The sequence below is a fragment of the Telmatherina bonti genome, assembly GCF_933228915.1.
Source record: "Telmatherina bonti genome assembly, chromosome: 9".
Lineage (NCBI taxonomy): Eukaryota > Metazoa > Chordata > Actinopteri > Atheriniformes > Telmatherinidae > Telmatherina > Telmatherina bonti.
The window spans coordinates 39166819-39238907 of record NC_136627.1 but is presented as its reverse complement, the minus strand read 5'-3'; the positions used below and the strand labels follow the sequence as shown (position 1 = coordinate 39238907).

General features: G+C 49.1%; 2 protein-coding genes across 3 annotated transcripts; both read right to left on the bottom strand.

The window, feature by feature from the left end:
• Positions 1–12867: 12867 nt before the first annotated feature.
• On the bottom strand, positions 12868–56929 carry wdr62 (WD repeat domain 62; the record flags this gene model as incomplete). 2 transcript variants are annotated; one of them, XM_079245795.1, is made up of 30 exons in its annotated part: positions 56719–56929; positions 53528–53619; positions 53333–53453; positions 41321–41488; positions 41037–41174; positions 40757–40939; positions 39098–39249; positions 38842–39031; positions 36235–36557; positions 36075–36166; positions 34721–34846; positions 34575–34645; positions 34129–34250; positions 33985–34060; positions 33805–33916; positions 33058–33121; positions 32878–32985; positions 32700–32806; positions 30960–31009; positions 30613–30878; positions 23436–23587; positions 21711–21824; positions 21513–21624; positions 21319–21397; positions 20054–20138; positions 17677–17839; positions 13768–13952; positions 13580–13687; positions 13150–13502; positions 12868–13068 (listed from the first exon to the last, which is right to left on the bottom strand). In XM_079245795.1, the coding sequence occupies exons 1-30, from the start codon at positions 56818–56820 to the stop codon at positions 12868–12870; spliced, it is 4215 nt and encodes a 1404-aa protein (XP_079101921.1). In that variant the 5' UTR covers positions 56821–56929. The 2 variants fall into 2 exon arrangements, with proteins under 2 accessions (XP_079101921.1, XP_079101922.1); XM_079245796.1 differs by lacking the exons at positions 13768–13952; positions 17677–17839.
• Positions 56930–62066: 5137 nt separating this feature from the next.
• rffl (ring finger and FYVE-like domain containing E3 ubiquitin protein ligase) lies at positions 62067–66613 on the bottom strand. The gene is made up of 8 exons (XM_079246770.1): positions 66526–66613; positions 65430–65598; positions 64750–64947; positions 64433–64675; positions 64153–64357; positions 62522–62545; positions 62211–62409; positions 62067–62112 (listed from the first exon to the last, which is right to left on the bottom strand). Exons 2-7 carry the CDS (start codon positions 65595–65597, stop codon positions 62222–62224), a joined length of 1026 nt encoding a protein of 341 aa, XP_079102896.1. The 5' UTR covers position 65598; positions 66526–66613; the 3' UTR covers positions 62067–62112; positions 62211–62221.
• Positions 66614–72089: the final 5476 nt, after the last annotated feature.

Sequence of the window (72089 nt, the reverse complement as noted above, 5' to 3'; positions counted from 1 at the left end):
TGGATGTCCGTCTTTCAGGATCCTAGAGACCAGGTGGAGGTCCGTCTTTCAGGATCCTAGAGACCAGGTGGAGGTCCGTCTTTCAGGATCCCAGAGACCAGGTGGAGGTCCGTCTTTCAGGATCCTAGAGACCAGGTGGAGGTCCGTCTTTCAGGACCCTAGAGACCAGGTGGAGGTCCGTCTTTCAGGATCCCAGAGACCAGGTGGAGGTCCGTCTTTCAGGATCCTAGAGACCAGGTGGAGGTCCGTCTTTCAGGATCCCAGAGACCAGGTGGAGGTCCGTCTTTCAGGATCCCAGAGACCAGGTGGAGGTCCGTCTTTCAGGATCCCAGAGACCAGGTGGAGGTCCGTCTTTCAGGATCCTAGAGACCAGGTGGAGGTCCGTCTTTCAGGATCCTAGAGACCAGGTGGAGGTCCGTCTTTCAGGATCCCAGAGACCAGGTGGAGGTCCGTCTTTCAGGATCCCAGAGACCAGGTGGAGGTCCGTCTTTCAGGATCCCAGAGACCAGGTGGAGGTCCGTCTTTCAGGATCCCAGAGACCAGGTGGAGGTCCGTCTTTCAGGATCCCAGAGACCAGGTGGAGGTCCGTCTTTCAGGACCCTAGAGACCAGGTGGAGGTCCGTCTTTCAGGATCCCAGAGACCAGGTGGAGGTCCGTCTTTCAGGATCCCAGAGACCAGGTGGAGGTCCATCTTTCAGGATCCTAGAGACCAGGTGGAGGTCCGTCTTTCAGGACCCTAGAGACCAGGTGGAGGTCTTTCAGGACCCTAGAGACCAGGTGGAGGTCCGTCTTTCAGGATCCCAGAGACCAGGTGGAGGTCCGTCTTTCAGGATCCCAGAGACCAGGTGGAGGTCCGTCTTTCAGGATCCTAGAGACCAGGTGGAGGTCCGTCTTTCAGGACCCTAGAGACCAGGTGGAGGTCCGTCTTTCAGGATCCCAGAGACCAGGTGGAGGTCCGTCTTTCAGGATCCCAGAGACCAGGTGGAGGTCCGTCTTTCAGGATCCCAGAGACCAGGTGGAGGTCCGTCTTTCAGGATCCCAGAGACCAGGTGGAGGTCCGTCTTTCAGGATCCCAGAGACCAGGTGGAGGTCCGTCTTTCAGGATCCTAGAGACCAGGTGGAGGTCCGTCTTTCAGGATCCCAGAGACCAGGTGGAAGTCCGTCTTTCAGGATCCCAGAGACCAGGCGGAGGTCCGTCTTTCAGGATCCCAGAGACCAGGTGGAAGTCCGTCTTTCAGGATCCCAGAGACCAGGTGGAGGTCCGTCTTTCAGGATCCCAGAGACCAGGTGGAAGTCCGTCTTTCAGGATCCCAGAGACCAGGTGGAAGTCCGTCTTTCAGGATCCCAGAGACCAGGTGGAGGTCCGTCTTTCAGGATCCCAGAGACCAGGTGGAAGTCCGTCTTTCAGGATCCCAGAGACCAGGTGGAGGTCCGTCTTTCAGGATCCCAGAGACCAGGTGGAAGTCCGTCTTTCAGGATCCCAGAGACCAGGTGGAAGTCCGTCTTTCAGGATCCCAGAGACCAGGTGGAGGTCCGTCTTTCAGGATCCTAGAGACCAGGTGGAGGTCCGTCTTTCAGGATCCCAGAGACCAGGTGGAGGTCCGACTTTCAGGATCCCAGAGACCAGGTGGAGGTCCGTCTTTCAGGATCCTAGAGACCAGGCGGAGGTCCGTCTTTCAGGATCCTAGAGACCAGGCGGAGGTCCGTCTTTCAGGATCCTAGAGACCAGGCGGAGGTCCGTCTTTCAGGATCCTAGAGACCAGGCGGAGGTCCGTCTTTCAGGATCCTAGAGACCAGGCGGAGGTCCGTCTTTCAGGATCCCAGAGACCAGGCGGAGGTCCGTCTTTCAGGATCCTAGAGACCAGGTGGAGGTCCGTCTTTCAGGATCCTAGAGACCAGGTGGAGGTCCGTCTTTCAGGATCCCAGAGACCAGGTGGAGGTCCGTCTTTCAGGATCCTAGAGACCAGGTGGAGGTCCGTCTTTCAGGATCCTAGAGACCAGGTGGAGGTCCGTCTTTCAGGATCCCAGAGACCAGGTGGAGGTCCGTCTTTCAGGATCCCAGAGACCAGGTGGAGGTCCGTCTTTCAGGATCCCAGAGACCAGGTGGAGGTCCGTCTTTCAGGATCCTAGAGACCAGGTGGAGGTCCGTCTTTCAGGATCCTAGAGACCAGGTGGAGGTCCGTCTTTCAGGATCCTAGAGACCAGGTGGAGGTCCGTCTTTCAGGACCCTAGAGACCAGGTGGAGGTCCGTCTTTCAGGACCCTAGAGACCAGGTGGAGGTCCGTCTTTCAGGATCCTAGAGACCAGGTGGAGGTCCGTCTTTCAGGATCCTAGAGACCAGGTGGAGGTCCGTCTTTCAGGATCCTAGAGACCAGGTGGAGGTCCGTCTTTCAGGATCCCAGAGACCAGGCGGAGGTCCGTCTTTCAGGATCCTAGAGACCAGGTGGAGGTCCGTCTTTCAGGATCCTAGAGACCAGGTGGAGGTCCGTCTTTCAGGATCCTAGAGACCAGGCGGAGGTCCGTCTTTCAGGATCCTAGAGACCAGGCGGAGGTCCGTCTTTCAGGATCCTAGAGACCAGGTGGAGGTCCGTCTTTCAGGATCCTAGAGACCAGGTGGAGGTCCGTCTTTCAGGATCCTAGAGACCAGGTGGAGGTCCGTCTTTCAGGATCCTAGAGACCAGGTGGAGGTCCGTCTTTCAGGATCCTAGAGACCAGGTGGAGGTCCGTCTTTCAGGATCCTAGAGACCAGGTGGAGGTCCGTCTTTCAGGATCATAGAGACCAGGTGGAGGTCCGTCTTTCAGGATCCTAGAGACCAGGTGGAGGTCCGTCTTTCAGGATCCTAGAGACCAGGTGGAGGTCCGTCTTTCAGGATCCTAGAGACCAGGTGGAGGTCCGTCTTTCAGGATCCCAGAGACCAGGCGGAGGTCCGTCTTTCAGGATCCCAGAGACCAGGTGGAGGTCCGTCTTTCAGGATCCTAGAGACCAGGTGGAGGTCCGTCTTTCAGGATCCTAGAGACCAGGTGGAGGTCCGTCTTTCAGGATCCTAGAGACCAGGTGGAGGTCCGTCTTTCAGGATCCTAGAGACCAGGTGGAGGTCCGTCTTTCAGGATCCTAGAGACCAGGTGGAGGTCCGTCTTTCAGGATCCTAGAGACCAGGTGGAGGTCTGTCTTTCAGGATCATAGAGACCAGGTGGAGGTCCGTCTTTCAGGATCCTAGAGACCAGGTGGAGGTCCGTCTTTCAGGATCATAGAGACCAGGTGGAGGTCCGTCTTTCAGGATCCTAGAGACCAGGTGGAGGTCCGTCTTTCAGGACCCTAGAGACCAGGTGGAGGTCCGTCTTTCAGGATCCCAGAGACCAGGCGGAGGTCCGTCTTTCAGGATCCCAGAGACCAGGTGGAGGTCCGTCTTTCAGGATCCTAGAGACCAGGTGGAAGTCCGTCTTTCAGGATCCTAGAGACCAGGCGGAGGTCCGTCTTTCAGGACCCTAGAGACCAGGTGGAGGTCCGTCTTTCAGGATCCTAGAGACCAGGCGGAGGTCCGTCTTTCAGGATCCCAGAGACCAGGCGGAGGTCCGTCTTTCAGGATCCCAGAGACCAGGTGGAGGTCCGTCTTTCAGGATCCTAGAGACCAGGTGGAAGTCCGTCTTTCAGGATCCCAGAGACCAGGTGGAGGTCCGTCTTTCAGGACCCTAGAGACCAGGTGGAGGTCCGTCTTTCAGGATCCCAGAGACCAGGTGGAGGTCCGTCTTTCAGGATCCTAGAGACCAGGCGGAGGTCCGTCTTTCAGGATCCCAGAGACCAGGTGGAGGTCCGTCTTTCAGGACCCTAGAGACCAGGTGGAGGTCCATCTTTCAGGATCCTAGAGACCAGGTGGAGGTCCATCTTTCAGGATCCTAGAGACCAGGTGGAGGTCCGTCTTTCAGGACCCTAGAGACCAGGTGGAGGTCCGTCTTTCAGGATCCCAGAGACCAGGTGGAGGTCCGTCTTTCAGGATCCTAGAGACCAGGTGGAGGTCCGTCTTTCAGGATCCCAGAGACCAGGTGGAGGTCCGTCTTTCAGGATCCCAGAGACCAGGTGGAGGTCCGTCTTTCAGGATCCTAGAGACCAGGTGGAGGTCCGTCTTTCAGGATCCTAGAGACCAGGTGGAGGTCCGTCTTTCAGGATCCTAGAGACCAGGTGGAGGTCCGTCTTTCAGGATCCTAGAGACCAGGTGGAGGTCCGTCTTTCAGGATCCTAGAGACCAGGTGGAGGTCCGTCTTTCAGGATCCTAGAGACCAGGTGGAGGTCCGTCTTTCAGGATCCTAGAGACCAGGTGGAGGTCCGTCTTTCAGGATCCTAGAGACCAGGTGGAGGTCCGTCTTTCAGGATCCTAGAGACCAGGTGGAGGTCCGTCTTTCAGGATCCTAGAGACCAGGTGGAGGTCCGTCTTTCAGGATCCTAGAGACCAGGTGGAGGTCCGTCTTTCAGGATCCTAGAGACCAGGTGGAGGTCCGTCTTTCAGGATCCTAGAGACCAGGTGGAGGTCCGTCTTTCAGGATCCTAGAGACCAGGTGGAGGTCCGTCTTTCAGGATCCTAGAGACCAGGTGGAGGTCCGTCTTTCAGGATCCTAGAGACCAGGTGGAGGTCCGTCTTTCAGGATCCCAGAGACCAGGTGGAGGTCCGTCTTTCAGGATCCCAGAGACCAGGTGGAGGTCAGTCTTTCAGGATCCCAGAGACCAGGTGGAGGTCCGTCTTTCAGGATCCCAGAGACCAGGTGGAGGTCCGTCTTTCAGGATCCCAGAGACCAGGTGGAGGTCCGTCTTTCAGGACCCTAGAGACCAGGTGGAGGTCCGTCTTTCAGGATCCTAGAGACCAGGTGGAGGTCCGTCTTTCAGGATCCCAGAGACCAGGTGGAGGTCCGTCTTTCAGGGTCCTAGAGACCAGGTGGAGGTCCGTCTTTCAGGATCCCAGAGACCAGGTGGAGGTCCGTCTTTCAGGATCCCAGAGACCAGGTGGAGGTCCGTCTTTCAGGATCCTAGAGACCAGGTGGAGGTCCGTCTTTCAGGATCCTAGAGACCAGGTGGAGGTCCGTCTTTCAGGATCCCAGAGACCAGGTGGAGGTCCGTCTTTCAGGATCCCAGAGACCAGGTGGAGGTCCGTCTTTCAGGATCCTAGAGACCAGGTGGAGGTCCGTCTTTCAGGACCCTAGAGACCAGGTGGAGGTCCGTCTTTCAGGATCCCAGAGACCAGGTGGAGGTCCGTCTTTCAGGATCCTAGAGACCAGGTGGAGGTCCGTCTTTCAGGATCCTAGAGACCAGGTGGAGGTCCGTCTTCCTAAAGGCTCTGGAAGGAGGTGAAGAACGTCCACCGTCCTCCACAACATCTGCATGAGCAGCGGTGACCTTCTGGAGCCAGATGATGATGATGATGATGATGATGATGAAGATGTCAGGAGGGCAGCTGGGGAACAACCAGCAGGAGAACCAGCAGCATCTCCAGGAACCGTCTGTGAGGCTGATGAGAGGCAGAGGATGGTAATGATGTGTTACTCCCCAGATCATGACTGCATTTATATCTAAACAATAAATAATTTGGCGAATGGGAAACAAATTGTGTGTCTCTATATGATGAAGATCTACAATGAACTTCTCTTTACATTTATTCTATTATAATTAAATATTTTGTAATTAATTTATTACCATACACAAAACACACGAAACATTCAGTAAATATTACATGACACCAACTACAACGTAAACTAAACACACACACACACACACACACACACACACACACACACACACACACGATGGATTTTCAATCAGGGACAGACGAGGTGGAGCCATGCAGAAGAAAGTTACACACTTTGCACTCTAATAATCAAACCAACTAAATTCACTACTATGTTTATTTTATATCTATATTTTCTCGTTCAGTCTCAGCAGTTCAGATCTGACGATACGATGCAGATTTACGGCATCAGTGGTAACCATAGTAACGGACCGCTCTCTAAAAACTGGTGCTATATCGGTATTAATAGTTTACGGTATAAACACCACAATGCTTCATCTGGACGTTCAGCAAGGATGAATGAACATACAGAACCTATAACATTCATCATTTATAACACATATAACCTGTATACGTCCACTACAGCGGATAAAAACTGCTAACAGTGTGCTAAGCTACGGTGCTAACTACCGAGTCTGACAAATGGTCAGATCCATAACTGTCGTCAGGCTGCAGTATACATCACAATCATAACGGAATCATTTAATACTTACATTTATACAAATGAATCCCCGCCTGGACCGGCGTTAAACTCCGCCATTATTTACCTGGTAAACTTTTTTTTTTTAACCAAAACTTTATTGACAGTTGGACATTACAAGCTACGGATGGAGGACAGAAGAAAAGCTGAACAGGGATCAGACAGGATGGAGGACAGAAGAAAAGCTGAACAGGGATCAGACAGGATGGAGGACAGAAGAAAAGCTGAACAGGGATCAGACAGGATGGAGGACAGAAGAAAAGCTGAACAGGGATCAGACAGGATGGAGGACAGAAGAAAAGCTGAACAGGGATCAGACAGGATGGAGGACAGAAGAAAAGCTGAACAGGGATCAGACAGGATGGAGGACAGAAGAAAAGCTGAACAGGGATCAGACAGGATGGAGGACAGAGGAGTACATGCTTTTCAGTAGATGTTGAATAGCAGACATAAATCTGTGGTTTTAACAGCTTTCTTATTTTTAGAATGTTTTATTGTTGTGAGGTATTGTTTGATTTCCTTTGTAAATATTAAAAAACAGGGTTTTTTATTTGAGAATTTACATTTATGTATATGGTATTTTGCCAGCAACAAAATTAGATTGATTATAAATATTGATCTGATTTGGCAGCATCAAAGGAAAAAAAGCCAAACAATACATCTTCATATACTAGAGTGAAGTCAAAATCAATTTTGGGGGAAATAAATGTGCACACATTTTGTCAGAATACAGAGGAAAAATCACAAGACCAGAAGAGATGATGCATGTCGCAGAATGAGCAGGTGGCTTCAGTATCCTTTCTGTACCTGTGCAGAAATAGTTTACAGGGATAGAAACGATGAATGATTTTCATTGAGACTTCCTTGATTTTGTTCACAATAAAATATTTAGAGGGAAGACGCCAGATAGCTTTCCAGTTCAGATTTGGAACCATGTTATTCCAGTAAGACACTACATTTGGAACAGAGATTTTATCTCTGGAATAAATTGCGTATGTCCCGATGGTTATTTCTCTTTTTACTGGAAAAACAAATGTGACCTGTATTGCTGTCGATAGGATGCAAGTTGGTAGCAGTGGTTACGGCAGAACTTCTGAGGAGCATTATGGCACCAAAAACAAGAGCATATTCTCTCGGTGGTATTGGGACGCCGCAGGTGTCTAAAAGACATCAGAACACCACTGGGATGGAACAGCTGTTTAACCAACAGGATTCCACGTTAAAACCAGTTCTCCATAAATAATGATTTGTGTTTATACAAGATGTCTTTGTTGTTCCAAATGAAGTATTGATGGGGGGGGGGGGAGTTATGTTTATAGATTAGGGACCAGGAGAGAAGCATTCGTTTATGGAAATTGGACAGCTTTATGGGGATTTTTGTAATATTGTAGTTACAAAGTAATAGAAATTTAATGCCACCAACCTTTGAAAAAATGTAATTAGGATGAAGTTCCAGACAGAAGATGGGTTTTTTAAGGAATTGTTTAATCCAGTTTATTTTAAATGTATTGTTTAAAGTGGAAAAATCACAGAAGTTTAGGCCACCATTTTCATAAGAATTCATCAGGACTGATTTTCTGATATAGTGTATCTTATTTTTCCATACAAAGTTAGAAAGCATTTTGTCAATGGAGTCATTTTGTCAATTTTTTTGTTCACATTAAGGGACAAGGCTGCATCGGTCAGACGAGAAATGCCCTCTGCTTTAGTTAGTAATATTCTGCCTCTGATTGATAGATCTCTTTGGATCCAAGAATTAAGCTTTTTCTGCGTTTTTTCTATGACAGGGTCAAAATTTAAAGCACATCTTTTATCTTGATCTTTAGCAATAGTTATGCCGAGATAAGTGACCGAGTCCTTTTCAGGAATGCCACAGATGGAAGGGACATTTTTGAGAGCCAGAAGTTCACATTTGTTGATACTTAAATCCAGACCAGAAGCATTAGAGAATGGTTTGATGATGGTGATGGCTGCGGAGACTTGTGTGTTGCATCGTCAGCCAGTTGACTGATGATTATTTCTCTTTCAGCCACAGTGATGCCTTTCAGGTGGTTTGTTTGAATAAAATCTGAGAGTAATTGAGTGCATAGCAGGAACAAGTACGGGGAGACTGGGCAGCCCTGTCTAACGCCGCGCTTCACATCAAACCTAGGAGAGGTGCCTGCAGAGAGATTGATGGAGCAGTTTGCGTTTTTATACATGGTTTTAACAGCTGCGCAGAAATAAGGGCCAAAACCGGATTTTTCTAAGGCCTGAAACATGAATTTGTGTTCGATAGTGTGTCAAAAGCGTTTCGAAAATCTAGGAAGAAAATAAAACTACTGTCATCACAGAGATCCGCATAATCAATAAGGTCAAGAACAAGTCTGACATGATTAGCGATGTGTCTGTTGGGCATAAAACCATTTTGAGATTCGTCAATTATATGATCCAGACCTGCTTTCATCCTGTTGGCTAGGATTTTAGCTAAAATCTTATAGTCATTGTTTAGGAGGTATCTTTATCCACTGAATGTGACTCTTGAAAAAACAGAAGCTAGTTTTCTGCTGTTTTGCAAACAAAAATAAAGCTTTGCGTTTGATGTTTTCTCTTAAACCCCTAGCATTTAAAGAAAATACAGAAAGGGACGTTGTAGAAGTGCTAAGAACACAGTAAACAATTTCCAAATCTTAACTTGTATTTTAAGTTTTAACTCTAACCAGGAACAAATAAGGGTTAAAGGACAAAAAAGAATTTTTAAAAAAGATGGTTTCTTGTGGCAGTATATGTAGATCCTAAAAGAAAGTTCCCATCTGTATCAATATGCAATTACAAACTGAAATACTCAGGCTCTTTGGCTATTGCAGAATTTCTGCTAACGTGAGAATAAGGGTCAGGAAAATTTAAAGTAGAGGAATAAATAAAACAGATCAAAAGTTATAAGTCTCAGAATTCAGAATCAAAACTTGTAGGCATAACATTTGTAACAAGAACTGTGCCTGAGGATATAATGTCATATCTTCAAAAGAGAGCATGTAAACATAATGCAAGGTCTAGCAATATTCACTCTCACTATGGGGGAGCCATGACGTCCATGCCTTCATGTGTAGGTGTTGCAGCAGGTTGAGGAGGCGACCGGACCTCTTTCCCCTCTATGATCACACGAACACCAGCAAAATGAGCTTTTTTCCCATTTTTCCTTGCAGTCTCAATGAGTGGCCAAAGTTTCTGGCGCAGTACTTTGTCAGCAGTGGTGAGATCCTCTGAATCTCAGCTTGTTTTCTTTGAGAAAGCTGCTGTCTTTGGCCATTCTCCATACCAGGTCACGTGACCATCTGTTGGTGAAGCGAATAATCGTCGTCCTTGGCCTCTTCTGTGTGTCGTTAAAGCGACCCAAACGATGAACAATGTCAATGTCCTCTTTAATCTCGGTGTGACTGGCCCCAGCCACAGCAGAGCATGACTCAGCAACCTTGGCTTTTATGTTTTCTTGTTTGTTTTCAGGGTTCCCATGAAGTCTCAGATTCCATCTGCGTTGATAACGCTCCATCTCATTGAGCCTCATTTCTAACTCCCATACCTCCTGGGTGGTACTTCCGCAAGCTAGATTTACTGCCTTTACCTCCGTTTTCAAGGTTTCCACCTCTGCGAACACGAATAGATTTTTTTAAGGTATCGATGCTCACAGTGTTAAGGTTTGTCATGTTTTCTAGATTATCCGAGCGCTCGTTGATTAAGGTGGCAATGTTGATTTGTAACTGGTCTAAAGTGAGGTCACCTTTCAACCTTTTCCCATCAGGTTTAGAAGGGGTGTTCGGGTCGGACTCTGGGAGTGGGCATAGATCTGGGCTTTGCCTTCCCTCGGTGAAGGAACTGTTATAATCATGCTCACGGATGGAGTCATTGATGGCGTTGGCATTTGTAGAATCTGTGGATTTAGCAGTTGACGGCATGACTTTGGAGGGAGCTGTTGTTGCATTCTTGGAAGAGAAAGACCTGTCTTTGTCCTTTCTTTTGGCGCCTTGTTCGGGTTATTTATAGTTGGCGTTAAGCTACCTGGAAGCTAGCTAGAAGCAAGCATGTGGTTTCCCTCGACAGCGACGCAGTTGGAGATGCTCTCTTTGTGGGAAGTTAGTTGGAGATAACAAAGCTGCACTTAAGATTTTTTCTGGTCAAGACAAGTCCATACCACGAGTTCAAGAGAAGTGGAGATTAGAAACTGTTCTCAGCCACGTAAACTTATGACTGCGTAACCCGCCATCTTGGCCGGAACCCCCTTACCTGGTAAACTGATGGAAAGTCCATCCTCTTCCGCTACGTCAGCAAAATGGCGTCGATTTAGTGCGCGAAGTGTCCATCGCTCCACACTGCATTTATGGGCGGGTTTAGGGCAGCATCCGGGTACTGAGTATTTTGCACAAAAGTCTGTAAACGCACTGAAACATAGTGCGCAAAGTAGTGTTAGTGCGCTGATTGAGACACAGCCACAAACTCCAGGCCACGGCCACGTGACGTCACATCGGTTGGGAGAAAATAAATAAATATGACGTCAGTCCGCTGCTAATCCCACTTCATCGGTTTCCAGTTGCAGAGCATCGATTCCAAGCTCTGCTTCAGGGACAGCAGCCTAAACAGGGAAGCCCAGACTTCCCTCTCCCCAGCCACATCTACCAACTCTGCGGGGGGGATCCCGAGGCGTTCCCAGGCCAGCCGAGAGATATAATCCCTCCAGCGTGTCCTGGGTCTTCCCCGGGGTCTCCTCCCAGAGGGACGTGCCTGGAACACCTCACCAGGGAGGTCCAGGAGGCATCCTGACCAGATGCCCGAGCCACCTCAACTGGTTCCTCTCGATGCGAAGGAGCAGCGGCTCTACTCTGATCTCCTCCTGGATGACCGAGCTCCTCACCCTATCTCTAAGGGAGAGCCCGGCCACCCTGCGGAGGAAACTCATTTCAGCCGCCTGTATATGAGATCTCCTTCTTTCTCCACTTGAGGCAGGACCTGACTCCCGACCCGGAGAGGGCGATCTACCCTATTCCAGCTGAGGACTGTGGTGGAAAATACTCTGGTCTTGAGAATTTCTAATACATTTAAGAATCAACTGTCTTCTTACAATGAACATTTTATTATAAACTAATACAAGCACACGCTGGAGCTTGGAGAGAGAACTCTCTCTGCAGATGCTGAAGTAACACCCGATTATAAACCATGCTTAACTCCTCCTAGTTGCTGGGCAGACCACAGAAAACAATCATTCTCTTCCTGAACTTTAACCTTTAGCCTTTAGACAACTGGTCAACCAAGCAATTGACAAAAACAGATGCCCTGCAGGGAACGCTCCCTGTCTCAGACTTCATCGGCACATTCCAGACAAGGATCATATAACTTAAAGAAAGCTTTGTGCATAGACACAAAACACAGCAGGATCACAGCAAATCAATACATATATGTCTAATATCTAATACAAAGCAAAACCCATAATTTCTCCAACAGGACCATGGTCTCAGATTTGGAGGTGCCGATTCTCATCCCAGCCACTTCACACTCGGCCGCGAATCGCTCAAGTGAGAGCTGGAGATCACGGCCAGATGAAGCAAACAGGACCACGTCATCTGCAAAAAGCAGGGACCCAATCCTGAGGCCACCAAGCCGGATCCCCTCAACACCTCGGCTGCGCACAGTCAAAGCCTTCTCCAGGTCCACAAAGCACATGTAGACTGGTTGGCCAAACTCCCATGCCCCCTCCAGGACCCCAAAGAGGGTATAGAGCTGGTCCACTGTTCCGCGACCAGGACGAAAACCACACTGCTCCTCCTCAATCCGGGATTCGACTATCCGGCGGACCCTCCTCTCCAGGACCCCTGAATAGACCTTACCAGGGAGGCTGAGGAGTGTGATTCCCCCATAGTTGGAACACACCCTCTGTAGGGCTGCTCGATTATGACAAAAATTATAACCACGATTATTCAGACTGAAACTGAGATCTGGATTATTTAACACAATTATCCAGTATTTATAAACAACGCTGCGCGTCGTGGTGTTCTAGACGCCGTGTCGTGCATTATAACCGTCTAATGTACGGTTCCAAGTTGTTTAATCCGCTTTTACCGCTTATATAGGAACGATTTTATGTTGGCCTGGATGTACGTTTTATACCAAACAACCGCTGTCAGGCTGCAGCGCGTTTCTCTCATCCACCTTTTAAAAGACGGCTGATCTGAACCAGCTGGTTAACGCGTTGCTATGGTAACGCCCCGTGTTTTAACAGAGAGACCGTTGCAGGGTGGGAACAGCATAGATCTGCCTCCAGCTCTACCTGCCAACACCTGCATCCACCTGGACTCACACCAGTCTGACCACCGGTGAAACCGGGCGACCCGTTGGGCCGTCGGACCTGAATGTGGGAATGCATCTTCAACTGATCGGTTAAAATTGTCCACCTGGTGTGACCTATTGGACTGTCATGATGGCGGACCAAACCAGAACCAGTCCAGTGGACTTCATTGTGGTTCTGCGGGCCAGCAGGACCTGGATCGGATCCAAGATGGAGGTAAAAACATTTTATTTAACATCAAACAAATTCTGTACAAACATTAAGGTGCTTTCAGTTTGACAGGCAGCCGCTCTGGTTCCGGTTCAAATCCGGTTCAGTTTGTTCTGGGTCATCTGGACCAGCAGGTCCGAGTATCTCTCCAGCAGGGCCTTGGTCCCGTCCTCCAGCTGGTCAGAGGGGGCGTGTCCTCGTCCCCGCAACGCTGCCTGTAGCTCCGAGCCTACGACGACAAACGCCTCCTCCAGGATGGACCACTTCTCGGGATGGCGCTCCGGACCGCTGAGCTGTCAACAAACGGCACGTTTAGACGAAACATGGCTGCCGTTTCCATGGAGACGGAGAACTTCCTGCGGCAACAAACAGACCTGCTGGTGGAGGAGAACGGCCCGTTTCACCGTCTGTCTGAGCTCATCGGCGACCTGCTGACACTGCTGGACACTGACCCCATCTTCCTCTGGATCTGGACCTGGATCTGGACCTGGACCTGGGTCTGGACCTGAACCTGGGCCTGAATGTGGACCTGGATCTGGACGTGGACCTGAACCTGGGCCTGAACCTGGGTCTGGACCTGGACCTGGACCTGAACCTGAACCTGGGCCTGAACCTGGGTCTGAACCTGGGTCTGGACCTGGACCTGGACCTGGACCTGAACCTGAACCTGGGCCTGAACCTGGGTCTGGACCTGAACCTGGGCCTGAACCTGGACCTGATCCTGGGTCTGGAAGAAAACGAGAGAAATCCAGTCAGACCGGATGGCGTTCCCTGGAGGAAGAGGAGAATTTTCCATGACGTTACCTGTTGTCCAGGTGGAAGCTCCTGCCAAAAGGGGGCGGGGTCTGTGTAGCATGGGGGAAGAAGAGGAGGTGGGCGGGGCAGACAGCAGCGAATCAGACGCGTCCAACACTAAAAGCAGAAAAATGATGGAATGAAGCAAACTGTTCAGGATCACGGTTTTCCCGGCGCTCCTAGCAACACTTCTTCACCTGGATCAGTCTGGATTCTGGTCTCATCCACACCTGTGCAGGCAGGTGTGGTTGGCGGAGTTGAAGGGTGGGGGCACTGGATCACAGTTTGGTTCTGATTGGTCGGCGTCTCCTCGGCGCTGCTGACACTCCACATGGTGGTTTGGCCCTGTGATATCACCAGAGTGGGCGTGGCCACCCGCAGGCTGAGACATGGAGACAAAACAGTTTCTCCACGTGAGAACTCCTCCCAGACCTGGACCAGGTACCAGACATGATGTCCCAGAGGTGCTGGCTGGACGGGTTGACACCTGGTCTGACGGGTTGACACCTGGTCTGCAGGTTGACACCTGGTCTGACGGGTTGACACCTGGTCTGCAGGTTGACACCTGGTCTGACGGGTTGACACCTGGTCTGCAGGTTGACACCTGGTCTGACGGGTTGACACCTGGTCTGCAGGTTGACACCTGGTCTGACGGGTTGACACCTGGTCTGACGGGTTGACACCTGGTCTGCAGGTTGACACCTGGTCTGACGGGTTGACACCTGGTCTGACGGGTTGACACCTGGTCTGACGGGTTGACACCTGGTCTGACGGGTTGACACCTGGTCTGATGGGCTGACACCTGGTCTGCGGGTTGACACCTGGTCTGACGGGTTGACACCTGGTCTGACGGGCTGACACCTGGTCTGACGGGTTGACACCTGGTCTGACGGGTTGACACCTGGTCTGACGGGCTGACACCTGGTCTGGAGGTTGACACCTGGTCTGATGGGCTGACACCTGGTCTGATGGGCTGACACCTGGTCTGACGGGTTGACACCTGGTCTGACGGGCTGACACCTGGTCTGACGGGCTGACACCTGGTCTGGAGGTTGACACCTGGTCTGACGGGTTGACACCTGGTCTGCAGGTTGACACCTGGTCTGACGGGCTGACACCTGGTCTGACGGGTTGACACCTGGTCTGACGGGTTGACACCTGGTCTGACGGGCTGACACCTGGTCTGGAGGTTGACACCTGGTCTGATGGGCTGACACCTGGTCTGATGGGCTGACACCTGGTCTGACGGGTTGACACCTGGTCTGACGGGCTGACACCTGGTCTGACGGGCTGACACCTGGTCTGGAGGTTGACACCTGGTCTGACGGGTTGACACCTGGTCTGCAGGTTGACACCTGGTCTGACGGGCTGACACCTGGTCTGACGGGCTGACACCTGGTCTGCGGGTTGACACCTGGTCTGACGGGTTGACACCTGGTCTGACGGGTTGACACCTGGTCTGACGGGTTGACACCTGGTCTGACGGGTTGACACCTGGTCTGCAGGTTGACACCTGGTCTGCAGGTTGACACCTGGTCTGCAGGTTGACACCTGGTCTGGAGGTTGACACCTGGTCTGACGGGTTGACACCTGGTCTGACGGGTTGACACCTGGTCTGACGGGCTGACACCTGGTCTGACGGGTTGACACCTGGTCTGCAGGTTGACACCTGGTCTGCAGGTTGACACCTGGTCTGGAGGTTGACACCTGGTCTGACGGGTTGACACCTGGTCTGCCGGGTTGACACCTGGTCTGCAGGTTGACACCTGGTCTGCAGGTTGACACCTGGTCTGGAGGTTGACACCTGGTCTGACGGGTTGACACCTGGTCTGCAGGTTGACACCTGGTCTGGAGGTTGACACCTGGTCTGGAGGTTGACACCTGGTCTGACGGGTTGACACCTGGTCTGACGGGTTGACACCTGGTCTGATGGGTTGACACCTGGTCTGACGGGTTGACACCTGGTCTGACGGGTTGACACCTGGTCTGCAGGTTGACACCTGGTCTGACGGGTTGACACCTGGTCTGACGGGTTGACACCTGGTCTGCAGGTTGACACCTGGTCTGACGGGCTGACACCTGGTCTGGAGGTTGACACCTGGTCTGACGGGTTGACACCTGGTCTGCAGGTTGACATCTGGTCTGGAGGTTGACACCTGGTCTGACGGGTTGACACCTGGTCTGACGGGTTGACACCTGGTCTGACGGGTTGACACCTGGTCTGACGGGCTGACACCTGGTCTGACGGGCTGACACCTGGTCTGACGGGTTGACACCTGGTCTGACGGGTTGACACCTGGTCTGACGGGCTGACACCTGGTCTGACGGGCTGACACCTGGTCTGGAGGTTGACACCTGGTCTGACGGGTTGACACCTGGTCTGACGGGCTGACACCTGGTCTGACGGGCTGACACCTGGTCTGACGGGCTGACACCTGGTCTGACGGGTTGACACCTGGTCTGACGGGCTGACACCTGGTCTGACGGGTTGACACCTGGTCTGACGGGTTGACACCTGGTCTGACGGGTTGACACCTGGTCTGACGGGCTGACACCTGGTCTGACGGGTTGACACCTGGTCTGACGGGTTGACACCTGGTCTGACGGGCTGACACCTGGTCTGACGGGTTGACACCTGGTCTGACGGGTTGACACCTGGTCTGCAGGTTGACACCTGGGGCCTCATTTATCAAACTGTATGTAGCAAAGCTGACTCCAGGCGGCGTACGTACAGAAAACAGGAAATGCGGCACAAAAAAATTTCACGATTTACAAAGCAGCACGTCCCACGCCTGTTTCCTTCATAAATCAGGATCAACACCACATGAGGAAACATCTGGCCACGCCCACATGTTGGCCATAAAAGGTCAGGCCGACGCCCTGATAAATATGAATCCATCTCATTTCCATGACGGTTCTGCAGGAAAAAAGAGGAATTTTCTGGAAAATGAGGAAGAAATTCCAACAGATAAAGTTGTAAAATGTAAAAGTATTTTATCTGGTGGAGACGGGATGGACATCACCACCAGCAGAAAGACAGAGGAGGTCAGCAGGGGACAGATGCTGTCAGCGTCTCATCAGACCAGCGGACTTATCCAGAAAGGACAAATAAAGTGGTCAGACAATAAAATGTAGGGAGAGAGGACATCTTGGTCCACAGGAGGAGGAAGGGGGGGGGGGGGGGGGGGGGGAGCTACAGCAGCAGTTTGGTTCCAACATGATGGTTGGAGGTCGGGGACAACAGCGCTGGTCGCAGCTGAACGGGACACGTTACCATTTAGTAGCATGTTATGTAGCGTCTCCACTATCTGCACACATCTGCAGCTGTACAACAGGTTTCCTCCTGGGCATGGAGGCACCTCCACCTGCCTCCATCTGCCCGATGGCCGCTACACCACGTCTGGCTGTGGAGAACATCGTTCTGTTCCTCTGCTCTGGGTTGGGAAAAGGAGCGGACCCGACCTGTCAGTCCCTTCCCTTTGGAAGGTGCCGGACTGGAGTCCAGAGTCTCCATGTTCCATGTCCACCAGCAGGGACAGATAAGCCACATTGGGGAGCATTTTATCTCCAACCATCACTTCATGTTCTGTATCTGCAGGTGGAGGAAACACCTGAGCAGCCTGATGATGGGCTGTTGTCATGGCGACCGCCTCCTTTTACCTGCAGGTCTTCATGTAGAGCTTTATTAGTACGGCAGCTTCTGTACGACTTATTAACTGTGTGATGTGGCTTTTCTAACATGTAGAACTGCTTGGTTTCAGAACATTTTACTGCTGGACGTTTTACGTGCTGGAGGAACTTTTTCTCTTCTTCTGCAGATGCTGTTAATGTCCAACATTCTGGGGGAAAGTTTACATTTCATTTGGAACAAATGGCTCAGATTTCTTTTTATTTCCTGCCTTTGGTGTCGCCGTTTCCCGTTTCTCCAGATGTTGTCGTACGCCGGGGTCAGAGTTGGCGTGGAGGTCGGGACGTTTTACCGCCAAGTCCTGCTTTTAGAAACCCCAGAAGTGGACGAGAACCGGCGTACGGCGGGTTTTGTGCGACAGCTTCGTAAATGAGGCCCCAGGTCTGCAGGTTGACACCTGGTCTGACGGGACCCCTACCTGCTCATCTCGTCAGCGTTTCTGGACCGGAGGTTCTCCTTGTTCTCCTCTTGAGAGGAGGAGGAGGCGTTCAAGGTGATGGGTCTCTGGCTCGGTTTGGGGCTGGATGGAGGGTCCAGGTGACAAAGGTCAGACTCCGCCCACTGACTGCTGGAGGACACGTCTGATTGGATGAGAAACAGGAGGAAGCTGGTCAGAGACGTTGGAGGAAGAAGCAGAGGAGAAGGAGGAGGATGAGGAGGAGGAGGAAGAGTGTGTGATCCTCAGACAGATGTTCCCGCTGTGACCTGCATTTACTATTTAACCTGATCAATCTTTCAATCAGCCTATTGATCAGAATGACCAGAAAACCTCCCAGTGCTCCACGCCACACACACCTCCCAGCATCCTCCTGCACTGGACCAGCACCACCGTGGATCGTCGTTGCCGTGGTGACGGCCGCCAGGTTCTGACAGACCGGATCCGCTGCACTATGGTCACACAGAACAGTTCCAGTTCAGGATCGATTATTGATCCAATTGATCCTGTAAAAACTGATTACAGCTAAGAAGATTTATTTAAACAGGTTCTGATCTGGTTCTGATCCAGGTCCATGGAACCGATTTCCTGGTCCAACTGGACCAGGTGGGCTCCATCATGTATTTCTATGACTTAATACATAACGCTTTCTTCATCCAATCAGAAACCAGGATCCTAGAAGTGGGCGGTCCTTATGGCGTAACATTTCCAGTTAACCAGTAGATGGCAGTGTTACAATCCGTAACCATCGACATGTGCTGTTTTTATTGTTATGTGATTGATATTTAGTCCATGCCTTTATTACTTCCAGACTGGATTACTACAATTCCTTATTTATGGGTTGTCCCAAATATGCCCTGAAAAGTCTCCATCTGATCCAAAATGCTACAGCGAGGGTTCTGATGAGGACTAGCAGGAGAGATCATATTTCACCAGTTTTAGCCTCTCTACACTGGCTCCCTGTTAAATCCAGGATAAAGTTTAAAATTCTTCTCCTCACATATAAAGCTCTCCATGACCAAGCTCCATTGTACATAAAAGATCTTATAGTTCCATATATTCCAAATGGAGCACTTGGCTCTCAGACTGCAGGTTTACTGGTGGTTCCCAGAGTCTCAAAGAGTACTATGGAAGGAAGGGCCTTTAGCCATCAGGCTCCTCTCTTATGGAACCAGCTCCCACCGTGGGTTCAGGAGGCAGACTCCCTCCACACCTTTCAGATGGAGCTGAAAACCTTCCTTTTCCATGATTCTTATAGTTAGGATATGAGCATCTCCTGAGTTGGAGTCTGCATGTACGGGACCCAAATGTCCAGGTTCTGCTCATTGCTCTTATAGTTATGGGTAGTCTAGCCATCCATTACTTATGTAGCAATGAGGATGTTACCTGATGCACTGAGAAGTACCTCGCTCTATTTCTCTCATATATTAATGTATAAATATATGACAATATTGCGTCTCTAACTTATTTCTCCTTTTTTCCGCAGGTCTTCCTGAATAAGTGCAGTTGTACATGTTGATCTGTCTTTCCTGTCCTCTCCACCCCAACCAGTCGAGGCAGATGGCTGCCCTCCCTGAGCCGGGTTCTGCCGGAGGTTTTCTTCCTGTTAAAGGGGAGTTTTTTCCTTCCCACTGTCGCCTCGTGCAGCTCAGGATGGAGGATTGGATCCAAGTCATGACTCGATGCAATCAGTTGGTTTCTGTTATAGGATATGTATGAACTGGCCTGAAATGATGTGGATGTAAACCTGGGACAACATTGCTGTGAAGTGGCGCTGTACAAATAAAGCTGAACTGAATTCTGAATCAGTGGCGTTGGAGACTCCAGTCAACGTTTAAGACCAGGACAGGAAGACGTGACCCGCCGGGCTGCCAGACCGGCAAAACCAGGACAGGAAGACCCGGGCTGCTATGCTTCATTTAGAAAGGACTGATAATCAATGCCATATTATTGGTTCTGATCGACGTCTCGTTTTCAGGATCAGCAACAGGAGGAAGTTTCAGGGAGGAAAACGGACGTTTTCCAATTTTTCCAGAAATGTATCCGTCCAGAAAAAGGCTGGAGACTCCAGACCAGGAAGGAAACGCTTCCTGTCAGGGTAATCAATGATGGGCAGGATTCAATACTTCAATGGAGGGCGGAGGAAGAAACCAGTCCTGGAAGCAGACCACCTGCAGGTCTGGTGGGCTGCAGAGGGCTGGAGAACTGGGCTGGAAGAGGTCTGGGATCAGTCCACCAGTCCAGACCTGCAGCAAGAAGGAACGGGCCGAGTACGGATCCCTGAGGAACACCACTGGACCGGCTCAGCTCCCACCGAACAATACAACGCTCCAATAAACGGATCAGAAACAGGACTTACCAGAACCAGTACTTCCTGATCCAGAACCAGTCCTTCCTGATCGGGCTGGCGTTGCTGTGGTGATGTTGCTGGACTCCAAGGTCACCTGTGAACACATTTCCAGAATTTGTTTAAAATTCACTGAAAAAGTTCCTGGAAACTAAAACAGGTCTTTGGTCTGTCATGGTCCAGGTTCGGGTCTGTCCCTGTCCTGGTCTTAGTCCGACAGTCCAGGTGCCAGTCTGTGGCAGTCCTGGAGCCTCATGGCGGCGGTGACTACAGGTGGCGTACGTACGGAAAACAGGAAATGCAGCGCAGCACAAACCCGTCCCACGTCTGGTTCAACCAGGATCAATACCACATGATGCGACGTGACGGAGCGTCTGGCCACGCCCACATGTTGGCAACAAAAGGTCATGTGACCCCTGATAAACAGGAATCCGTATCATTTCCATGATGCTTAGCAGGGAAACAGAGGAACCTTCCGGAATGTAGAACTGATCAAGTGGAGGCGGGACAGACATCAGAGGTGGAGGAGCGTCGGCATCGGCCCGCCGGACACTTCCAGAGAGGTGGAGGAGCGTCGGCATCGGACCGCCGGACACTTCCAGAATTGGTCAGCTGACCACGCTTCTTTGAATGAAGCAAAGCCGCCCGGGTTTGTTTACAACTGCAAGTCACATGACTGGCCGAGGGGGGAGGACAGTTCTCTCGCGTGGAGAATCTCGCCAGCGTCCGTCGCCGCCTCTCGCTTGTTTGCGTCGATGTCTCAGTGCTGCCTGGTTCTCTTCCTACAATGGTTGCAGCAGTTTATCGTCCACCTAAACCTAATCAGGACTTTACAAAGAAATTTTCTGTATTTTTGGCTGAGCTCTCTTTACGCTTGCCCAATGTGAGTTCTTGGTGATTTTAATATACACATGGACAATGTAAATAATATTCTTACCAGACTTTTTATCCTGTCTGAAGAGTTTTGGTTTCCAACAGTTTAATACCGTTCCTACCCCATTCAAAAAGACATTCTTGATTTAATCTGCTGTTCAGGTGTCATAACAGGCTGCAAAGCGGAAGCACTTCCTTTTCTGAGCACATGCTAAGGACTTTTGATAAGTCATATTGTGATATGTCTTACCGTAACTTTAACAACATTAACTTGGACACCTTTTCAGCCGGCATCAAGTCTTTTAATAACAGTCTCCAGAATCTCCTCAACTGGCGGCCATGTTGTCATGACATTTAGAACTACTTTCATTTCAGTGGCGACGCTGCGTTGCGTGTCTACGTACCGAGACGTTGCTGATGACACTCTCTTCTGAGATCCAACTCGGGACTGAAACCGGACACGGAGCTCTGATGTGCTTTGTCCTGAAAACAGCAGAAACAAAGAGTCGTTATCATGACAACCAGGCCAGCAGAAACAAACCACTGTTACCATGACAACCAGGCCAGCTGGCGTCCCAGAGGACTGTAGGTGTTAGACCTGAGTCTGTCCTGGAAGCGGGACAGGAAGCGTGTGGAGATGCTGAGTCGAGGGTTCAGGAAGGGTTTTTCCTCTGGAGGCTGCAGGGTCCTCAGGTCCGTGTCGAACCTCTCTGCTGGGACAGACAGAACCGGGTCAGGACACAGCAGCAGGACCACAGTCTTTGTCTCCGTTATCTCACGACGAAGATGGACTCACCATCGTTCAGACTGCAGGACAGAGTCTCAAAGTGGTTCCTCAGAGAGTTCCTGTCCTCCTCATCTTCAAGACCCAAGCTGCCCACCGAGCTGCCCTGACTCAGAGAGTCCGTGTCTGAGGAGGGGAGGGGGGGGAGGGGGGGGGGGGGGGGGGGGGGGGACGACAACGTCAGTAAAAAGTATTTATTAAATCATTTTCACAGAGAGAGAGAACACCAAAAATCACAAAGCAAGAAGAAGACCTCCCAGACATGTTTACTCCAGTCCAGTCTTCTGGTCCAGAGTCCCGGTCCAGTCTACCGGTCCAGTCTACCGGTTCACAGTCCAGGTCCAAAGTCCAGGTCCAGCGACCTTCGGCGGTTAAAAGTTAAACTAATGCGGAAGTGCATAAAACTGCAGTTCCCCCTACATCCACTAGGGGCTGCAAAACAGAGTGAATCCTCATAGACTCCCATGTTAAACAGACCAACTTCACAGCAGAAATAAACATGTTTACAGCAGAAATAAACACGTTTACAGCAGAAATAAACACGTTTACAGCAGAAATAAACACGTTTACAGCAGATATACACATGTTTACAGCAGGAATAAACACGTTTACAGCAGAAATAAACATGTTTACAGCAGATGTACACATGTTTACAGCAGATATACACATGTTTACAGCAGGAATAAACACGTTTACAGCAGAAATAAACACGTTTACAGCAGGAATAAACATGTTTACAGCAGAAATAAACACGTTTACAGCAGGAATAAACATGTTTACAGCAGATATACACATGTTTACAGCAGATATACACATGTTTACAGCAGGAATAAACACGTTTACAGCAGAAATAAACATGTTTACAGCAGATATACACATGTTTACAGCAGATATACACATGTTTACAGCAGGAATAAACACGTTTACAGCAGAAATAAACACGTTTACAGCAGGAATAAACATGTTTACAGCAGAAATAAACACGTTTACAGCAGGAATAAACATGTTTACAGCAGATATACACATGTTTACAGCAGATATACACATGTTTACAGCAGGAATAAACATGTTTACAGCAGGAATAAACATGTTTACAGCAGGAATAAACATGTTTACAGCAGATATACACATGTTTACAGCAGGAATAAACATGTTTACAGCAGATATACACATGTTTACAGCAGGAATAAACATGTTTACAGCAGGAATAAACATGTTTACAGCAGATATACACATGTTTACAGCAGGAATAAACATGTTTACAGCAGATATACACATGTTTACAGCAGGAATAAACATGTTTACAGCAGGAATAAACATGTTTACAGCAGGAATAAAGCCAAACCTTTATTAACATGAAATACAAACATTCTGTTTAACCAGTTATGTCCATAATATGCTTCATGTATAGTTTCCAACACACCTGTAGAACAATGAGAACGAGTAAAATAAAGCAATGACATTCAAATTAAAACAACATATTTAACATGATGCTTTTAATTTGAAAGTCATTGCTTGGTTTTACTGCTCATTTACTGGTATTATTGGTCTTATTGGTACCAAAGTCTGTCATAACATGAAATATTGACATGACAATGTCTTTTACCATTTTACACAAAGTACTGAAACGAACTGGAAAACAAGGTGGCATCGCCATGGAACCATCTGGTATTGTGACGGCCCTTGACCCAACCAATCCACTGTCCAGTTCTGGACCGGATCTGAACTGGTCCTTACCGGGATCGTTCTGCTGTTCCAGACTTCCGACCGACCCCTCAGAACATGCTGAGTCAGGACTCAGCAGAGTGCTCCAGAAAGGCTCCACCCCGTGACCTTTGACCTCCAGCTGGGTCACAGACTGGCGAGGATCCCCGTCTACAGTGAGGTCTCTGACAACAAAAATACTGATCAGAAACAAGTGAGTAAAAGCAAAACACGATCCTGAGCCTGAACATCTGACCTGATGGCATCTGGGGGGACGAGGGTCAGGGGGGACGAGGGTCAGGGGGGACGAGGAGTCAGGGGGGACGAGGAGTCAGGGGGGACGAGGAGTCAGGGGGGACGAGAGTCAGGGGGGACGAGGAGTCAGGGGGGACGAGGAGTCAGGGGGGACGAGGAGTCAGGGGGGACGAGGAGTCAGGGGGGACGAGGAGTCAGGGGGGACAAGAGTCAGGGGGGACGAGGGTCAGGGGGGACGAGGGTCAGGGGGGACGAGAGTCAGGGGGGACGAGGAGTCAGGGGGGACGAGGAGTCAGGGGGGACGAGGGTCAGGGGGGACGAGAGTCAGGGGGGACGAGGAGTCAGGGGGGACGAGGAGTCAGGGGGGACAAGAGTCAGGGGGGACGAGGAGTCAGGGGGGACGAGGAGTCAGGGGGGACAAGAGTCAGGGGGGACGAGGGTCAGGGGGGACGAGGAGTCAGGGGGGACGAGGAGTCAGGGGGGACGAGGGTCAGGGGGGACGAGAGTCAGGGGGGACGAGGAGTCAGGGGGGACGAGGGTCAGGGGGGACGAGGAGTCAGGGGGGACGAGGGTCAGGGGGGACAAGAGTCAGGGGGGACGAGGGTCAGGGGGGACGAGGAGTCAGGGGGGACGAGGAGTCAGGGGGGACGAGGGTCAGGGGGGACGAGGGTCAGGGGGGACGAGGAGTCAGGGGGGACGAGGAGTCAGGGGGGACGAGGGTCAGGGGGGACGAGGGTCAGGGGGGACGAGGGTCAGGGGGGACGAGAGTCAGGGGGGACGAGGAGTCAGGGGGGACGAGGAGTCAGGGGGGGACGGGGATCAGGGGGGGACGGGGATCAGGGGGGGACGAGGGTCAGGGGGGACGAGGGTCAGGGGGGACGAGGGTCAGGGGGGACGTGGGTCAGGGGGGACGGGGATCAGGGGGGGACGAGGATCAGGGGGGGACGGGGGTCAGGGGGGACGAGGGTCAGGGGGGACGAGGGTCAGGGGGGACGAGGGTCAGGGGGGACGAGGAGTCAGGGGGGACGTGGGTCAGGGGGGACGAGGGTCAGGGGGGACGAGGGTCAGGGGGGACGAGGGTCAGGGGGGACGGGGGTCAGGGGGGGACGGGGATCAGGGGGGGACGAGGATCAGGGGGGGACGGGGGTCAGGGGGGACGGGGGTCAGGGGGGACGAGGGTCAGGGGGGACGAGGGTCAGGGGGGACGAGGGTCAGGGGGGACGGGAGTCAGGGGGGATGAGGAGTCAGGGGGGACGGGGGTCAGGGGGGACGAGGGTCAGGGGGGACGGGGGTCAGGGGGGACGAGGAGTCAGGGGGGACGAGGGTCAGGGGGGACGGGGGTCAGGGGGGACGGGGGTCAGGGGGGATGAGGAGTCAGGGGGGACGAGGGTCAGGGGGGACGGGGGTCAGGGGGGATGAGGAGTCAGGGGGGACGGGGATCAGGGGGGACGAGGGTCAGGGGGGACAAGGAGTCAGGGGGGACAAGGAGTCAGGGGGGACGTGGGTCAGGGGGGACGAGGGTCAGGGGGGACGGGGGTCAGGGGGGACGGGGGTCAGGGGGGACGAGGGTCAGGGGGGACGGGGGTCAGGGGGGACGGGGGTCAGGGGGGACGAGGAGTCAGGGGGGACGGGGATCAGGGGGGACGGGGATCAGGGGGGACGAGGAGTCAGGGGGGACGAGGAGTCAGGGGGGACGAGGAGTCAGGGGGGACGAGGGTCAGGGGGGACGGGGGTCAGGGGGGACGGGGGTCAGGGGGGACGAGGGTCAGGGGGGACGAGGGTCAGGGGGGACGGGGGTCAGGGGGGACGAGGGTCAGGGGGGACGGGGGTCAGGGGGGATGAGGAGTCAGGGGGGACGGGGGTCAGGGGGGACGAGGGTCAGGGGGGACGGGGGTCAGGGGGGATGAGGAGTCAGGGGGGACGAGGGTCAGGGGGGACGAGGGTCAGGGGGGACGAGGGTCAGGGGGGACGGGGGTCAGGGGGGATGAGGAGTCAGGGGGGACGAGGGTCAGGGGGGACGGGGGTCAGGGGGGATGAGGAGTCAGGGGGGACGAGGAGTCAGGGGGGACGTGGGTCAGGGGGGACGTGGGTCAGGGGGGATGAGGGTCAGGGGGGACGGGGGTCAGGGGGGATGAGGAGTCAGGGGGGACGAGGGTCAGGGGGGACGGGGGTCAGGGGGGATGAGGAGTCAGGGGGGACGAGGAGTCAGGGGGGACGAGGAGTCAGGGGGGATGAGGAGTCAGGGGGGACGGGGGTCAGGGGGGACGAGGGTCAGGGGGGACGAGGAGTCAGGGGGGACGAGGGTCAGGGGGGACGGGGGTCAGGGGGGACGGGGGTCAGGGGGGACGGGGGTCAGGGGGGACGGGGGTCAGGGGGGACGAGGGTCAGGGGGGACGAGGGTCAGGGGGGACGGGGGTCAGGGGGGACGGGGGTCAGGGGGGACGAGGGTCAGGGGGGACGGGGGTCAGGGGGGACGAGGGTCAGGGGGGACGAGGGTCAGGGGGGACGAGGGTCAGGGGGGACGAGGGTCAGGGGGGACGGGGGTCAGGGGGGACGGGGGTCAGGGGGGATGAGGAGTCAGGGGGGACGGGGGTCAGGGGGGACGAGGGTCAGGGGGGACGGGGGTCAGGGGGGACGGGGGTCAGGGGGGATGAGGAGTCAGGGGGGACGGGGGTCAGGGGGGACGAGGGTCAGGGGGGATGAGGAGTCAGGGGGGACGGGGGTCAGGGGGGACGAGGGTCAGGGGGGATGAGGAGTCAGGGGGGACGAGGAGTCAGGGGGGACGAGGGTCAGAGGTCCCAGAGGGACAACTGGGTCTTCCCTAGAGCACCCATGATTATGTGAATGTGTGTGTGCTTGTGTTAAGTGTGTGTGTTGTTAGTGTAAATGTAGTAGTATCTAAGGTTTAAGTAAAATTGGGGGAGAAAGGCCTCAATGGAAGGGCCACCGCTGTGGCTCCTGTCCACCCACGGCCACTGTGCCTTTTCCCACAAAGCCATGAGTGTATATTGTTGTCTATGTTGCAATAAAAAATTAGTGGGGCAGGCAGTCTCAGCCGGAGATCCCTCTCTGGGGTCCTCGGGAGGATCCTTCACCCATGAATCCCATACGGGAGGGGGGGGGGCAGCGCTGACCTCACTCCCTCACTTCCAGGGAGTGAGGTCGTCTTCTATCGTCTTGGTGGGTATAATTACATTTTGTTAGTTCTGAGAGCCTGGAAGGGATATTTACGCCTACGTTACTATTACCCGATTGTTAGGAAGTGTTGGGTGGACTTTGAAACCTACAGTTAATTGGTAGGACTGTGCTCTTAGACCAGTTAATAGAGTAGTCAGATAGTGAAGAAAATGTATTAATTAGTCAGATTGTTTCAGATAATGATGTTTGTGAGTTTTGGAGGAATAGTAAAATATCATCGGCATAAAGGCTTATTTTATGAATTATATTTTTTGGACTGTATGCCTTTTATAATTATATTCTGTCGAATTGCAGCAGCTAGTGGTTCAATAAATACAGCAAAAAGTGAGGGAGAGAGTGGACAACCTTTGAAGATTAAAACTTGGAGAGGTTTGATCGTTCGTCCTGACTCTCGCATTAGGGGAGCTGTAGAAGATTTTGATCCAGTCAAGAAAGGAAGGTCCAAAGCCAAATCTATTTAAAGTAGCTCATAAAAATTTCCAGTTAACTCTATCAAAAGCCTTCTCTGCATCCAAAGAAACTATAGTTGTTTCCAGGTTATTGATGGTAGAGTAATCTATTATATTGATTAGCCTGCGCATGTTAACAGAGGAATATCTGCCTTTTATAAAGCCTGTCTGATCAGGGTGTATAATAAGTGGAGTTACTTTTTCTAACCTAAAGCGTCTTGAGATGGCATTGCCGTGATTTGACGCTATATAAATAAAGTTGAATTGAATTGAATTAAGCAGCTGTTTTATGTCACTATCTGATGGATCTAATTGGGATGTGTCCAGATTTTTATAGAACTCTGAGAAGTCTTTATTGTGTCTGGGTCATGGATGATATTACCTGCTGGGTCTTTAACAGCTGAAATAGTAGATCTGTGTTTGTTTTTAGTTGATTGGATGAGAACTTTTCAGATTTATTAGTGTTCAAACCATAGACTGTATATAAAAGATGGGCGGAGTCTCCGTGACGTCACCCGTAGGTTTCTGAAGAGCTGAATTGAAGCTCGGTGGGCGGTTGCTACCATCACCATGTTGGCAGGGGCATGCATGTCGTCTCGCTTTGAAAATACAAATATGGGCAAAGAGGTGGAGCTGAGGGGGGGGCTGTGGATGATTGAAATTGAGCGAACTCTGAGCTGCCTGCAGCTAAGAGCTAACCGAGCTAACACCGAGATAACAGGAGCTAACCAGCTAACGGAGGTAAGCGGGCTAAAGCTAAGTCACGTTGTAAAACGGCTAAAAACCACAGTTGTTCTACGTTCTTCTGACTTAAGCAGGAGATTGGGTACCTGTCAATCAAAAGGACACGCCACTAAAAACGCTGAATTTAGAGATTAAATTACTTTTAAACGGGTGAGTTAGAAAAAAATCACTCCCCCCCACAGTTGTCATGAAGGTAAACCTGACCTATTAAACTGAAAATGGATTTTTGAACCAGGCTGTAAACATGTTTATTCCTGTTGTACACATGTTTATTCCTGCTGTAAACGTGTTTATTCCTGCTGTAAACGTGTTTATTCCTGCTGTAAACGTGTTTATTCCTGCTGTAAACGTGTTTATTCCTGCTGTAAACATGTTTATTCCTGCTGTAAACGTGTTTATTCCTGCTGTAAACGTGTTTATTCCTGCTGTAAACATGTTTATTTCTGCTGTGAACGTGTTTATTTCTGCTGTGAAGTTGGTCTTTTTAACATGGGAGTCTATGGGGATTTGCTCTGTTTTGCAGCCCCTAGTGGATGAAGGGGGAACTGCAGTTTTATGCACTTCTGCATAGACTTCACTTTTAACCACTGGTGGTTGCCACTTGGTTCAAACCTCTCCAAGCATAATCTTTGCACCAGAAACTCTGTTTTCTTATTAATCATTTTATTCAATTCAAGTTTAGCCGTCTTTATTTAGTTCATTATTATTTTATTTGAAGATGTGGTATGAGCGTCCTCTTATGATTTAATTCTGAATTCTAGTTTGATATTTTTATGTTTTTACTTCTTTTTTTTAGGTGATCTAAAAGAGATAATTTTGCCTCGCATTACCACCTTACCTGCTTCCCACAGAACACATGCTGAAACTCCTGGTTTATCATTATTTTCTAGATATAAAGTCCATTCTTTTGTGAAATAGCTGATAAAGTCAGGGTCCTTAAGCAGTGCCTCCAGCTTTTAGCAAGTGGTGTGGTTCTCGGGTTCCTCAGAGTAAAAGCAACTGGTGCATGATCGGCAACTGTAATGGAGTGGCTCTGGGTTTCTAAAATCTTGCTTACCAAAGAACTACTAATCAGGAAATAATCTACACTGGAGTATGAATGGTAGACTGAAGAAAACAAAGTGTACTCCTTGATAGTAGGGTAAAAAGACCATATATTGCAAAGACCAAGTTCCTCCATATATTGTTTAGATTGCCAGTTTCTATTGTTTCCTGTATTACTAAGCCTGTCATCTGGACCCAGAACCAAGTAAAAATCTCCTCCTATGACTAATGTGTTATCTGAGTTTACTGAAAGTGATGTGAAAAAAGAGTAACAGAAGGCAGGATCATCAACATTTGGGCCATATAAGTTAGCTAAGCATAACTTCAATTTTTAAATGGATTTTGAGCGATTATTAAAACCAATAAACATAAAAACAGATTAATATAATAAACTGAAACTCTGATGTCTGAATAAATTAATTTAACTTTGAAACAGTGAAACAGAAAAAGAAAACATCCTGGCCCAAACTGAACAGACCCAAAGTTAAAGTGTCATTTTAAATACTTTAACAGCTGCAGTTATTCTCTAAACAATAGTCTACAACATGTTACCGTCATTTTAACTTTATAGATGTTTTCATTCAAATTAACATTAATATCTGACAGTAAACCAGAGCAAATTAACCAGCTTCTATTCATTCTCTAAATATAGTGCCGATGCTACTAAGTGAGTGGCGGAAGTACCGTGTGCATCAGTGTATTTGGCGCACCAGAAAACCTCTGACAAAGGTTCCGCGATTAAATGTTATTTTAATTTTATTTTTTAATGCGGTAATATTTCCGTAATTAATTAATCATAATTACTGCGTTTAAGTCCCACCTCTAGTTTGAACAAACATTTTCGCCATATTCGACCTCCATCCGCAGCAGAACTCAAACTGGAGGAAGAGGTCCGGTTCCGGCCCTCTGGTTCTGGCAATGTTTCTCCGTCCCGATTCTTGAAGACAGTCGGGATAAATGCCAGATAATCAGCAGACTGCAGATTTCTTTCCATCCTGCCGGTGAAACTGACGGACCGTAGTTAGACGGTAGTTGAACGGCGACAGCAGATCGATGTCTCTGCTCCATCGGATCGATGTGGTCCGACTTAGACCTGCAGCCGGATCTCTTAACCACGCGGGTCCAGCTCAGCACCGACAGGTGACCTCGACGTGACGGAGGTCCACATCGCTGCATATTAATATATTAAATGGTTTTTTTTCCATTTGTCATGCAAGAACTCCAAACCCGGAAAGCTGGCATGGAGCACTGAGCCCTTGGAATACCAGAATGATTCCTGCTCACATGAAGTAACCTATCAGACTGAACTGGAACGGACTGAAGGAAAGCTAGGAACTGGTATCACGGCTGGATCCTGAATCAGATCTTTTCCACGACAGAGCCTGATCCTTCTGGACCATACGGAAACCTGCCGTTATTCCCGTCTTGGCGAGAGAGCTCACTCTGCCGGGTTTCTTAAACACGGAGAAGTGGACGCTGGGTTCCATGAGGCCGAGGAGAAGCTGCTGACGAAAACCCACCTGTCCTCCGGATGGAGGATGAAGGTCCGGTGCAGTTCCCCTGCTGTTCCCTCTTCCTCCTCCTCTTCATCTCCCAGCAGACTCTCCAGACTTTGAGGGTGGAATTCCTCCTCATCCTCCTCCTCTTCCTCCTCCTCCCTCGTGGTGGGACTCGGAGCAAAGTTGGAGCAGATGCTCAGAGGGTTCAGTTGCTCCGCCCACCGGCTCCGTACCTGCTGTGGCTTGCCGTCTGATTGGACGGTGGAAGAGGCGTTGCCGTGACCCTGCTGATGACAGAAAGCAAACTGATCTACAAACAGCCAGATGTTCTGGGAACAGGCTGGATCAGCAGGAACATATGGACTCACCAGTTTCCGGAACCACATGGGCAGCTTCCCATTGGTCTGGAGAGGAGGAGCTGCGGAAACACAACACACGTGTCCATGAGGACATTCCCGACGGTCCGGTTCAAAGGGAACACATGAACTTTACAACAGCTGAACATAAAAACAATAAATGTCTCTCTTCTCTTACACACACAACCTCTGAATCATTTTAATAATAACTTTTATGAACAATATATTTTTTGTGCATAAGGTGATGAGAGGTCGGTATGTTTCCTAAAATATAAACAACAGGAGGGTTTGACATGAAGCTAGAAACTTCACACAGCAGTCCTTTGGTTAAATTTGATATTCTGACATTTAACATTGGAGGACAAAAGTGATTTATGCAATGTGGGTCTAAATGGATTCAGAATCTCCTTTTTTAAAGTGATAGCCTATTTCAGTGGCAAAAAAAAGAAAAAAACTAAATAAAAACCAACAGAACAGAGTTTATTCATAGTACTAAACATATTTAGGGTGGTTTTGACTCACCTTTTGTTTCTCCCACATTATTCCTCTCTCCTACGACGTCCATTACATTACACGCATATGGCCAGTTATGCAAATTAGGCAATGACGTCATTCAGAGACTTTTAGAACAGCCAATAGCTGCTTTCTTTACTTTGGACCAGCAAAGTGACCCAAAAGAGACACTTTGGCAGAGTTACTTCGTTTTGGTTTTTTTTGTAGTTTTCTTACTTTCGGTTTGTTTTTAGTCAAAGTAAAACATGAACATATGTCGGCAAAAACACAACTTTAAACTACTTACTGGACAGACAGTTTAAACTGGACATTAACAATCTAAATGGACCAAACAGAGACAACAGAAATGATTAGTTTACATCCCACTCCACGCCTGATCGCCAGGCTGGGATCAGGCGTGGATTTGCACATGCACTATTCATTGTGACTGAGCACATGGACTTGTGCAGGTGTCCTTTCTGCTCCTCTTACTGGCTGGGAGTGCTTTATGATGGGGAGAGGCTCCCACCGCTCGTTCCTGACAGTAACCGCGAAACAAGATGTGCTTTCAAGTCAGTCGCCAAAACACCAGAAACGTCTCCAGTAAAAGTCGCTAGATTTGTCGCTGGTCGCTTTAAACAAAAAAAGTTGCCATGGGGGTTTGGAAAGTCACCAGATTTAGTGAGAAAGTTGCCAAGTTTTTTTCAACCAGCCGGCATCTTCGTCACGTGGTATAAGGATCCACCGTCGAAGGAGCGCTTGTTTTGATGCAGTTGATGTCCCAGTTCGAAATGCAGTACATTTGTGGTGGGTTTTTTTGTTGTTTTAAATTGTCGTCATTTGAAAATGAGATCGTATCCAAGTATGAATCGAAATCGCAATTTTTTAACGAATAATTGTGCAGCTCTATTTCTGATCAACTGTTTTTTTCTTCAACTGCCGTTAGCATGTTGCTAAACAGACAAGCTAACTCAGTCCCTGATCCAGGCAGTGGGTCAGAGATGCTACCTGTCACACCGTTGTCTCACTGATTTAACATCAACCATACACCAGAAGCAGGTGGTTTTTGTGTCTCTGGAAGCATCTCTAGTGGAGACTGATCCAATCCCAGTCGGTTCTACTGCAACAGTGTTTCCTAAATTCCTAACATGTAAAGTGGTTCTGATGCAGTCCATCCAGTCCATCTGGTCCAACCGGAGCAATCCAAGACCAGTACCTCCTTCCCTTTAATCTGTGATCCAACCCATTCATCTTCCTTACCAGGATCCAGGTCTGGTCTGGCTGGAGTCCTGAGGTTAGCTGCTTCCTGCTCCCCTTCCTCAGCCTGCAGCAGCTGAGATGAAGGTCCAGTGATGAAGGTCTCCCTCCTGGAAGCAAAGTCAAAATCAGAGGACGTTCGGCATCTGTGGCACCGTCTCAGGCTTTACGTCTAACCCACCTGATGTTAGGCTGCCTGCAGGTCTCCGGTCCACAGGTAGGTTCAAGGCCCCGCCTCTTCCTCATGATGCTGGTCATGTGGGAGTCCAGCCGCCATATGAAGACACAGCTGCAACAACAGAGGCAGCTAGCGGTGGTTAGCGGCGCGACAAATGAGACAGTGGCAAGACTGAGGACTCACCTGTCGCCAGACACAGAGATCAGGTGTCGGCAGTCTGGACTGAACCTCATACAGGTGACGATCTCTATTGAGAAAAAAAAACATGTTACCAACCCGACCACCAGAAACCCGGCCTGGGTCCAGTTCGGGTTAGGGGTTAGGGTTTAGGGTTAGGAAACGGTCCAGTTCGTGTTAGGAAACTGGTCCAGTTTAGGTTAGGGTTTGGAAATGGTCCAGTTCGGGTTAGGGTTTGGAAACGGTCCAGTTCGGTTAGGGTAAGGAAACGGTCCAGTTCGGGTTAGGGTTAGGAAACGGTCCAGTTCGGGTTAGGGTTAGGAAACGGTCCAGTTCGGGTTAGGGTTAGGAAACGGTCCAGTTCAGGTTAGGGTTTGGAAACGGTCCAGTTCAGGTTAGGGTTAGGAAACGGTCCAGTTCAGGTTAGGGTTTGGAAACGGTCCAGTTCAGGTTAGGGTAAGGAAACGGTCCAGTTCGGGTTAGGGTTAGGAAACGGTCCAGTTCGGGTTAGGGTTAGGAAACGGTCCAGTTCAGGTTAGGGTTTGGAAACGGTCCAGTTCAGGTTAGGGTTTGGAAACGGTCCAGTTCGGTTAGGGTAAGGAAACGGTCCAGTTCGGGTTAGGGTAAGGAAACGGTCCAGTTTGGGTTAGGGTTTGGAAACGGTCCAGTTTGGGTTAGGAAATGGTCCAGTTCGGGTTAGGGTTAGGAAACGGTCCAGTTCAGGTTAGGTTAAGGAAACGGTCCAGTTCCCACCTGAATGACCGAACAGGGTGGCCACACACTCTCCTGACTCGTAGTCAAAGATTGTGATGTTTTTATCCGAGCAACTGGTGGCAAAGAAGGAGCCTGACGGATCCATCTGGACCTGCAAAAATCCCCATCAGATGCAGAAACCGAATCAAAACCAGAACCAATAGTAGAACCCGTCAGTACCTTTAACAGAGCTCCATCGTCGCTGGACGAGCCTTTCAGACACTTCTTCAGCTTCCCCGTCTCCACGTCGTAGACCCTGAGGACCAGAGAACCACAGTTCAGCCTCAGCCGCTCACACCGCCTCTACTCCCTGGTTGTATTTACCTGACGATCCGGTCCTGACAGGCCACGGCCACCTGGGTTCCGGATGAGTCCAGATCCATGTCGTACAGTGTCGTCTTCTCAACCACGTGGTGACGCCTGGAGAAGGACAAACCCAACGCCGCCTGATCCTCCACAAACAGGAAGTCATATGACGCAGATGTCAGTCCAGGAGACATGGGAAAGATTCATATCTGGGAATAAACTCTCGTATGGGAATATCATCTCATTTCCGGAAATTTGTCACATCTGGGAATATCATGTCACATCCGGCAATGTCATGTCACATCCGGGAATGTCATGTTCACATCCGGAATATAAGCATACATTTTTATTCTTCACGTGATAAACTTTATGCTGGATCATTTTCTTTGTGTTTTTTACTCCGATAGTTTGTAATCTCATCCATGTTCCCAGGAGGAATTCACCGCCAGGAATTTATGACCCACCTGTTCTGCAGTCTGGAAGTAGATGCTCTTATCGGTTCCGCAGCTCACCATCTGGACCACTGGACTCTCACCTGGACCACAGATAAGACTTCAGAACCAGAAAAGTTCATGCAGCAAAACTAGATTACAGTAGACTGGGATCAGACCTGTGAACTTGACGGCCGTGATGGAGGCGGAGTGGTCGTTCAGGGTCTGTTCCAGGCTGTAGTTCCTCTCCAGGTCGTAGACGTGGATCAGCCGATCCCGGCTGGCTGAAGCCAACAACTTCACACCTGAGACAAAGGACCAGGAGTCAGGAGTCAGAACCAGGAGTCAGGAGTCAGAACCAGGAGTCAGGACCAGGAGTCAGAACCAGGAGTCAGAACCAGGAGTCAGGAGTCAGAACCAGGAGTCAGGAGTCAGAACCAGGAGTCAGGACCAGGAGTCAGAACCAGGAGTCAGGAGTCAGGACCAGGAGTCAGGACCAGGAGTCAGGACCAGGAGTCAGGAGTCAGAACCAGGAGTCAGGAGTCAGAACCAGGAGTCAGGACCAGGAGTCAGGACCAGGAGTCAGGACCAGGAGTCAGGACCAGGAGTCAGGACCAGGAGTCAGGAGTCAGAACCAGGAGTCAGGAGTCAGAACCAGGAGTCAGAACCAGGAGTCAGGAGTCAGAACCAGGAGTCAGGAGTCAGAACCAGGAGTCAGAACCAGGAGTCAGGAGTCAGAACCAGGAGTCAGAACCAGGAGTCAGAACCAGGAGTCAGGACCAGGAGTCAGAACCAGGAGTCAGGAGTCAGAACCAGGAGTCAGGAGTCAGAACCAGGAGTCAGGACCAGGAGTCAGAACCAGGAGTCAGGACCAGGAGTCAGAACCAGGAGTCAGGACCAGGAGTCAGGACCAGGAGTCAGGAGTCAGAACCAGGAGTCAGGACCAGGAGTCAGGAGTCAGAACCAGGAGTCAGAACCAGGAGTCAGGAGTCAGGACCAGGAGTCAGGACCAGGAGTCAGGAGTCAGAACCAGGAGTCAGGAGTCAGGACCAGGAGTCAGGACCAGGAGTCAGGACCAGGAGTCAGGACCAGGAGTCAGGACCAGGAGTCAGAACCAGGAGTCAGAACCAGGAGTCAGGACCAGGAGTCAGGACCAGGAGTCAGGACCAGGAGTCAGGAGTCAGGAGTCAGAACCAGGAGTCAGGAGTCAGAACCAGGAGTCAGGAGTCAGAACCAGGAGTCAGAACCAGGAGTCAGAACCAGGAGTCAGGACCAGGAGTCAGGAGTCAGAACCAGGAGTCAGAACCAGGAGTCAGGAGTCAGAACCAGGAGTCAGAACCAGGAGTCAGGAGTCAGGACCAGGAGTCAGGACCAGGAGTCAGGACCAGGAGTCAGGAGTCAGAACCAGGAGTCAGGACCAGGAGTCAGGATCCAGAACTAGATTTATGACTCAGGCACCATATTCCATGTGTTCTGCTGGTGTCCAAGTCTAGAAACTGGTTTAAACCAGTTCTGTGGTACCAGAGGTCTTACCTGTGGATGCAGGAGAAAATTCCAGACATAAAATCTCGGAATCGTGAGCCTCGATCTTCACCAGCTCATCCAGGAACTCCAGACCAAAGATCCTGAAAGCAGAAAGGCCGAGTCAGCTAACAAACACCTGTCCAGGTGTGTGTCAGTGTGTGTTACTCACCGCAGGTTTCCACAGCGATCTCCGGCAGCCAGGTGCTGCCCGTCCGGACTGATACCCAGGACCCGGATCCCAGCCTTGCCATCGGTCCCAGCTGCCCCTCCCACATAGAGGATCTGCAGCAGGTCCTGAGGAAGACCGGTCTGAGTCATCTTGGGACAGCGAGAGACGGTGGTCTCAGACGGGGGAACTACGTCACTGTAGAGGTTCTGATGTCGGGCGGGCAGCTCGGTGTGCCACAGTCTGATGGTGTTATCTGAAGAACATGTGAGGAAAGAGGATGGAGGCAAACAGGCTCGACCCGGATCCTGCAGGTCTGGATAAACCTGGAAAACAAGGACAGTTTTACCAGCGACCATCCTGACCAGTGTGGCATCGTCCCGGCCATCACTGGTCCGACCCAGGAAGAACTAACAAGAACTTCTGGGACACTCTGGGAATTTTCCTCTTCTGGAAGACCCCAAGGGTCAATTTTAGGCCCACTGTTGTTTCTTAAACGTCACCTCCATGTGGACCAGAACCTTTCTGGTTCTGGTTCTGGTTCAGTATTAAGTTGCTTTCCAAATAGGAGTTTACAGTTCATATGAAGCTCATTTAGAAACTTTTGTTGGTGCAAAAAAACCATTTTTACTGTCCAGAGGTACTAGACAAGGCTGCCCGGTGTCTCCTGCATGGTTTGCTATTGTTATTGAACCCTTAGCTGAAATGATGAAATCTCAGAATTATATTAAAAGGTATTAAAATTGGGAAAGAGGAGTATCTCATATCATTGTATGCCGACGATATTTTGTTGTACATTCAGGACCCTTTACATTCATTACCACATATTCTAAATGTATTTAGAGAATTTGGAAAGGTATCTGGTTTTAAAGTTTATTGGGACAAAAGAAAGTTAGTCATATTCCAACTCTGACTACATATTGTTGAAGAGTTGTTATAAATGGAAATGGACAACTAACAGTATAAAATATTTGGATATGTTTATTCCTAGAAAATTGGGGGATATTTTTAATACGAACCATCTTCCATTACTGAAGAAAATGACAGAGGAATTAAAGAGGATGGGTCAGCTAAACATTTAGTTGGGTTAATCTAGTTAGAATGTCAATTTTACCTAAATTCTGATTATTTCAAAATCCTACTGGTATGCCACCGCAAGCCTTTTTTTAAAAAAAAAAAGAAATTACATCGTTTAGTTTATTCTTTTACATGGAACAATAAAACACCACGTGTCTGGATGCCAGTGTTACATCTACCATATGAATCAGGAGGTCCAAAACTTCCCAATTTTTATTATTTTTTTGTCATCCCAACCTACTCAGTTTAAAAAGTGGTTTTTAGAGGATTCATGTGCATGGAAAAGAATAGAAAGTTTGGACATCCCAGCTTATAGATTAGAAAATTTCCCATATATTGATCCTAAAGAAGTTAATAAAATGACTAAGAATCCAATTATTTTAAATAGTACAAAAGTTTGGAAATTGTCTCAGATTGCTTGGTTATAATCAATCCAAGTATTAAATGTTGTAAAGATGACACTTTTAAGCTTTGGCATAATAAACGCAACCAGGAATTTGGTCATCTGTTGAAAATGGGATATTTCTTTCATTTGACCATCTACAGTAGACATATGGATTTCTCTCTTCTAGTTTTTATAGACTTTTCGAAATAAGGTATGTATCTACTACCGAAAATGATTCCCTTCAAGAACCTATGGTATAAAAAATTGATAGAATATTAGAAGATAAGGAACAGATTAAAGAAAATGTTATTTTTAAGATTTACAATATTTTTGTTGACTGTTCTGGTATAAATACTGATAATTTAGGATGTAAATGGGAACAAGATCTTCATGTGGACATAAAGAATGAGGACTGGTCTTATATTTGTTGCCAAGTTCATAAATGTTCATATAATTTAAGGCATAAACTAGCTTTATTTAAGATGATACATAGGACTTATTACACACCAGAGAAATAGCATATAATGAACAGTGAGATGTCATTTCCTTGCTGGCGTTGTGAGAAACAAAAAGGGACATTTTTCCGTAAGTTTTGGTCATGTGATGCACAACATCCATTCTGGAATTCTATCACCAAGTTGATGTCTCATTGTTTAGGTATAACCGTCCCTTTGTCCCCATGTTTGTCTTTTAGGAACGAGTGTCTGACAAGTGGAATAAATATCAGTGTACATACATAGACCTTGCCTTGTCGGCAGCCAGGAACTGTGTAACTCTGTTGTGGAACGAAGCGCAACCCGAGTGTTAGCTGATTGGTGGAAGGAGCTCTCTATCGTACACTTCACACGATTTATTATAAGAATATAAAAAGATCCTCAGAACTTTATGAAATTTGGCAATCTCATATAGAATTTGATTTTAATGTAAGGCTTGGAGTAAAAACTTGTGCATATTCTATTGTATTCTATTGTATTGTGATGTTTTTGTTTCTTTTTATTTATTTCATTTGTTTGACTGGAGGAGAGAAGATGTACGACATTTTGTGAATCATTTATTTATTTAACCCTCTGGTGACTAAATATAAAAATAAAAAATAACTGGACTGTGTCATTGATCAGTATTGATCAGTCTGGGTTCTTCACACTGACCTGGACATTCCACACACAGCTGCTGTGGTACTGAGCTGAGTACATCTTCCTGGCTCTCATCACATCTGTAACGTCCCACACGTACACGCTGTGGTCACTGTACACGCAGGTCAGCTGGCGCCGGGCGGGGTCAAAGGTCAAAGCCACGGCGTCAGGGTATCGATCCCCCGGACCGGCAGGTGACTGGGTTCTGTTGGAGCAGAGAGAGTCAGAGGACAGATGGGGCGATGTGGTGGCAGGCGGATGGCAGTCATACCCGGTCTGCGTGGCGTCGACCCCGAGGCGGTGCGGCCGCGGCAGCGTGGCGAGGAACTGCAGGTCGGAGGGGCGGAACACCCTGATGACACCGTCAGAACAACCGCAGAAGATGAAGTTCTCGCCGACCACGAGGCAGCTGGCAGACGACGTCTGTCACAAACAGCCAATCAGATCACAGTGATTCAGGATCAGCTGTTTACCTGCGATGAGCTCTGCACGACCTCGCCACAAACTTCAGGTTTTACCAGCAAAGCAGTTCCAGTTTATCCAGTTTACCCAGTTTACCCAGTGCTCCAGTCACTGCTACGGGATGAGGACCAGTTTACCCAGTTTACCCAGTTTACCCAGTGCTCCAGTCACTGCTACGGGATGAGGACCAGTTTACCCAGTTTACCCAGTTTACCCAGTGCTCCAGTCACTGCTACGGGATGAGGACCAGTTTACCCAGTTTACCCAGTTTACCCAGTGCTCCAGTCACTGCTACGGGATGAGGACCAGTTTACCCAGTTTACCCAGTGCTCCAGTCACTGCTACGGGATGAGGACCAGTTTACCCAGTTTACCCAGTTTACCCAGTGCTCCAGTCACTGCTACGGGATGAGGACCAGTTTACCCAGTTTACCCAGTGCTCCAGTCACTGCTACGGGATGAGGACCAGTTTACCCAGTTTACCCAGTGCTCCAGTCACTGCTACGGGATGAGGACCAGTTTACCCAGTTTACCCAGTGCTCCAGTCACTGCTACGGGATGAGGACCAGTTTACCTAGTTTACCCAGTGCTCCAGTCACTGCTACGGGATGAGGACCAGTTTACCCAGTTTACCCAGTGCTCCAGTCACTGCTACGGGATGAGGACCAGTTTACCCAGTTTACCCAGTGCTCCAGTCACTGCTACGGGATGAGGACCAGTTTACCCAGTTTACCCAGTGCTCCAGTCACTGCTACGGGATGAGGACCAGTTTACCCAGTTTACCCAGTGCTCCAGTCACTGCTACGGGATGAGGACCAGTTTACCCAGTTTACCCAGTGCTCCAGTCACTGCTACGGGATGAGGACCAGTTTACCCAGTTTACCCAGTGCTCCAGTCACTGCTACGGGATGAGGACCAGTTTACCCAGTTTACCCAGTGCTCCAGTCACTGCTACGGGATGAGGACCAGTTTACCCAGTTTACCCAGTGCTCCAGTCACTGCTACGGGATGAGGACCAGTTTACCCAGTTTACCCAGTGCTCCAGTCACTGCTACGGGATGAGGACCAGTTTACCCAGTTTACCCAGTGCTCCAGTCACTGCTACGGGATGAGGACCAGTTTACCCAGTTTACCCAGTTTACCCAGTGCTCCAGTCACTGCTACGGGATGAGGACCAGTTTACCCAGTTTACCCAGTGCTCCAGTCACTGCTACGGGATGAGGACCAGTTTACCCAGTTTACCCAGTGCTCCAGTCACTGCTACGGGATGAGGACCAGTTTACCCAGTTTACCCAGTGCTCCAGTCACTGCTACGGGATGAGGACCAGTTTACCCAGTTTACCCAGTTTACCCAGTGCTCCAGTCACTGCGGGACCGGAGCTGGACGTAAATCGGAATCTGCTGGTAAAAACCGGGACTTGGCCTCGCCATAGGCAGGTGGCGTTGCCGTGGCGACAGCAGGCCCTTACCTTCAGGTTGACCCAGGCCTCCAGGTGTCGACTGCTGCTGAACAAACACAACAGGCCGGATCCGGTGATGCAGTAAGTGTTGGCCGCCATCAGGCCCCGCCCACACGCCACGCCGCAGAACAGGCTGTTTTTGTGGTCGTCCAGCAGACCCGAGCGGCCGGTCAGAGGAACTGTGCTGTTCACCTGGAAACCAGGAGGACGAGACGGCATGTTACAGCCATGACCGTTACCAAGACAAGCAGGAAATGAGCAGCGATTGGCTGCGACATGGGGCGGGTACCCGTCGTTCCGTGGAGCCATCCAGGTACCAGAACTTCACGTGTCGGTTACCGGCGGTGACGAAGTAGCCGCCATCCTGGGAGAAGGACACGGACACGACCCGGCTGGACACCTTGTTGGACGCCACGATGGACCCCTTCTGCTCAGACACACACAGTCTCAGAACCAGGACCAGAACCAAGACCAGAACAAAGACCAGGGCCAGCACTAGGGCTGGGACCGGGACCAGGGCCAGAACCAGGACCAAATGGCCTCTCTCCGGTTGTTTACGGTTTGCCGACTCACCCTCCAGTCCCACACGCTGACCGTCCTGTCGTGCTGGTATCCCACGGAGACGACGTAGCAACAGTCGGAGGAGAACGCCACGCAGGAAACTCCGTATTTATGAGACTGGACCTCGGCCACCTGAGCTCCACCCACCTGCCACACCCGCACGCAGGGCATGTGGCCGCTCTGGAAAGCAAACAGCATGTCAACAGCATGTCCACAGCATGTCCACATGTCAACAGCATGTCCACAGCATGTCCACATGTCAACAGCATGTCAACAGCATGTCCACAGCATGTCAACATTTCAACAGCATGTCAACAGCATGTCCACATGTCAACAGCATGTCAACAGCATGTCAACAGCATGTCCACAGCATGTCCACATGTCAACAGCATGTCAACAGCATGTCCACAGCATGTCAACAGCATGTCAACATTTCAACAGCATGTCAACAGCATGTCCACATGTCAACAGCATGTCAACAGCATGTCAACAGCATGTCCACAGCATGTCCACATGTCAACAGCATGTCCACAGCATGTCCACATGTCAACAGCATGTCCACAGCATGTCAACAGCATGTCCACAGCATGTCAACAGCATGTCAACATTTCAACAGCATGTCAACAGCATGTCCACAGCATGTCCACATGTCAACAGCATGTCAACAGCATGTCAACAGCATGTCAACAGCATGTCAACATTTCAACAGCATGTCCACATGTCCACAGCATGTCCACAGCATGTCAACAGCATGTCAACAGCATGTCAACAGCATGTCCACAGCATGTCCACAGCATGTCCACATGTCCACAGCATGTCAACAGCATGTCCACATGTCAACAGCATGTCAACAGCATGTCCACATGTCAACAGCATGTCAACAGCATGTCCACAGCATGTCAACAGCATGTCAAAATTTCAACAGCATGTCAACAGCATGTCCACAGCATGTCAACAGCATGTCAACATTTCAACAGCATGTCAACAGCATGTCAACAGCATGTCAACAGCATGTCAACAGCATGTCCACATGTCAACAGCATGTCAACAGCATGTCCACAGCATGTCAACAGCATGTCAACATTTCAACAGCATGTCAACAGCATGTCAACAGCATGTCAACAGCATGTCAACAGCATGTCCACATGTCAACAGCATGTCAACAGCATGTCCACATGTCAACAGCATGTCAACAGCATGTCAACAGCATGTCAACAGCATGTCCACAGCATGTCCACATGTCAACAGCATGTCAACAGCATGTCAACAGCATGTCAACAGCATGTCAACAGCATGTCCACATGTCAACAGCATGTCCACATGTCAACAGCATGTCAACAGCATGTCCACATGTCAACAGCATGTCAACAGCATGTCCACATGTCAACAGCATGTCCACAGCATGTCAACAGCATGTCAACATTTCAACAGCATGTCAACAGCATGTCCACAGCATGTCCACATGTCAACAGCATGTCAACAGCATGTCCACATGTCAACAGCATGTCAACAGCATGTCCACATGTCAAAAGCATGTCCACATGTCAACAGCATGTCCACAGCATGTCAACAGCATGTCCACATGTCAACAGCATGTCCACATGTCAACAGCATGTCCACATGTCAACAGCATGTCCACAGCATGTCCACAGCATGTCCACAGCATGTCCACAGCATGTCAACATTTCAACAGCATGTCAACAGTATGTCAACAGCATGTCCACATGTCAACAGCATGTCAACAGCATGTCCACATGTCAACAGCATGTCAACAGCATGTCCACATGTCAACAGCATGTCAACAGTATGTCCACATGTCAACAGCATGTCAACAGTATGTCCACATGTCAACAGTATGTCAACAGCATGTCCACAGCATGTCCACAGCATGTCCACAGCATGTCCACATGTCAACAGCATGTCAACAGCATGTCCACATGTCAACAGCATGTCAACAGCATGTCCACAGCATGTCCACATGTCAACAGCATGTCAACAGCATGTCCACATGTCAAAAGCATGTCCGCATGTCAACAGCATGTCAACAGCATGTCAACAGCATGTCAACAGCATGTCCACATGTCAACAGCATGTCAACAGCATGTCCACATGTCAACAGTATGTCAACAGCATGTCCACATGTCAACAGTATGTCAACAGCATGTCCACAGCATGTCAACAGTATGTCAACAGCATGTCCACAGCATGTCCACATGTCAACAGCATGTCAACAGCATGTCCACATGTCAAAAGCATGTCCGCATGTCAAAAGCATGTCCGCATGTCAAAAGCATGTCCGCATGTCCACAGCATGTCAACAGCATGTCAACAGCATGTCAACAGCATGTCAACAGCATGTCAACAGCATGTCCGCATGTCAACAGCATGTCAACAGCATGTCCACATGTCAACAGTATGTCAACAGCATGTCCACATGTCAACAGCATGTCCACAGCATGTCCACAGCATGTCAACAGCATGTCCACAGCATGTCCACATGTCAACAGCATGTCAACAGCATGTCCACATGTCAACAGCATGTCAACAGCATGTCCACATGTCAACAGCATGTCAACAGCATGTCCACAGCATGTCAACAGTATGTCAACAGCATGTCCACAGCATGTCCACATGTCAACAGCATGTCAACAGCATGTCCACATGTCAACAGCATGTCAACAGCATGTCCACAGCATGTCCACATGTCAACAGCATGTCAACAGCATGTCCACATGTCAACAGCATGTCCGCATGTCAACAGCATGTCCGCATGTCAACAGCATGTCCACATGTCAACAGCATGTCCACATGTCAACAGCATGTCCACATGTCAACAGCATGTCCACATGTTAACATCATGTCAACAGCATGTCCACATGTTAACATCATGTCAACAGCATGTCCACAGCATGTCCACATGTCAACAGCATGTCCACATGTCAACAGCATGTCCACATGTTAACATCATGTCAACAGCATGTCCACAGCATGTCCACATGTCAACAGCATGTCAACAGCATGTCCACATGTCAACAGCATGTCAACAGCATGTCCACAGCATGTCCACATGTCAACAGTATGTCAACAGCATGTCCACAGCATGTCCACAGCATGTCCACATGTCAACAGCATGTCAACAGCATGTCCACATGTCAACAGCATGTCAACAGCATGTCCACATGTCAACAGCATGTCCACATGTCAACAGCATGTCCACAGCATGTCCACATGTCAACAGCATGTCCACATGTCAACAGCATGTCCACAGCATGTCCACATGTCAACAGCATGTCCACAGCATGTCCACATGTCAACAGCATGTCTACAGCATGTCCACAGCATGTCCACATGTCAACAGCATGTCCACAGCATGTCCACATGTCAACAGCATGTCAACAGCATGTCAACATTTCAACAGCATGTCAACAGCATGTCCACATGTCAACAGCATGTCAACAGCATGTCAACAGCATGTCCACAGCATGTCCACATGTCAACAGCATGTCCACAGCATGTCCACATGTCAACAGCATGTCAAAAGCATGTCCACATGTCCACAGCATGTCAACCGCATGTCCACATGTCAACAGCATGTCAACAGCATGTCCACAGCATGTCCACATGTCAACAGCATGTCCACAGCATGTCCACATGTCAACAGCATGTCCACATGTCAACAGCATGTCCACATGTCAACAGCATGTCCACATGTCAACAGCATGTCAACAGCATGTCCACATGTCAACAGCATGTCCACAGCATGTCCACATCTCAACAGCATGTCAAAAGCATGTCCACATGTCAACAGCATGTCAACAGCATGTCAACAGCATGTCCACATGTCAACAGCATGTCCACAGCATGTCAACAGCATGTCCACATGTCAACAGCATGTCCACATGTCAACAGCATGTCCACATGTCAACAGCATGTCCACAGCATGTCCACATCTCAACAGCATGTCCACATGTCAACAGCATGTCAACAGCATGTCCACATGTCAACAGCATGTCCACATGTCAACAGCATGTCCACGTCAACAGCATGTCCACGTCAACAGCATGTCAACAGCATGTCCACATGTCAACAGCATGTCAACAGCATGTCCACATGTCAACAGCATGTCCACATGTTAACATCATGTCAACAGCATGTCCACAGCATGTCCACATGTCAACAGCATGTCCACATGTTAACATGTCCACAGCATGTCCACATGTCCACAGCATGTCCACATGTCAACAGCATGTCCACATGTTAACATCATGTCCACATGTCAACAGCATGTCCACATGTTAACATCATGTCAACAGCATGTCCACAGCATGTCCACATGTCAACAGCATGTCAACAGCATGTCCACATGTCAACAGCATGTCAACAGCATGTCCACAGCATGTCCACATGTCAACAGTATGTCAACAGCATGTCCACAGCATGTCCACAGCATGTCCACATGTCAACAGCATGTCAACAGCATGTCCACATGTCAACAGCATGTCAACAGCATGTCCACATGTCAACAGCATGTCCACATGTCAACAGCATGTCCACAGCATGTCCACATGTCAACAGCATGTCCACATGTCAACAGCATGTCCACAGCATGTCCACATGTCAACAGCATGTCCACAGCATGTCCACATGTCAACAGCATGTCTACAGCATGTCCACAGCATGTCCACATGTCAACAGCATGTCCACAGCATGTCCACAGCATGTCCACAGCATGTCCACATGTCAACAGCATGTCAACAGCATGTCCACATGTTCACAGTATGTCAACAGCATGTCCACAGCATGTCCACATGTCAACAGTATGTCAACAGCATGTCCACATGTCAACAGCATGTCCACATGTCAACAGCATGTCCACAGCATGTCCACATGTCAACAGCATGTCAAAAGCATGTCCACATGTCCACAGCATGTCAACCGCATGTCCACATGTCAACAGCATGTCAACAGCATGTCCACAGCATGTCCACATGTCAACAGCATGTCCACAGCATGTCCACATGTCAACAGCATGTCCACATGTCAACAGCATGTCCACATGTCAACAGCATGTCCACATGTCAACAGCATGTCAACAGCATGTCCACATGTCAACAGCATGTCCACAGCATGTCCACATCTCAACAGCATGTCAAAAGCATGTCCACATGTCAACAGCATGTCAACAGCATGTCCACATGTCAACAGCATGTCCACAGCATGTCAACAGCATGTCCACATGTCAACAGCATGTCCACATGTCAACAGCATGTCCACAGCATGTCCACATCTCAACAGCATGTCCACATGTCAACAGCATGTCAACAGCATGTCCACATGTCAACAGCATGTCCACAGCATGTCCACATGTCAACAGCATGTCCACGTCAACAGCATGTCCACGTCAACAGCATGTCAACAGCATGTCCACATGTCAACAGCATGTCAACAGCATGTCCACATGTCAACAGCATGTCCACATGTTAACATCATGTCAACAGCATGTCCACATGTCAAGAGCATGTCAACAGCATGTCCACATGTCAACAGCATGTCAACAGCATGTCCACATGTCAACAGCATGTCAACAGCATGTCCACATGTCAACAGCATGTCAACAGCATGTCCACATGTTAACATCATGTCAACATCATGTCAACATCATGTCAACAGCATGTCAAAAGTATGTCAACAGCATGTCAACAGCATGTCAACAGCATGTCCACATGTCAACAGCATGTCAACAGCATGTCCACATGTCAACAGCATGTCCACATGTCAACAGCATGTCCACATGTCAACAGCGTGTCCACATGTCAACAGCATGTCCACATGTCAACAGCATGTCCACAGCATGTCAACAGCATGTCCACATGTTAACATCATGTCAACAGCATGTCCACATGTTAACATCATGTCAACAGCATGTCCACATGTCAACAGCATGTCCACATGTCAACAGCATGTCCACATGTTAACATCATGTCCACATGTTAACATCATGTCAACATCATGTCCACATGTCAACAGCATGTCCACATGTTAACATCATGTCAACAGCATGTCCACAGCATGTCCACATGTTAACATCATGTCCACATGTCAACAGCATGTCCACATGTTAACATGTCAACAGCATGTCCACAGCATGTCCACATGTTAACATCATGTCAACAGTATGTCCACATGTCAACAGCATGTCCACATGTCAACAGCATGTCAACAGCATGTCCACATGTCAACAGCATGTCCACATGTCAACAGCATGTCCACATGTTAACATCATGTCAACAGCATGTCCACAGCATGTCCACATGTTAACATCATGTCCACATGTCAAAAGCATGTCCACATGTCAACAGCATGTCAACAGTATGTCCACATGTCAACAGCATGTCCACATGTCAACAGCATGTCCACATGTCAACAGCATGTCCACATGTCAAAAGCATGTCCACATGTCAACAGCATGTCAACAGTATGTCCACATGTCAACAGCATGTCCACATGTCAACAGCATGTCCACATGTTAACATCATGTCAACAGCATGTCCACAGCATGTCCACATGTTAACATCATGTCCACATGTCAAAAGCATGTCCACATGTCAACAGCATGTCAACAGTATGTCCACATGTCAACAGCATGTCCACATGTCAACAGCATGTCCACATGTCAACAGCATGTCAACAACATGTCCACATGTCAACAGCATGTCAACAACATGTCCACATGTCAACAGCATGTCAACAACATGTCCACATGTCAACAGCATGTCAACAACATGTCCACATGTCAACAGCATGTCAACATGTCCACATGTCAACAGCATGTCCACATGTCAAAAGCATGTCCACATGTTAACATCATGTCAACAGCATGTCCACATGTCAACAGCATGTCCACATGTCAACAGCATGTCCACAGCATGTCCACATGTCAACAGCATGTCCACAGCATGTCCACATGTCAACAGCATGTCCACATGTCCACAGCATGTCAACAGCATGTCAACAGCATGTCCACATGTCAACAGCATGTCAACAGCATGTCCACATGTCAACAGCATGTCCACATGTCAACAGCATGTCAACAGCATGTCCACATGTCAACAGCATGTCCACAGCATGTCCACATGTCAACAGCATGTCCACAGCATGTCCACATCTCAACAGCATGTCAAAAGCATGTCCACATGTCAACAGCATGTCAACAGCATGTCCACATGTCAACAGCATGTCCACATGTCAACAGCATGTCCACATGTCAACAGCATGTCAACAGCATGTCCACATGTCAACAGCATGTCCACATGTTAACATCATGTCCACATGTTAACATCATGTCAACAGCATGTCCACAGCATGTCCACATGTTAACATCATGTCAACAGCATGTCCACATTTCAACAGCATGTCCACATGTTAACATCATGTCCACATGTTAACATCATGTCCACATGTCAACAGCATGTCCACATGTCAACAGCATGTCCACATGTTAACATCATGTCAACAGCATGTCCACATGTCAACAGCATGTCCACATGTCAAGAGCATGTCAACAGCATGTCCACATGTCAACAGCATGTCAACAGCATGTCCACATGTTAACATCATGTCAACATCATGTCAACATCATGTCAACATCATGTCAACATCATGTCAACAGCATGTCCACATGTCAACAGCATGTCAACAGCATGTCAACAGCATGTCCGCATGTCAACAGCATGTCCGCATGTCAACAGCATGTCCGCATGTCAACAGCATGTCAACAGCATGTCCACATGTCAACAGCATGTCAACAGTATGTCCACATGTCAACAGCATGTCCACATGTTAACATCATGTCCACATGTTAACATCATGTCCACAGCATGTCCACATGTCAACAGCATGTCCACATGTTAACATCATGTCCACATGTTAACATCATGTCCACATGTTAACATCATGTCCACAGCATGTCCACATGTTAACATCATGTCCACATGTTAACATCATGTCCACATGTTAACATCATGTCCACAGCATGTCCACATGTCAACAGCATGTCCACATGTTAACATCATGTCCACATGTTAACATCATGTCCACATGTTAACATCATGTCCACAGCATGTCCACATGTCAACAGCATGTCCACATGTTAACATCATGTCCACATGTCAACAGCATGTCCACATGTCAACAGCATGTCCACATGTTAACATCATGTCAACAGCATGTCCACAGCATGTCCACATGTTAACATCATGTCCACATGTCAACAGCATGTCCACATGTTAACATCATGTCAAAAGCATGTCCACATGTCAACAGCATGTCAACAGTATGTCCACATGTCAACAGCATGTCCACATGTCAACAGCATGTCCACATGTCAACAGCATGTCCACATGTTAACATCATGTCAACAGCATGTCCACATGTCAACAGCATGTCAACAGTATGTCCACATGTCAACAGCATGTCAACAGCATGTCCACATGTCAACAGCATGTCAACAACATGTCCACATGTCAACAGTATGTCAACAGTATGTCAACAGCATGTCCACATGTCAACAGCATGTCCACATGTCAACAGCATGTCAACAGTATGTCCACATGTCAACAGCATGTCAACAACATGTCCACATGTCAACAGCATGTCAACATGTCCACATGTCAACAGCATGTCCACATGTCAAAAGCATGTCCACATGTCAACAGCATGTCCACAGCATGTCCACATGTCAACAGCATGTCCACAGCATGTCCACATGTCAACAGCATGTCAAAAGCATGTCCACATGTCAACAGCATGTCCACATGTCCACAGCATGTCAACAGCATGTCAACAGCATGTCAACAGCATGTCCACATGTCAACAGCATGTCAACAGCATGTCCACATGTCAACAGCATGTCCACATGTTAACATCATGTCCACATGTTAACATCATGTCCACATGTCAACAGCATGTCCACATGTCAACAGCATGTCCACATGTCAACAGCATGTCCACATGTTAACATCATGTCAACAGCATGTCCACATGTCAAGAGCATGTCAACAGCATGTCCACATGTCAAGAGCATGTCAACAGCATGTCCACATGTCAACAGCATGTCAACAGCATGTCCACATGTCAACAGCATGTCAACAGCATGTCCACATGTTAACATCATGTCAACATCATGTCAACATCATGTCAACAGCATGTCAACAGCATGTCCACATGTCAACAGCATGTCAACAGCATGTCCACATGTCAACATCATGTCAACAGCATGTCCACATGTTAACATCATGTCAACATCATGTCAACATCATGTCAACATCATGTCAACAGCATGTCAACAGCATGTCAACAGCATGTCCACATGTCAACAGCATGTCCGCATGTCAACAGCATGTCAACAGCATGTCCACATGTCAACAGCATGTCAACAGTATGTCCACATGTCAACAGCATGTCAACAGCATGTCCACATGTCAACAGCATGTCAACAGTATGTCCACATGTCAACAGCATGTCAACAGCATGTCCACATGTTAACATCATGTCCACATGTTAACATCATGTCCACAGCATGTCCACATGTCAACAGCATGTCCACATGTTAACATCATGTCCACATGTTAACATCATGTCCACAGCATGTCCACATGTCAACAGCATGTCCACATGTTAACATCATGTCCACATGTTAACATCATGTCCACATGTTAACATCATGTCAACATCATGTCCACATGTCAACAGCATGTCCACATGTCAACAGCATGTCCACATGTTAACATCATGTCAACAGCATGTCCACAGCATGTCCACATGTTAACATCATGTCCACATGTCAACAGCATGTCCACATGTTAACATCATGTCAAAAGCATGTCCACATGTCAACAGCATGTCAACAGTATGTCCACATGTCAACAGCATGTCAACAGCATGTCCACATGTCAACAGCATGTCCACATGTCAACAGCATGTCCACATGTCAACAGCATGTCCACATGTTAACATCATGTCAACAGCATGTCCACATGTCAACAGCATGTCAACAGTATGTCCACATGTCAACAGCATGTCAACAACATGTCCACATGTCAACAGTATGTCAACAGTATGTCAACAGCATGTCCACATGTCAACAGTATGTCAACAGTATGTCAACAGCATGTCCACATGTCAACAGCATGTCCACATGTCAACAGCATGTCAACAGCATGTCCGCATGTCAACAGCATGTCCACATGTCAACCGCATGTCAACAGTATGTCCACATGTCAACAGCATGTCAACAGTATGTCCACATGTCAACAGCATGTCAACAGCATGTCCACATGTCAACAGCATGTCAACAGCATGTCCACATGTCAACAGCATGTCCACATGTCAACAGCATGTCCACATGTCAACAGCATGTCAACAGCATGTCCACATGTCAACAGCATGTCAACAGCATGTCCACATGTCAACAGCATGTCAACAGCATGTCCACATGTCAACAGCATGTCAACAGCATGTCCACATGTCAACAGCATGTCAACAGCATGTCCACATGTCAACAGCATGTCAACAGCATGTCCACATGTCAACAGCATGTCAACAGTATGTCCACATGTCAACAGCATGTCAACAGCATGTCCACAGCATGTCAACATGTCCACATGTCAACAGCATGTCAACAACATGTCAACAGCATGTCCACATGTCAACAGCATGTCAACAACATGTCAACAGCATGTCAACAGCATGTCCACATGTCAACAGCATGTCAACAGCATGTCCACATGTCAACAGCATGTCAACAGCATGTCCACATGTCAACAGCATGTCAACAGCATGTCCACATGTCAACAGCATGTCCACAGCATGTCCGCATGTCAACAGCATGTCAACAGCATGTCCACATGTCAACAGCATGTCCACAGCATGTCCGCATGTCAACAGCATGTCAACAGCATGTCCACATGTCAACAGCATGTCAACAGCATGTCAACAGCATGTCAACAGCATGTCCACATGTCAACAGCATGTCCGCATGTCAACAGCATGTCCACAGCATGTCAACAGTATGTCCACATGTCAACAGTATGTCCACATGTCAACAGTATGTCCACATGTCAACAGTATGTCCACATGTCAACAGCATGTCCACATGTCAACAGTATGTCCACATGTCAACAGCATGTCCACATGTCAACAGCATGTCAACAGCATGTCAACAGCATGTCAACAGTATGTCCACATGTCAACAGCATGTCCACATGTCAACAGCATGTCCGCATGTCAACAGTATGTCAACAGCATGTCAACAGTATGTCCACATGTCAACAGTATGTCCACATGTCAACAGTATGTCAACAGCATGTCCACATGTCAACAGTATGTCCACATGTCAACAGCATGTCAACAGCATGTCAACAGTATGTCAACAGCATGTCCACATGTCAACAGTATGTCCACATGTCAACAGTATGTCAACAGCATGTCAACAGCATGTCAACAGTATGTCAACAGCATGTCCACATGTCAACAGTATGTCCACATGTCAACAGCATGTCAACAGCATGTCAACAGTATGTCAACAGCATGTCCACATGTCAACAGTATGTCCACATGTCAACAGTATGTCAACAGCATGTCCGCATGTCAACAGCATGTCAACGGGTATTGCAAGTTGTCCGACCGTCCCCCCCCCCACGCAGACGTCGCCTCAGTGAAACTGAGTTGCTTCACTCTTTTCTTTATGTTTGTGAAATAGCGTTGATCAGCTGCTCATTTACATACACATAACTATTCATGAGATGCTTTGCTCCATTTATGGCTGAATGTGGGCGTGTCAGGCGGAGCAGGAGGCGGAGCCTTGTGCCGATGCTGAGGTGCAGGTGGGACGTCTGCACATGGTTTACAGATGTTTATAGTTTATAGTCATGGTTTATAGTTTCTTTCTGTAGTACTATATGCTACGCAGCGTTTTATTGATGACACCTCTGATCCAGAACTTAGTCCGGCACCGTGCATCCTCACCTCCCCGGTAACCAGGTGTTTTCCGTCCTGAGAGAAGGCCAGAGTGGTGAACGGCTTTCTGGACGTGTTGATGATGTGACTTTGTTTGTTGTTCTTTAGATGAAGCAGCACGATGACGCACCTGAAACACACCGCAGCTCTTTATGCAACACGCCGACCTTCCCATACAAGTACGTGTGAGGAGGCGGGGCTTACCCTGCAGGGTAGGCGATCAGCCCCGAGTTGGGGTCAGAGGTCAGACCACTGCTGCTGACGGTGCTGATACCAAGAACTTTCTCCAGTCTCACCTGAAACACACCAAGTGGTTAAAACAGATTTACTTCCTTTCATGGCCTCAAAGGAAAGTTTGAAACATTTAACCAAATCAAAGATATGTTATTCATCTCCGAGGGGAAATCAGATTAATAACACCGACAACTTATACCAAACACATGATTGCTCTTATCCCTTTTCAGGGCTGGGAGAAAAATTAATGTGTTAACAATGAACGCATTTAAGCGCAGAGCATCCAGTCCAGTTTTCCTGTTTCCAGTCCTGATACTGAAAGACTCCCACAAGGGATCAGTCCCATCCAACTACCGGCCAATAACCTGCCTCTCCACGACATGGAAGCTCCTGTCAGGCATCATAGTGGCTAAGGTAAGTGGGCACATGGATCAATACATGGCGGAGACACAGAAAGGTATTGGCAGAGGAACCAGAGGAGCCAAACACCGGCTGCTGGTTAACAGAACAGTCGCCCTAGCCTGCAAAACCAGACAGACAAACCTGTGCACCGCCTGGATTGACTACCGGAAACCATACAACTCAATGCCACACACATGGATCCTGGAATATCTGAAGCGATACAAGATCAACAGCAGCATAAAGACCATTGCTGCAAACTCAATGAGGCTGTGGCAGACCACCCTGGAGACCAACTTCAAGCCAATAGCACATGTCTCCATCAAATGTGGCATATATCAAGGAGATGTCCTGTCCCTGCTGCTTGTTCTGTAGAGGCCCGAACCCCCTCAGCCAACTAATCAACAAGACTGGCTATGGATACCGACTCAGGAATGGAACCACCATCAGCCACCTCCTGTACATGGATGACATCAAGCTGTACGCTAAGAGTCAGCAGGACATCCACTCACTGATCCACACCACCAGGATCTACAGCAGGGACATCGGAATGTCATTCGGACTGGAGAAATGTGGGCGGATGATCACAAAGAGAGGGAAGGTAATCCATACGGAGGGCATTGCACTCCCAGAGGGCAGGATAACAGATGTGGAGGAAAGCTACAAGTACCTGGGCATACCACAGGCGAATGGTAACCATGAAGAAGCCACAAGGAAAGCTGCCACAGCTACATACCTGCAGCGACTGAGGCAAGTACTGAGAAGTCAGCGCAATGGCACGAACAAGATCCAGGCAGTTAACAGCTACGCCCTTCCAGTGATCCGATACCCTGCTGGGATAATAAGCCGGCCAAAGGAGGAAGCTCAGACCACGGATGTCAAAACAGGGAAGTTACTCACCATGCATGGAGGGTTCCACCCCAAGTCCAGTGTCCAGCGACTAGACACTAAGCATAAAGAAGGGGGCCGGGGACTCCAGGATGAAACATCCAAGCTCCACAAATACATCAGGAAGAGGACACCAAGGGATGAAGCACTTAGAGAATGTCTCAGACAATGGAGTCTGGAGGAACACAAGATGGAAGAACCATCATGGGAGGAAAAGCCCCTGCATGGGATGTACCACCGGCAGATCACCGAAGTGGCCGATATAAACAAGTCCTATCAATGGCTGGAGAGGGCTGGACTGAAGGACAGCACAGAGGCACTAATCATGGCAGCACAGGAGCAGGTCCAGATCTACCAGACCAGGCAGGATCCCAGATCTACCATACCAGGCAGGATCCCAGATCTACCATACCAGGCAGGATCCCAGATCTACCAGACCAGGCAGGATCCCAGATCTACCAGACCAGGCAGGATCCCAGATCTACCATGCCAGGCAGGATCCCAGATCTACCATGCCAGGCAGGATCCCAGGTGCAGACTATGCAAAGGAGCCCCTGAAACAATCCAGCACCACACAGCAGGGTGCAAGATACTGGCAGGCAAAGAATACATGGAGCACCATAACCAAGTAGCTGCATAGTGTTCAGGAACATCTGTGCAGAATATGGACTGGAGACCCCTCAGTCCCAGTGGGAAACTCCCCCCAAGGTGGTGGAGAATGAGAGGTCTAAGATCCTCTGGGACTTCCAGATCCAGACAGATAAAATGGTGGTGGCCAACCAAGCGGACATAGTGATCATGGAGAAGCAGCAGAGGAAAGCCGTAGTGATCGATGGATCCATCCCCAATGATGGAAATATCAGGAAAAAGGAGAAACTGGAGAAGTACCAAGGCCTCCAGGAAGACCGGGAGAAGGCCTGGAGGGTGAAAGCAACAGTAGTACCCATAGTGATGGGAGCACTGGGGGCCGTGTCCCCTACACTGGAGAAGTGGCTCCAACAGATACCTGGTGAAACATCAGACATCTCCGTCCAGAAAAGATCAGTCCTAGGAATGCCCTATACATATACATATATATATATACATATGTATATGTATGTATGTATGTATATATATACATATACATATACATATATATACATATACATATACATATATATACATATATATACATATATATATATATATATATGTATATATGTGTGTACATATATATATATGTATATATGTGTGTACATATATATATATGTATATATGTGTGTACATATATATATATGTATATATGTGTGTACATATATATATATGTATATATGTGTGTACATATATATATATGTATATATGTGTGTACATATATATATATGTATATATGTGTGTACATATATATATATATATATATATATATATATATATATATATATATATATACACACACACATTTTTTTGTATCTAATCCCACCGCTAAAATTTCATAAGTTTTTTAATGTATTTAACTGTTGTTAATGTACGTATTTATTTCCAACTTTTTAAAATTAGTATGATTTATCTAAATAATATAATTTTCTTTATATTTTGAGTCAATAATAAAACTATATATCTTCTTATAATTTCCTTTTCTGGATTAAAAAGATGATTTTAAGGTGGGTAACAGATTTTCACGCTACACCAGTGGCCTACTTGTTTCTGTGCCGTGAACATTAGCTCGTTGCTGCGTTAACAAAGTTTTACTAAATTAATTCAAAGCCTAAATATTGCGTTTTACTTCCTTACTAAATAAGTAGCTTAAATGTGCATGAGTCGGATGTTTCTCCAGTGAAACTTCCAGCAGCTCCAGCCGGCTAACGGAACTGGATGTTAACGGTTAGCTCTGACTGTACCCGGCTGCTGGAGGTCTTCTGCCGGCTCTGGCGACTCTTCCTCCCCGCTGGCTGCCTCCTCTTGGCGGTGATGGCAGACCCGCAGTCCGCTTCCTCAGCCATGACACCAAATTCACGTTAATATAAAAAGTAATTACATAAAACAAAGCGTGAATGTGATGTTGTTGGTGTATAACCACCGCAGAACACTTTCATAAAAGCCGGCTCAGTGTTAACCTCTCCGGAGCTGACAAGAGGGGACAGCAGCTTCATGCTAACTGTCGCCCGACGAAACCCGACACCTTTATGTGCGGCGGGACTCCGGTTCAAATTAAGCCCCGCCCACTTTCACCCCTAAGCCAACCAGTGGCTTTACCGTCAGTGACCCAGCAAACGAAAGGCCAGAATTTACTACAAGTCCTGCCTACTTTTCGGCAAGCAACCAATCAGCATGCAGGCAGTTGGAGCACCCAGGAATGAAGAAGTTTTATGTCTGTAATTTATTTTAATATATTATTTGGTTCCTTTTAAAGTAATTATTCTTGTTTATGTTTTATTGTTAAAATAGTAAGCATTTATTTATCAATTCCACTTTTCCTTCCTTACCGGATTCCGGTTATTAACCCCAAAATAATTAGTAATAATAAATGTTCAGGATGAGTTATGATAACTGGAAACAGACCAGTAACATGACTGGTTTAACTGGAAACAGACCAGTAACGTGACCAGTTTAACTGGAAACAGACCGGTAACATAACGGGGTGTAAAAGGAACATTTCAGAGTCTCACAGACGGTACAAAAGTGAAAACAGCAACACAACAAAGGCGGAACCATTTTGCAAATTAAGACAAGTTTACCAGAAGTTTATAAACAAGTTATCGATCAGCTATAATGATCAGTTATCAGTCAGTGATAACGGAAGTTGACTCAGTGGCTATCTGTCAGACACAGCGCCTCCTGCTGTTTTCTCCTTTATGGATCATTTCTGGGAACCGTGAGCCGAATCTGCAGCAGGACTCAGGCCGGCTGGCGTGTTTTCAGCTCAGTTTCCGGTTCTGGATCTGACTTCTGGTCTCTGATGACCTGTGGAGACAAAACGGGACAGTTGGTGAGGATTTGATGAGGCCGCCCAGATTTAATCTTAACTTTCTTCAAAGTGATTATTCTGGATTCTGATTGTTGGAGACTTTAACGTTCATGTGTGGTGTGAGACGAAGCCGATGACCAAAGCCTTGCTGAGTTTGACTGATTCTGTCAACTTGCGTTAACTAGTGAAGGATCCGACACGTGAAAAGGGACACATCCTTGACCTGATTCTCTCTCTCGGTTTACATGGAAATGTTCAGCAGATTTGTGATGCTGGCATTTCTGATCATCTCCTGTTTAATTTAAGTTAGTTTAATTCTGCGTTCTATTCGACCATGCTGCATCATGACCTAATGTAATCTGTCCATCTGCAAGCTGGGTCCAAGTTAAAGCAAAAATCAAACTGAGAAGAATTTCTGTTCTGCATGCCAGAAAACATCCTCCTGCAGCCAACATTCACTTCTGTTGATGAAATATCGCCACGATGGCTCACCATGAAGGATATGCTATCAGGGTATTTCTGACAGCTGATGGTGGAAGTTGGAGGCATGAAGGACAGGTATGTGGTTACCGTGACAACACTCACCCCTGTGGAGGAGCTGGGGACAAGCATCAACCGGGACTGGCTGGCGTTTGGGGAAACCCAGCACATTTATATCAGACTACCAGAGACCGTAAAGTGGCCTCAGTCTGAGGGGAACAGCACTAGATCACAAAAGCAGAGCTGGAAATGGAACAGCCTTTAAAACAGAAGATAAGTCATTAATGAATGCTTCAACGTCTATGGATATGCTAATGAGATGGACTCCAGAAGGATTTTTTCTTTCCAAGCAAAGATGAAAAGATCCCGTTTAATCTAAATGGTTGAACTTCTTGTGGCAGGTCTGATGAGGCAGCAGTGACCGTCCCGTGGCGCCTGGAAGCAACGCCTCAACTGAACCGACCAGATGTGGTCACAGCATCTGTTTCTGCATGAACATATCTAGATTAACTAGCAGCCAACCACTGAGTTGAGCCAGCTAACCAGCCTAAACCTAAAGCCTAAATAAAATATTAACACCAAAACTTTCCCATTTATGTAAAATTATCAAATAAATTAATTTTAAAAAACAGCAAACAGTCTAATTTATATGAATAATTGTTTATTAAAGCTGCTCTTCCTGCAGCTACTTTATGAACATGTTTGTTCCCCTTTTAAACTGGGTCATACTGGACATGGTGGTGGCAGACCAGTAAGCCTCACACTGGTGTGTGAGAGATGATCAGGTGTGCCATAAGAAATGATCCCTGTTACCTGGTTGGTCTGAAGAACAGGTGTGTTTTAGAACAGAACCAGGTTTCATACTGAGTCAGAGGAAAAATAAAAGACCTTAAAGGACATTTTCTTTCTTTTACATTCGATTCTTATTGAAGATATTTTGACAGGAACAGCTTCAGATTATTAATACAGACTATACAGCTTCATTTTTCAGCATTTTCGCTTTGCGGTGTGTCCTGTGGTCTTTTTAATGAAAAGCATGTCCTTTGCCTCATTATGTAAATGAATGGGGTGTGTCTTAAGACAAGCCCCTCCCCTTTTCATTTTTTTTTTCTCCACTTGTCCCGTCCAGCACGGTGGTCTGGCTGCTGACTATCATGGATGTCAGGCCCTTCCTGACCGACTGGGGGGGCGGGGGGGTACGAGATGTTCAGTCTGAACAGCTCCACCTGCAAGAAAACAGAACACCACCTGCACCATCTCCAAGAGTTACCATGGAAACAACCGAAAGAAAACATCAGAATACTAAGAGAAAAACCCTGACGACAGGCAACCCACCCTCCCCGTGAAACATCCCCCCACACCCCAAGCCCTCTCCCAGGATCAGGTCCAGAACCAGGTCCACTTTCAGATCAGATTTATTCAGAAAACTTAACAGAGTGTAGAAGAAAACCATAAAAGATCCATCAGATCCAGTCCCAAACCCTGCTCCCCCACCAGCCGGTCCCAAAACCTGCTCCCCCCCCCCCACCAGCCGGTCCCAAAACCTGCTCCCCCCCCCCCCCACCAGCCGGTCCCAAAACCTGCTCCCCCCCCCCACCAGCCGGTCCCAAACCCTGCTCCCCCACCAGCCGGTCCCAAAACCTGCTCCCCCCCCCCCACCAGCCGGTCCCAAAACCTGCTCCCCCACCAGGTGGTCCCAAAACCTGCTCCCCCACCAGGTGGTCCCAAAACCTGCTCCCCCACCAGCCGGTCCCAAAACCTGCTCCCCCACCAGCCGGTCCCAAAACCTGCTCCCCCCCCCCCACCAGCCGGTCCCAAAACCTGCTCCCCCACCAGGTGGTCCCAAAACCTGCTCCCCCACCAGCCGGTCCCAAAACCTGCTCCCCCACCAGCCGGTCCCAAAACCTGCTCCCCCCCCCCCACCAGCCGGTCCCAAACCCTGCTCCCCCACCAGCCGGTCCCAAAACCTGCTCCCCCCCCCCCACCAGCCGGTCCCAAAACCTGCTCCCCCACCAGGTGGTCCCAAAACCTGCTCCCCCACCAGGTGGTCCCAAAACCTGCTCCCCCACCAGCCGGTCCCAAAACCTGCTCCCCCACCAGGTGGTCCCAAAACCTGCTCCCCCACCAGGTGGTCCCAAAACCTGCTCCCCCACCACCCGGTCCCAAACCCTGCTCCCCCACCACCCGGTCCCAAAACCTGCTCCCCCACCAGGTGGTCCCAAAACCTGCTCCCCCACCAGGTGGTCCCAAAACCTGCTCCCCCACCAGGTGGTCCCAAAACCTGCTCCCCCACCAGCCGGTCCCAAACCCTGCTCCCCCACCAGGTGGTCCCAAACCCTGCTCCCCCACCAGGTGGTCCCAAATCCTGCTCCCCCCCCCCCCCCCACCAGCCGGGCCCAAAACCTGCTCCCCAACCACCCGGTCCCAAAACCTGCTCCCCCACCAGGTGGTCCCAAAACCTGCTCCCCCCCCCCCACCAGCCGGGCCCAAAACCTGCTCCCCCACCAGCCGGTCCCAAACCCTGCTCCCCCACCAGGTGGTCCTAAAACCTGCTCCCCAACCACCCGGTCCCAAACCCTGCTCCCCCACCAGGTGGTCCTAAAACCTGCTCCCCAACCACCCGGTCCCAAAACCTGCTCCCCCACCAGGTGGTCCCAAAACCTGCTCCCCCACCAGCCGGTCCCAAACCCTGCTCCCCCACCAGGTGGTCCTAAAACCTGCTCCCCAACCACCCGGTCCCAAACCCTGCTCCCCCACCAGGTGGTCCTAAAACCTGCTCCCCAACCACCCGGTCCCAAAACCTGCTCCCCCACCAGGTGGTCCCAAAACCTGCTCCCCAACCAGCCGGTCCCAAAACCTGCTCCCCCACCAGGTGGTCCCAAAACCTGCTCCCCCACCAGGTGGTCCTAAAACCTGCTCCCCAACCACCCGGTCCCAAAACCTGCTCCCCCACCAGGTGGTCCCAAAACCTGCTCCCCCCCCCCCCCCCACCAGGTGGTCGCAAAACCTGCTCCCCCACCAGCCAGTCCCAAAACCTGCTCCCCCACCAGGTGGTCCCAAAACCTGCTCCCCCCCCCCCCCCCCCCCCCACCAGGTGGTCGCAAAACCTGCTCCCCCACCAGCCAGTCCCAAAACCTGCTCCCCCCCCCCCCCCCCCACCAGGTGGTCCCAAAACCTGCTCCCCCACCAGCCAGTCCCAAAACCTGCTCCCCCACCAGCCAGTCCCAAAACCTGCTCCCCCACCAGGTGGTCGCAAAACCTGCTCCCCCACCAGGTGGTCGCAAAACCTGCTCCCCAACCAGCCGGTCGATAGGTCCATAGCCGGTCCAGCCGGACTGGATCCGGATCCAGTCCCTGACCTTGATGTGGCTCCTGATTTGGATCACAGTTCAGTTGGAATATCAGTTGATCCAAACAGATGGAAAACACAGAACCAGAACAGGGTCAAATGTTCACACACACCTGCTGTTAAAATGATTTTGTTGATTAAATAAAACTAGACGGTTTGAACCAGAACCAGGATCCTGGACTGAATTCTGAAGCTGCTGAAACGGACCGCGTTAGAGGTGTCAGTTCTGATCTGGTTCTGATGTAGGACACACTCAGGTCCTGGTCCTGGTTCTGCTTCTAAGGTTCGGTGTTGAGTCTGAGCAGAGGTCCAAAAGGGGTGGGACCAGAACCTGAAGCCCGGTTCAGAACCTGAAGATCGGTTTCTGAACATGATCCAGAACCAGTGGGTACCGATCACGGTAAGAGAAAACTAGAAAGGAGGTAAGAACGTTGAGTCTCTGCAGAAATTCCCTTCAGAACGTTCCGGCTGCAGCCGTTTCCATGGAGACGATCCGATCTGCAGAGGAAGAGGGAGCAGCGTGAAGAGGGGACGGTTCTTATGGGTCAAACCGAACCTGGAGAGAGTTCTGGGGGCTCAGACGGGTCGTGCTTTACCTGGCTCACGTTCAGGACCGGAACACATGAACGGCCCGGATTACGTACTGCCGGCAGATCGGACACTCGTTCATCCGCTTGCCGCACTTGGTGCAGGTGATCATGTGACCACATTCCAGCAGAACACAGTCGATCGGAGAGTCCATGCAGATCCGGCACAGGTTCTCCTCCAGACCCGAGCCAGGGCCGTCACCAGGACCTAAGCAGGACCAGAACCGGGTCAGAGACCAAATAAATACACAAAGACAAGATCAGAACCTTGGTTCTGTTCGCTGAAAAGTTCAGAACCAAGAGAAGCAAAAGGAACTCACCTGGAGCGTTCACAGCGTTCGCGGCTGAAACAGGAAGCAGGTGACATCATCAGAAAACAGGTGACATCATCAGTAAATAGGTGACATCATTAGGAATCAGGTGACATCATCAGGAATCAGGTGACATCATCAATAAACAGGTGACATCATCAGAAATCAGGTGACATCATCAGAAAACAGGTGACATCATAGGTGATGACAGAGCTAAGGTTTGGGTCACTTCCTGTCACTGCCTCAGTGAACAACATTAACAAATCAGCAGCCATGTTGGAACACAAGCGAACATTTCCAGGCTGCTGGTCTCAGATCAGATTTCTGGATGGGGACACATGACGGACCAGGATCTATGAGGGTTTTTGGTCACAAACATGCTGGACCAACACTTAAAGGACGTTTACAGTCATCATTTAACCAGACCTGGAAGAGGGCGCTCAGCGTCCCCCGGGGGCTCCTGTGGGGGGTACTCTGGGAGTATGGGGTACCGGACCCCCTTGTACGAGCTGTCCGGTCCCTGTACGACAGGTGTCAGAGCTTGGTCCGCATTGCCGGTAGTAAGTCGGATCCGTTTCCGGTGAGGGTTGGACTCTGCCAAGGCTGCCCTTTATCACCGATTCTGTTCATAACTTATAAGGACAGAATTTCTAGGCGCAGCCGAGGTGTTGAGGGGATCCGACTTGGTGGCCTCAGGATTGGGTCCCTGCTTTTTGCAGATGACGTGGTCCTGTTGGCTTCATCTGGTCGTGATCTCCAGCTCTCGCTTGAGCGATTCGCGGCCGTCTGTGAAGCGGCTGGGATGAGAATCAGCACCTCCAAATCTGAGACCATGGTCCTCAGCCGGAATAGGGTGGATTGCCCTCTCCGGGTCGGGAGTCAGGTCCTGCCTCAAGTGGAGGAATTTAAATATCTCGGGGTCTTGTTCGCGGTGGAGGGAAGGATGGAGCGCGAGATCGACAGACGGATCGGTGCGACGTCTGCAGTAATGCGGACTCTGCGCCGGTCTGTCGTGGTGAAGAAGGAGCTGAGCCAGAAGGCGAAGCTCTCGATTTACCAGTCGATCTACGTTCCTACCCTCACCTATGGTCATGAGCTGTGGGTCGTGACCGAAAGAACCAGATCTCGTATACAGGCGGCTGAAATGAGTTTCCTCCGCAGGGTGGCCGGGCTCTCCCTTAGAGATAGGGTGAGGAGCTCGGTCATCCAGGAGGAGATCAGAGTAGAGCCGCTGCTCCTCCGCATCGAGAGGAACCAGTTGAGGTGGCTCGGGCATCTGGTCAGGATGCCTCCTGGACCTCCCTGGTGAGGTGTTTCAGGCACGTCCCTCTGGGAGGAGACCCCGGGGAAGACCCAGGACACGCTGGAGGGATTATATCTCTCGGCTGGCCTGGGAACGCCTCGGGATCCCCCCGCAGAGTTGGTAAATGTGGCTGGGGAGAGGGAAGTCTGGGCTTCCCTGCTTAGGCTGCTGCCCCCGCGACCCGACCCGGGATAAGTGGCAGAAGATGGATGGATGGAAAATAATAATAATAATATGAAGATGGAACCAAACAAAGGAGAAAAAGTCTCTGATCAAAAATCCATACATCAGTTGTTCATCAGCTGGACAGAAAGGTCCTGGGCCAGGTCTGACTCACCCTGCAGGTTCTGCTGGTCCTGGTACAACCGGGTCACTCTCTCCATCAGTTCCCACTTCTCACAGCAGCCTTTGAAGTTGACGAAGTTCCGGGCCAGAATCTCCTTCAGCTGCCGGACGCTGAGCGTCTCGATGTCCTCCACGCAGCCCAGGTCCGACAGGGATGCCCGGCGGCCCGAGACCGGAACCTCCTCAGGGTCCCATATCTGGAATCAAAAGGACACTCACATCCGTCATCAGGACTGGACAGACCGGGTCTGGTTCTGGATTTGGTCCGTTACCTGCTCTTCATCCTGCAACTCCTCCTCAGTGGGGACTGTGTCTGTGGGCGGGGCTTCAGGCTCCTCTGCTGGTTGGTCAGGGCTGCTGGACGGGGAGGGCGGCGTGGGGTCGGGGGTGGGGATCCGAGGTGTCAAGTCAGGGGGCTCAGAGGTCACTGAGGGGGGCACAGTGATGGGGGTGTCGGAGGCGGAGCTGCTGGAGGGGGAGGACTGCTGACCCAGAACCAGTTCCACCAGTTCCTCCTGCAGACCACAAAGACCACATTCAACTGGGAGGTTGGGGGGGGCAACACCAGTAAGAACTGAGGGCACGTTACCTTCTCTCTGCACAGGTGAGTGGACACCTCGTGCAAATGCAGGTAGTCTCTGAGCTCCTTCACCTTCAGCTTCATTAGCTCTGCCCTCTCCAGCAGGTTACCATAGAAACGCTGACAGGTGTGACACAACCGGGGACGAAAACCCAACTGGGCAGAGCAACGGCTGCAGTAGTTCTTTTTACAGTCCACACACACGTGCTGGGGGCACACAGGTGAGACAGAGACAGGTGAGAGAGAGACAGGTGAGACAGAGACAGGTGAGACAGGTGAGACAGAGACAGGTGAGACAGACAAAAGTAAAAAAGGTGAGACAGAGACAGGTGGGACAGACAGTTGAGACAGACAAAAGTAAAAAAGGTGAGACAAAGACAGGTGGGACAGACGGGACCGAGACAGGTGGGACAGACAGGTGAGACAGAATGAAGTGAGACAGGTAAGACAGACAGAGGGGAGACACACAGGTGAGACTAACAAAAGTAAAACAGTTGAGACAGAGATAGGTGTAATAAGTGAGACAGGTGAGTCCATGTAAACAAAGAAAAAACATCAGCTTCAAATGGTTAAACTGTTGCCGTGACAACAGCAAACAGACTGGACTTGGTGCGTCCAGCAGAGGGAACCGCTGGTTTGAGGTCTGGCTTCAGCGGATGGGCGGAGCCTGACGCAGTGGGCGGAGTTACCTTCTTGGCCGGTGTATCAAACGGGCCTCCACAGGCCTTGCAGGTGTGTTCAGGTGAAGGAGACGGCTGTCTGCTGAAGGCCGAGTTAGTGTAGGACTGGTGCTGTCTGCTGTCTTCACCTGCATCACCTGAGTCCAAACACAGCCAATCACAGCAGGACGAGAACATGCTGCGGACACACAGGGACAGGTGTAGGACAGCAAGAAGGACTTTTTTTTTTTTTTTTTTTTTTAAATCATTTGGTTTTAGTAGGTTGTACCTCCACACTTGCTTATCTGAATAATAAATCATTTTATCTATTGATTATGTCTAAAACCTAGATCTTATTCCCATTGGTCCGATTTCATTCGGACCTAACTTAATGTTAAAAACCAACAATTTTCTGCTGCTGACGCTGAATAAACATGTGACCCCTAAATAATCAGTTTAATCTGTTTTCTAACATGAGCTTCATCTTTCGGCTTCGGCAGATTTTAGTTTTATTGTGCTTTTAGCTGCAAGGAAACTAATCATGTGCAACTTTCGATACAAACGAGTAAAAACGAAACCACTTTTTCAGGTTCAGGTGTTTAAATATTTAACTAATGTACTACATATTTTCGTGCAGGAAGTTCGTTTTCACACATCTTTGAAATGCTCTGGGGAATTCGGCTTTTTTTTTTTTTCAGGAGGTCCAATGTTTAGAAAACGAAACAACATGAAAACAAAACTTTGAACTAACGAAGCTAACAGGGTATAGTTTAAATGTGAATAAAATTATCACTTATAAATATAAATCGGTGAGCCGAGTGATTAAACATGTTGAGAAAACACGTAATTAATCGATACTTTGGTTTTATTTGGATGTTTTTTCGCCAGTGACTCAGGAAACTTTAATGAGTGAATATTTTAAAGGAGTCCGGCGAGCGGCATCTGGAAAGTACCCTGCGCTGCTAGCGGGCTAAAAGCTAACACCGGGCGACTTGCTGAAGTTTCAAAACACCGAAGAAGAAGAAAACAAACATAAACAACATGGAAGACAAGCGCAGCTAAACTTAGACTTAAAGTCTGAGCCAAAACAGAACGGCACAGTTAACCACGCAACAAGTCGTCTTACCTGTTGGTGACAGGACTGCCACCGCTAGCAGTCAGCTAACTCACCGAGAAACTAGTTAACCAACACTAACCAGCAGGTTAAACTTCCAGCTGACAGCTCGTCCGCGTGAGGCGTTCAAGGTGAGTCGGAAACATGAGAGGTGAGAGTCCAGGAGGTCTAAACCAGGTTAACCCGGACCAGAACCGGGTCAGGGAGGACTAAACCAGGATAGCCCGGACCAGAACCGGGTCAGGGAGGACTAAACCAGGTTAACCCGGTCCAGAACCGGATCAGGAAGACTTTAACCCGGACCAGAACCGGGTCAGAGAGGACTAAACCAGGTTAATCCGGTCCAGAACCGGGTCAGGAGGACTTTAACCCGGATCAGGGAGGAATTTAACCCGGACCAGAACCGGGTCAGGGAGGACTAAACCAGGTTAACCCGGACCAGAACCGGGTCAGGAGGACTTTAACCCGGACCAAAACCGGGTCAGGGAAACTTTAATCAACCTGAACACACCGAACACAACTAAAACACACACAAGCACATAACACACAACAAGAACACAACAAATACACAAAAAACCACACAAACACACACCTAATACACACTAATTTACACACCAAACACACAACAAGCACAAACCAAACAGACTACAAAAACACAAGCAGGCACCAAATACACACACAAAAAAAACCACCATAACACACAGAACACACACCAAACACACAAAAGAAACACACACGGACACAACAAATACACAAATACACAAACCAATTGTTTAGGAGGAAAAAAATCTTAAAATGAGTTTTCAGACTTTAAACTTTTCTTTCCTTATTAGTTTGTTTTTCTTCAGAATAAAGTTCAACCTGATAATAAATCTATAAATCAATAAATCCTTGCTCCAGGATCACATGCAACTTGATATCTGATCAACACACATGGTTTTTCTGAAGTTCAACACGTCAACAGATCCGGTTGATGTTTACATGTCCTTTTAACGGGAACATGTAGGAATAAACACGTTGGTGTGAAATGGAATTCCTGCAGATGGAAAGGAAGAAATGTAAAAAAAAAAAAAAAAGGGACAGAAAATGATCCAACCAAAGAAAAAGAATCTTGAGTTGATAATTTAACACAGAAGCAGAAAACAACATGAACTCTTTTGAACCAAACCATTTGAAGCAAAATTCATAGTTTAATTTTAAAGCTTAAAATGAAATTAAAAAAAGAAAAATATCCTCCAGTGAAAACAGAGGAAAGCTTTCTGTTTATGAGCGTCTTTCTTCATATTTCTGAAGAGAACATGGCCACAAGTTCTCATCGATCCTCATTGGTCCTCATTGGTCCTCATCGATCCTCGTCGGTTCTCATCGGTCCTCATTGGTCCTCATTGGTCCTCATCGATCCTCGTCGGTTCTCATCGGTCCTCATCGATCCTCATCAGTCCTCATTGATCCTCATCGACCCTCATTGATCCTCATCGATCCACATCAGTCCTCATCAATCCTTATCAGTCCTCATCGATCCACATCAGTCCTCATCGATCCTCACTAGTCCTCATCTGTCCTCATTGACCCTCATCAATCCTCATTGACCCCTCATAAGTCTTTATTGATCCTCACCTGTCCTCATCGATCCAAACCAGTCTTCATCGATCCAAATCAGTCCTCATTGACCCTCATCAGTCTTTATTGATCCTCACCAGTCCTCATTGATCCTTACCGGACCTCATCCGTCCTCATTGATCCACATCACTCCTCATCAATCCTCACCAGTCTTCATCGATCCAAATCAGTCCTCATCGACCCTCATCAGTCTTCATCGATCCCCACCATTTCTCATCGATCCTTATCAGTCCTCATCGATCCTCACCAGTCCTTATTGATCCTCATCACTCCCCTTTGATGCTCACCAATCCTCATCGATCGTCTTCTGTCCTCATTGATCCTCATCAGTCCTCATCGATGCTCATTGATCCTCGTCAGTATTCATCGACCATCATCCGTCTTTATTGATCCTCACCAGTCCTCATCGATCCTCATCACTCCTCATTGATCCTCATCGATCTTCATCGATCCTCATCAGTCCTCATCGATCCACATCAGTCCTCATCAGTCCTCAGTGATCCTCATCAGTCCTCATCGATCCTCATCAGTCCTCATCGATCCTCATCAGTCCTCATCGATCCACATCAGTCCTCATCGATCCTCATCAGTCCTCATCAGTCCTCATCACTCCTCATCGATCCTCATCAGTCCTCATCGATCCACATCAGTCCATATTGATCCTCATCACTCCTCATTGATCCTCATCAGTCTTCATTGGTCCTCATTGATCCACATCAGTCCTCATCGATCCTCATCAGCCCTCATCGATCCACATCAGTCCATATTGATCCTCATCAGTCCTCATCACTCCTCATTGATCCTCATCAGTCCTCACTGATCCACATCGATCCACATCAGTCTTCATCAGTCCTCATCACTCCTCATTGATCTTCATTAGTCCTCATCGATCCTCATCGATCCTCATCAGTCCACATCGATCCACAGCAGTCCTCATCGATCCACATCAGTCCATATTGATCCTCATCAGTCCTCATCGATCCTCATCAATCCACATCAGTCTTCATCAGTCCTCATCAGTCCTCACTGATCCACATCGATCCACATCAGTCTTCATCAGTCCTCATCACTCCTCATTGATCTTCATTAGTCCTCATCGATCCTCATCAGTCCTCATCGATCCATATCAGTCCTCATCTATCCTCACCAGTCCTCTTCGATCCTCTCTAGTTCTCATCTGTCCTCATTGACCCTCATCAGTCCTCATTGACCCCTCTTCAGTCTTTATTGATCCTGACCAGTCCTCATAGATGCTCACCAGTCCACATCAGTCCTCATTGATCCACATTACTCCTCATCAATCCTCACCAGTCTTCATCGATCCTCACCATTTCTCATCGATCCTTATCAGTCCTCATCAATCCTCACCAGTCCTGATCGATCCACATTACTCCCCTTTGATCCTCACCAGTCCTCTTCGATCGTCTTTAGTCCTCATTGATCCTCACCAGTCCTCATCTATTCTCATTGATCGTCATCAGTGTTCATCGACCGTCATCAGTCCTCATCGATCCACATCAGTCCTCATCAGTCCTCATCGATCCACATAACTCCTCATTGATCCTCATCAGTCCTCATCGATTCTCATCAGTCCTCATCGATCCTCATTAGTCCTCATCGATCCTCATCAGTTCTCATTGCTCCTCATTGATCCACATCACTCCCAGTTGATCCTCATCAGTCCTCATTGATCCTCATAAGTCCTCATTGATCCTCATCAGTCCTCATCAGTCCTCATCGACCCTCATCAGTCCTCATCGATCCTCATCGATCTTCATCGGTCCTCATCAGTCCTCATCGACCCCCATCGATTCTCATCAGTTTTCATCGGTCCTCCTCCATCCTCATCGGTCCTCATCAGTCCTCATTGAACCTCATCGATCCTCATCGATCCTCATCGATCTTCATCGGTCCTCATCAGTCCTCATCAACCCCCATCGATTCTCATCAGTTTTCATCGGTCCTCCTCCATCCTCATCGGTCCTCATCAGTCCTCATTGAACCTCATCGATCCTCATCACTCCTCATCAGTCTTCATCGATCCTCACTGGTCCTCATCAGTCCTAATCAGTCCTCATTGATCCTCATCAGTCCTCATCGGTCCTCATTGATTCTCATCAGTCCTCATCGATCCACATTAGTCCTCATCGATCCACATCAGTCCATATTGATCCTCATCAGTCCTCATCGATCCTCATCGATCCACATCAGTCTTCATCAGTCCTCATCACTCCTCATTGATCTTCATTAGTCCTCATCGATCCTCATCAGTCCTCATCGATCCACATCAGTCCTCATCCATCCTCATCAGTCCTCATCGATCCTCATCGATCCACATCAGTCTTCATCAGTCCTCATCACTCCTCATTGATCTTCATTAGTCCTCATCTATCCTCACCAGTCCTCTTCGATCCTCTCTAGTTCTCATCTGTCCTCATTGACCCTCATCAGTCCTCATTGACCCCTCTTCAGTCTTTATTGATCCTGACCAGTCCTCATAGATGCTCACCAGTCCACATCAGTCCTCATTGATCCTTACCGGACCTCATTAGTCCTCATTGATCCACATCACTCCTCATCAATCCTCACCAGTCTTCATCGATCCTCACCATTTCTCATCGATCCTTATCAGTCCTCATCGATCCTCACCAGTCCTGATCGATCGACATTACTCCCCTTTGATCCTCACCAGTCCTCTTCGATCGTCTTTAGTCCTCATTGATCCTTACCGGACCTCATTAGTCCTCATCGATCCACATAACTCCTCATTGATCCTCATCAGTCCTCATCGATTCTCATCAGTCCTCATCGATCCTCATTAGTCCTCATCGATCCTCATCAGTTCTCATTGCTCCTCATTGATCCACATCACTCCCAGTTGACCCTCATCAGTCCTCATCGATCCTCATAAGTCCTCATTGATCCTCATCAGTCCTCATCAGTCGTCATTGATTCTCATCAGTCCTCATCGATCCTCATCAGTCCTCATCATTTCTCATTGATCCTCATCAGTCCTCATCGGTTCTCATCTATCCTCATCAGTCCTCATTGATCCTCATCGATCCTCATCAGTCCTCATCGATTTTCATCAGTCCTGATCGACCCTCATCGATCTTCATCAATCCACATCAGTCCTCATCGATCCTCATTACTCCTCATTGATCTTCATCAGTCCTCATCAATCCTCATCAGTCCTCATCGATCCACATCAGTCCTCATTGATCCTCATCAGTCCTCATCGATCCACATCAGTCCATATTGATCCTCATCAGTCCTCATCGATCCTCATCAGTCCTCATTGATCTCATCAGTCCTCATCGGTCCTCATCAGTCCTCATTGATCCTCATCAGTCCTAATCAGTCCTCATCAGTCCTCATGGATTCTCATCAGTCCTCATCGATCCTTATCAGTCCTCATCAGTCTTCTTCGACCCTCATCAGTCGTCATCGATCCCCATCGATTCTCATTGATTCTCATCAGTACTCATCAGTCCTCATAAGTCCTCATTGATCCTCATCGATTCTCATCGATCCCCATCAGTCCTCATCAGTCCTCATCGATACACTTCACTCCTCATTGATCCTCATCAGTCCTCATCGATCATCATCAGTCCTCATCGGTCCACATCAGTCCTCATCATTGCTCATTGATCCTCATCAGTCCTCATTGGTTCTCATCAGTCCTCATCGCTCCTCATCAGTCCTCATCAGTACTCATCAGTAACTCATTGATCCTCATCAGTCCTCATCAGTCGTCATTGATTCTCATCAGTCCTCATCGATCCTCATCAGTCCTCATCATTCCTCATTGATCCTCATCAGTCCTCATCGGTTCTCATCGATCCTCATCAGTCCTCATTGATCCTCATCGATCCTCATCAGTCCTCATCGATCTTCATCAGTCCTGATCGACCCTCATCGATCTTCATCAATCCACATCAGTCCTCATCGATCCT

Coding starts and splice junctions, on each gene's coding strand:
- rffl (XM_079246770.1), bottom strand. CDS start 65,597: ATGTTCTCGTCCTGCTGTGATTGGCTGTGTTTGGACTCAGGTGATGCA. Junction 64,676..64,749: donor CTCACCTGTGCAGAGAGAAG/GTAACGTGCCCT, acceptor TGTGGTCTGCAG/GAGGAACTGGTGGAACTGGT. Junction 62,546..64,152: donor GGACCAGCAGAACCTGCAGG/GTGAGTCAGACC, acceptor TTCCTGTTTCAG/CCGCGAACGCTGTGAACGCT.